Raw genomic sequence first — 72,089 nt, forward strand, 5'->3', positions numbered from 1 at the left:
TCCCTCTATAATAAAATGAGTAGTGTTTCCTACACTAATAAAAAACTGGAAAAACTATATCGTTCATGCTTCATCAAACATCCAAGTTTTTATAATTTGAAAGGCAGAGAAATGGTAAGGAATTAATTGCACTAGAAATAAAGCATAGGTTTATATTACATGCATCCAAATTTAGCAAGGTACGCACAAAAGGCCCAAAAAATGGAAATCCAGCATATTGTTAGAACAAATAATAAAAATTAAAAGAAATAACAAATACACAAAAACACGACTCATCCAAATGCTCTCTTTTTCTTCAACGCTTCTCTATTTGTAAATAGGACCTTGTTCTAGTGTAATCAATGTAGTCTATTCGAGGAACTTGACTTGCATCTCATCTTTTGCTCAAACTCCAAAGTTCCCATCTCATCATTTTGGTCCCACCAATTGAATCTCTTCCCTTTGAATAGTACTCATTATACATTTGAATTCAATCACTCACCTACTTCATCCTCCCACGAGTTTTTGCTGATCACTTTTCTCCTCTTGCGAGATAATGAAAACGATGATGAGTTGCACGAGGTGGTACTCGAGCAAGTCGTGACCTGGAAACGTGGTAACACCTTCGACCGGTTTCTTCTTCGGCTTATTGGACACTATTCTTCGCATCGATTGGTAGCAACTCGTAATGTTTTCCTGCAAAATAATGTTTTATTTTCCCCTAAAGCTTTCCAGTTTACAGAATCTTGATCAAATACATGCAACACACGAACCCCTTCATTTAAGTGGCTTACCTTGTCAAGTCCATCACACCATGACTCGGCTCGCTGCGCGGTGATTAAAGAGAAATCGGGTAGATCATTTGCCACACAAAGAATCGTTGCAGCAGCAATGCATGATGGCCTATACTCAAGGAAGCTGGCCTCAGATGATACATGCAAAGAATGAATATTTCACGTCAAAATCAGCTTTACTTGTTGCATGTAGACTGTTTATAGTAACAAAAAATTTGATGCAGTATGATTTACAATATTTTTCAAATAGTATATGTAACATTTTTATAGTCCTGATATTTGAGGTTGCTGTCTGTATTTGCAGTCAGAGATGCATGTGCTTGTGATTAAAAGAATAGATATAAAAATACTTTTTGCTTTATTTTTGTAATTGAGTACCTTGAATATAACACATGATAATTTCTTTGGCACTCGATACTAGGAACCCAGTGTATGTTCCAGTTGGGTCAATTTTGAGTGCAAAAAAGCTGAGATAGAAAAATGGAGAAATGGCTCGAAGTCTCCAATCTAAGACCCTCAGCACGAGAAGCTCCATTCTTTGGACATTTCTTGATTCAAAAATGAACTTCGTTTCTTCAACCTATTAATCAGAATATTTTCACACAGAAATTAAATTTTGAGTCGTCCCATTGTTAATGGATAATATTATTGAGAAACAAGATATTAAATAATATTTTACCTGAAAGATCCAAAAGAGAAGGAACCAGAGGCTCCTCCATCTTAGCTGCTAATAATGACAAACAAGCCATATATGGACAATAATTGCAGTTGCCATCCATTCAATATCTGCAATTATTTAATTATACGTGCTAAATATTTAAAAAAGACAATTACGACAATGAAACTAAACAGATTAGATATAACTTCGCAATAATGACACTCTATGAGGCGTCGTCCGAGGTTGGTAAATCATTAAAAAGAGACAATCAGGCCTTTTGACTTATTCTATCTTCCACCGGAGTATTTCTACTTTGACAGAAATTATACGGAAAACTGTTAGATTTTTTCTTAAAAATCATGTTTTTTCTTAAAAATCATGTTTTTGTACATATATAAACATGATAATCAATATACGCAAATGAATCGAGTATTACTTCCGGCCATTGAAAATTTTTGATTTCTTTGCTTTTCCTCTCGGTTGAAGCCTTCTAAGCACTCCACCCTCTCGATAGATGGTGTATAATTTTCTTACGAGGTGTGTGTGCTTAGGGACCTCAATCGATGCTATTTATAGGCATCTCTCATACCATCGATAAGTGTATCGGGAGCCGAGATTTAGAAGAAGAAACGTATACGCATCTCAATTTTCTAAAGTTGAGGTTGCGTACGCAAGTTTCGTCAAAATATGTAGGCAATGGTCGTCGCCAATACCTACACGATACTTCTTTTAACATGTGTCATATTTATTACATTCTCCCACTTGACACATATCTCATTTACCATAGGAAAAAATAAAATACATGAATCATGGCGATAGATCATCTAAAAACGATTATTATCTTTCATGTATTACAATGTATGATATCTCTCAAATAACTTAATGAATACACCCTATGTTTATTCGAGGTCAAACTTTATTGATATTTCTCGAATCAATGAATGTGTGCACAAGATATATGAGAAAATATCACATCATAGTTTCATTAATTTGTTCTTACAACAAAATTACATAAAGGAACCAAGTCTCATTCTTTCTGTATGATCCTTAAATTTCAATGGTGGCATGCCCTTAGTCAAAGGATATGCAATCATCAATTCAGTGCTAATGTGTTCGATAAGTAACTTCTTATCTTTAACACGTTCTCGTATGGCTAAATACTTAATGTCGATGTGCTTGCTTCGACTACCACTTTTGTTATTTTTAACCATAAAAACAGCAGCTGAATTGTCACAATATATTCTTAATGCCCTAGATATAGAATCCATAATTCCAAGACTCGAAATAAAACTCTTCAACCATACATCATGTGAGGTTGCCTCAAAACAAGCTACGAACTAAGCTTCCATAGTGGAAGTAGCAGTCAATGTCTGCTTTGCACTTCTCCAAGATACAGCTCCACCAGCTAGCATGAAAATATATCCTGAAGTGGATTTTCTTGAATCAATGCAGTCGGCGTAGTCTGAATGAGAGTAGCCAATTACTTCCAAATTATCAGTTCGTCTTAACATAAGCATATAATCTTTGGTCCCTTGAAGGTACGTCATTACTTTCTTTGCAGCTTTCCAATGGTCTATTCCTGGATTACTCTGATATCTTCCCAACATCCCAACAACAAATGCAATGTCATGTCTAGTGCAAACCTGAGCATACATCAAGCTTCCAACAGCAGAAGCATAAGGAATGTTTTTCATTTGTTCCCGCTCTAGATCATTTTTTGGGCATCGGCTCAAATTGAATTTATCGCCTCTCACGACGGGAGCTACACTTGGTGAACAATCTTTCATCCGATATCTCTCTAAAACTTTGTTGATATAGGTTTCTTGAGACAGACCTAGAATACATTTAATTCGGTCTCTATGTATTTTAATGCCAATGACATAAGATGCATCGCCCATATCCTTCATATCAAAGTTTTTAGAAAGAAATTGTTTCACCTCATATAACAAACCATTATCATTGGTTGCAAGTAATATAGCATCCACATATAGAATAAGGAAACAAATCTTGCCCCACTAACCTTCTGGTATATATATTGATCCATGGGGTTCTCAACGAATTCGAATGAAGAGATAACATCATGAAGTTTTAAATACCATTGACGGGAAGCTTGTTTCAATCCATTTATAGATTTCTTAAGCTTACAAACCAATTGCTCACCATTACTAGAGAAGAATCCTTCAGGTTGTTTCATATAAACCTCTTCCTCTAGTTCTCCATTGATAAAAGCCGTTTTCACATCCATTTATTGTAAATCTAAGTCAAAATGTGCAACTAATGCTAGAATGATACGGAGAGAATCTTTCATAGATAGAGGAGAAAAAATCTCCTAGTAGTTGATTTTTCCTGCTGAGTGAATCCTTTAGCCATGAGTCTTGCTTTATACCTTTCAATGTTGCCTAAAGAGTCTTTCTTTGTTTTGAAGACCCATTTACATCCAATGGCTTTTGCACCATCAGACAACTGAACAAGATCCCAGACTCCATTAACTGCCATAAAATTCATTTCTTCTTTCATAGCCTTAAACCATAGTTTTGACTCATTACAACTCATGGCTTGTGAAAACGTTTCAGGATCATTACCAGCTCTGATGTTAAAGTCTGATTCTTGTAAATACACAACATAATCACTAGATATTGCTGATATTCTTATTCTAGTAGATCTTGTGGGGACTCGGATAGTAATCAAGTTTTTAATCATCATTGGGACAATTTAATCAATTAAAATAAACAAGGTCTGTTTTTTTTTAAATACAATATTAAATGGGGAACATAATGGAATACATTCTAATATACATATCAGTATTAAAGTACAAGTCTTGTACTATATACAGTCATTCAAAATAAGGTTTAACAACTAAATATCAAATGTCCAAACCCTATCTCTAATCCAAGTCCGTAGTCTCCACTCTAATCACGATTTATCTTCATCTCCTCGACCCTGAACCTGTCCCATCTATTTCCATGCACACATACAAACACAAAAACAGCCGGATAACTCCGGTGAGATATATATCCCAGTTTAAATCAACGAAACATGCAATCCTATAAACAATGTAAAAGCATGTAACAAATATCAGGGATACGTATCAAAATCTGAAAATATAATCAATGTAAAACTGTCAATCAGACTCGTGACTCCACGTCTCAGACTAGACTCAATACTAGTCTAGGGATCTCGGTTTCCAGACGTTGGCATTCCTATATCGAATTCAGTAATAAAAGAAACTCCAATTCTATTCAATCTAAATAACCAAACATCCGGTGTCTTGACCTATCCGTCACAGACTGTGGCACTATCGCCAATTCACTATCTTGTGACAATGTGCAATGTGCCAGTGACAATTCCATCACTATCGGCACTTATGTCACAAGATTACTTGTCTAATACTCATCTAATACATGCTTCTATAAATTAATAGAACAAGCATATCAATTCAAATCAATGTAAATAATAACAATAAGTATGTGATTTAGAGAAACTCAAGTATATCCTACTCGAGTCGTTCTCCCAGTACCACATTGACTTATACCTTTCTTTTATTGCAGTTCTGATGACGTTCCCGTCTGGAATTCAAAGTCTGTCAACACTCAATCTGACAATGACAATATCAATAATACCATATCAATATACTGCTAAATCAATACCAATCTGATCAATCTGGATTTAACTCAAAACCAACGGAATAACGGAACAATCCCGATATCTCCGTCAATACAACATCAGCAGATAATAATTACAATCCATAACTGATATCCAATATAATCTGTAATCAATTCAAAATTCAAATATGTTTAATATCAATCGATATACTCTGAAAATCATAACAATTCTATAATCAATTTGTTTCTCAATCAGACTTCGATTCTACGATATCTAACATGTCAAGGACATTATATATGAATCATATCCGATTCTGGCAATATCATAATTTCAAAACATAATCAAACGTAACAAAACTTATGTCCAGTTGAAGCCTGCGACGATATGAACACAGTATTGAAGTCGAATTCTAAATCGAACGGACGGATTTTTCGTAAATGAAATTCTAAAGTTAAGAACTCAAATTCTCTTCTGGCCTTCTCGATCCTTTCCTCTGAATGTTTGAGGAAATAAACGTTTATTTATATATATATTGCATGCTCCGGGGCAAGTGGCTTATTCCTTCACATAACACGTCTCGTGCATATGCGCGAGACATTATGTCTCGGCGCGCAACTACACGGCAGCTCGCGCATATGCGCGCCCTCATTCGGCGCATATGCGCGAGGCCCTTGTTCATTTTTCACAACTCTCGGGTACCCTCGCGCACATGTGCGAATTTATGTCGCGCATATGCGCGAGGTTCTCTGCCCACTCCGCGCATATGCGCCCTGCATGAACGTGCATATGCGCGAGGCTCAATCCTCACACATAATTCAAATCTCCTTTCCGCCTATCCCGGTCTAATCTGTTTCATCTATAATCACATCAATTCATCAACAAATCATTTCGGATTAACAACACAGCAAATCTCGAGTATTACATTTCTCCCCTCCTAAGATACGATTTCGTCCCCGAAATCACAGGCAAACAATCATATCAATAAGAAGGTGTATAATAGAAACTGAATATAAAACTTACATCAGTCGAATAACTCTGGGAATCCCTGTCTCATATCTGATTCGGTCTCCCAGGTAGATTCTACGATGCCATGACGACTCCACTTCACTTTCACAAGCGGAATTGTCTTCGTTCGGAGCTGTTTTTCCTTATGATCGAGATTCTGAATCGGCTTTTCAAGGTAGCTCAATGTCTCATCAAGTGCGGCCTCATTTGGCTGCATAATGTGTGAAGCATCCGGCATGTATTTTCTCAACAACGATACATGAAAAACATCATGTATTCCTGATAATAAAGGAGGCAATGCGAGTCGATAGGCACGATATCCTATCTTCTCAAGAATCTCGTACGGCCCAATGTATCGTGCAGACAATTTTCCTTTCTTGCCGAATCTGACAACTCCTCTGAAAGGTGAAATCTTCAGAAATACTCTGTCTCCCGCCTCAAATACCAACGGTCTACGTCGAACATTGGCATACTTGGCTTGTCTATCTTGAGATGCCTTCATTCTTTTTTGAATCAGCTTCACTTTTTCAGTCATATCTCGATCATATCAGGTCCAGTCTCAGGAACTTCAGAGATATCATCCCAATACAGAGGGGATCGACACTTCTTTTCGTACAACGCTTCGAATGGAGCCATCTCAATGCTCGTCTGATAGCTTTTGTTGTACGAGAACTCACAAAGCGGCAATGCATCTTGCCAATTAGTGCTAAAGTCAAGCACTACAGCTCTCAGCATATCCTCGAATGTCTGAATCGTCCGCTCTGACTGTCCGTCATGATATGCGGTGATAGGATCGACTAGGGGGTAATCGTTGAGCTACAATAGCTCGGTTTTTGAAATATTAAACATCGATGAATTAAATCGAGTTTGGTTAAAAACCAAGCGGAAAATACTCGAAATAATCCTTCGTAGAAACCGACAGAATATTTTGTAAACTATTTAAAATATATGCAAGTTGAATGAGTAAAAAATATTTTAGTTTAAGCATTTTATCAAACACTTGTATGCAATATTTTGGTATTTGAAGAACACATAAAATGATTCAACAATGCATCTTTAAAACTATGGAAATGATAAGTAAATGCAATAAACAAATAGACACGAATTATTTTATGGATGTTCGGAGATTTCAACACTCTTACGTCACCCCTTCTTCCCCTTGGGAAGGATTCACTAGAAGACTTTGATTTATACAACACTTTGTACAAACCCATTCAGCTAGGACTTACCCACTGCCTAAACTGAACTCCTAGCACTTAAGATTGTAGGCAGCACCTCACAATCAGCATATTGTTTAATGTCTCATATGCAAAGACTACATACACAAGTTTTACGTCTTTGTGCAAGACTCACTCAACTAATCTTTGAAGTTCAACTCTCTTGTATATGTGTGAGTGATTGTGTGTGAGGAATTTATCTTTTACAGTGTATATCTCAAATGTATCCTCACACAAGGGCTTGTGCTCTCAACTAGCAGATTTCTTCATGCTAACTGCCCATGCTTTGAATCCACTTCAAAGCTCTTCTTTGATCTTCAATATGTTGTATTTATAAGCCCCAACAATGATATATACGTTAGACACAAGAATATGACCGTTTGGAAAGTTTCTGTACTGTTTTTGAAATTGCAACGGTCAAATTCAGCTTGATGGGCATTTTCCCAACTGGTCAACTCTGGTCAACTGGTCAACTCTGGTCAACTCAACTGGTCGTTCAGTTCAAATGGTTAACGGCTGGTTCAGTTGGTCAACTGCTGGTTCAGTTCAGTTCAGTTGGTTGGTTAGCTGGTCAACAGCTGGTTCAGTTGGTTCAGTTTCAGCTGGTGTGCTGAAATCAGCCTAGCTGATTTCAGTTTGTGCAGAATCAGCAGCTTCATCGTCATTTATCAGCATCGTAAGCTTCGATTCAGACTTTTACTTCTAAATAAGATTTGTAGATCTTTGTATTATCTTTCCAACGCATACTGAATCGCTTTATTTCCATAACCGAGCTGAGAGATATGACCAAAATACCGCAGTCGCTCAAACCCAACTGATTGCTGTTTTTGTGTGATCCGTCCGGTAATTGAGCGATCAGTTAGACCATGATAACATCATATTTTGCCCAACGGACGTGACATACGACTTGTTCCAAATTGAGTTTTATGATCCGTCCAATTTTTAGAATGTTATTTAAATCATCCAGCTGAGAGATATCATCAAAACACCGAAGGTCGCCAGAAATTCAGTTTGTGCAGAATTTGGTTTCAGCTTGCTTCTTGTGTTTGCAACTTCACACTTGAGTAAATATGTTAGAAACACAATAACTGGTTTTGTTAACATCAAAATCAAGATTGCGAACATGAAATGTTCCATAAATCTCCCCTTTTTGATGATCACAAAACTTGGATAAAAAATCAACTCAACTAACATATTTCTCCCCCTTTTTGTGTGAATCAAAAAGTCATATTTTCAAAACATTTTAAACAAAATTTTCTCCCCCTCAATATTTAAAAATAATAACTCCATTAAAATTTTAATGAGTTCTCCCCTATATTTTTGAAATTTTGAAAAAAGTAAAAGAAGAGGGATAACTAACCAATTTTCTTCATGGCTCATTTTCTGCTGCAGCACATATGCTCTGTCTTCAACAAATAAACTGTATTTTCTCGTGCATAATTAGGCTGCAAATTTCATACCGTTGTAAACCTCTACGAGCTAGTTTGTAATGCAAAAAGCGGTTCATCATTTGGACACTCGAGCCAGGAGATATGTCATTTTTCCCATGGTCGCTACAAGCTGGACGAAAATTCAGTTTTATATATATATATGTGTAAAAAAATCTGAAATTTCGAATTTTAAACATCAAAATCAGTTTCAATGTTATTTCAAGAACAACCGCACTGATACCACTTGATAGGATCGATTAGGGGGTAATCGTTGAGCTACAATAGCTCGGTTCTTAAAATATTAAACATCGATGAATTAAATCGATTTTGATTAAAAATCAAGAGGAAAATACTCGAAATAATCCTTCGTAGAAACCGATTGAATATTTTGTAAAACATTTAAAATATATACAAGTTGAATGAGTAAAAAATATTTTAGTTGAAACATTTTATCAAACAATTGTATGCAATATTTTGGTATTTGAAGAACACATAAAATGATTCAACAATGCATCTTTAAAACTATGGAAATGATAAGTAAATGCAATAAACAAATAGACACGAATTTTTTTATGGATATTCGAAAATTTCAACACTCCTACGTCACCTCTTCTTCCCCTTGGGAAGGATTCACTAGAAGACTTTGATTTATACAACACTTTGTACAAACCCATTTTCTTAAGACTTACCCACTGCCTAAACTGAACTCCTAGCACTCAATACGTCACCTCTTCTTTCCCTTGGGGAGGATTCACTAGAAGACTTTGATTTATACAACACTTTGTACAAACCCATTTTCTTAAGACTTACCCACTGCCTAAACTGAACTCCTAGCACTCAAGATTGTAGGCAGCACCTCACAATCAGTATATTGTTTAATGTCTCATATGCAAAGACTACATACACAAGTTTTACGTCTTTGTTCAAGACTCACTCAAATAATCTTTGAAGTTCAACTCTCTCGTATATGTGTGAGTGATTGTGTGTGAGGAATTTATCTTTTACAGTGTACATCTCAAATGTATCCTCACACAAGGGCTTGTGCTCTCAACTAGCAGATTTCTTCATGCTAACTGTCCATGCTTTGAACCAACTTCAAAGCCCTTGTTTGATCTTCAATATGTTGTATTTATAAGCCCCAACAATGATATATACGTTAGACACAAGAATATGATTGTTTGGAAAGTTTCTGTACTGTTTTTGAAATTGCAACAGTCAAATTCAGCTTGCTGGGCATTTTCACGACTGGTCAACTGGTCAACTCTGGTCAACTCAACTGGTCGTTCAGTTCAACTAGTCAGCAGCTGGTTCAGTTGGTCAACTGCTGGTTCAGTTCAGTTGGTTGGTCAACTGGTCAGCAGCTGGTTCAGTTGGTTCAGTTTCAGCTGGTGTGCTGAAATCAGCCTAGCTGATTTCAGTTTGTGCAGAATCAGCAGATTCATCGTCATTTATCAGCATCGTAAGCTTCGATTCAGACTTTTACTTCTAAAGAAGATTTGTAGATCTTTGTTTTATCTTTCCAACGCATACTGAATCGCTTTGTTTCCGTAACCGAGCTGAGAGATATGACCAAAATACCGCAGTCGCTCAAACCCAACTTATTGCTGTTTTCGTGTGATTAGTTCGGTAATTGACCGATCAGTTAGACCATGATAACACCAGCTTTTTCCCAGCTGACGTGAATTACGACTTGTTCCAAATTGAGTTTTCTTATCAGTCCAATTTGCGGAATGTTATTTGAATCATCCAGCTGGGAGATATCATCAAAAAACCGAAGCTCGCCAGAAATTCAGTTTGTGCAGAATTTGGTTTCAGCTTGCTTCTTGTGTTTGCAACTTCACACTTAAGTAAATATGTTAGAAACACCATAACAAGTTTTGTTAACATCAAAATCAAGATTTCGAACATGAAATGTTCCAACATGCGGTACTCAGATGTAACTTCGTACCTAGAGCCTGCTGCAAACTCTGCCAGAAGTGCGAAGCAAACCGAGGATCACGGTCTGAAACAATCGACTTCGGCACTCCGTGCAATCTAAACACTTCTCTAACATAAATATCGGCCATCTGATCATGTCGGTACGTCATTTTGTATGGAATAAAGCGTGCAGATTTGGTCAATCGATCAATAACGACCCAAATCGCATCACAACCTCTGGAGGATCTCAGTAACTGTGTCACAAAATCCATGGAAACGTGATCTCATTTCCATTCAGGAATAGACAAACTCTATAACAATCCTCCTTGTGCTTTCACCTTTTGGCAATTCAGACACTTGGCTACAAATTCAGTAACATCAGATTTCATCTCTTTCCACCAATACTATATCTTCAAATCATTATACATTTTTCTGCCTCCAGGATGAATGCTAAAACGACTGTTGTGCGCTTCTGTCAGTATTCGCTGTCTCAAATCTGAAACATTCGGCACAACAATACAGTTATTCACATACAAAACACTGTCACGAACATGGTATTCCGATTGATGTCCGATTTTGACCATAGCAATCGAATTCTGTACATTCTGATCAAATTTCTGTGCCTTTTTGATTCTCAATATCAGTTCTGATTCAGCTCGAATAGCACACAATCTCAGAGGCTGACAATCTGTTTCAAAGGCTAATCCAGACAAACAAAAATTCTCTATCAAATTTGAAACACCAATCGTCGATAGGGATAAAGAACATACCTTTCTACTCAGTGCATCTGCTGCTGCATTGGATTTTCCAGGATAATATTTGATTTCACAATCAAAATCTTTCAATAAATCGAGCCATCTTCGATGTCTTATATTCAGCTCTGACTTTGAAAAGAGACATTTCAAGCTCTTGTGATCAGAATAGATCTCAAACTTTTCATTGTACAGATAATGTCGCCATATCTTTAATGCAAAGACGATGACTGCCAATTCAAGATCATGAATTGGATAACGAAATTCATGGGGTTTCAGCTGTCTTGAGGCATAAGCGATAACATGGCCTCGCTGCATCAATACACATCCCAATCCCCTGTGAGAAGCGTCACAATAAACAACAAAATCACCAGTACCTGATGGAATCGTCAAGCTCGGTGCACTGGTCAGTCTTTTCTTTAATTCCAAAAAGCTGGTCTCACATTCTTCAGACCATACAAACGGAGCATTTTTCTGAGTCAACTGCTTAATCGGTATGGCAATGCTAGAAAAGTCTTTGATAAAACTTCGATAATATCCTGCCAGACCCATAAAACTGCGAATCCCGGGCACTGATGTCGGTCTCGGCCAAGAAATCACTGCCTAAACCTTACTGGGATCAACTGATATACTGTCTCTGGATATAATATGCCCCAGAAATACAACATGTCTCAACCAAAACTCGCATTTCGATAGTTTAGCATACAATTTCTCAGCTCTCAGAATTTTCAACACAGTTCTCAAATGCTCGGCATGTTCAATCATGTTCTTGGAATAAATCAGAATATCATCAATAAAAATGATCACAAAATCATCCAGATATCTTTGAAAGATATGGTACATCAATCTCATCAATACAGCCGGTGCATTCGTCAAACCAAATGGCATGAAAATAAATTCATAGTGTCCATACCTTGTTCTAAATGCTATCTTCGAGATATCGGAATCCTTGACTCTCAACTGATGATATCCAGATCTCAGGTCGATCTTGGAATATACAAATGAGCCTTGCAACTGATCAAACAAATCATCAATACGGGGCAAAGGGTATTTGTTCTTTACCGTTGCTTTGTTCAGTTGTCGGTAGTCGATACAAAGTCTCATCGAACCGTCTTTCTTTCTCACAAATAGTACTTGAGAACCCTTAGGAGCCACACTCGGTCTAATATATCCCTTGGCCAGTAAATCCTCCAACTGTTCTTTTAATTCTTTCAACTCAATCGGTGTCATTCTGTACGGAGCTCTAGAAATCGGAACTGTACCTGGCATCAAATCAATGCTGAAGTCTATCTCTCGAATCGGAGGCAAGCCAGGAATCTCATCTAGGAAGACATCAGCAAATTCACATACCACTGGCAAACCCGCCAATGATGGACTCGATTTCAGTAAATCAACTGAATAGACAAGGAATCCATCCGCTCCTTTCTGCAATAATCGAGTCATATTCATAACAGATATCAAAGGAATTCTGGATCGAGAACCCTTACCATAAAATTTCCACTTCTCAGCCATTTTAGGTCTGAATCTCACAATCTTGTGGAAACAATCAACAGTGGCTCTGTACTTGGTTAACATATCGATACTGATAATACAGTCAAAATCAGAAAAGCCAAGCACAATACAGTCTAATTCAATTTCATGTCCATCATACTGCAGTATACAAGATCTAACAGACTTCATTGATATCAAACATGTCTCTAACGGAGAAAAGAGAGGCACTACCGCAGACAATGACTCAACAGGCAAAGCATGACTCAATGCAAATCGTTCAGAAATAAAAGTATGTGAAGCACCGGTATCAATCAATACATATGCAGGGTAACCACATAAAGAACAGTTACCTGCAACAACGTCATCTGGTGCTTCCTGAGCCTGCTCCTCAGTCAAAGAGAACACTCTGGCCTGCTGTCTAGGAGGCTGGTTGACTGTCTAGCTTCCTCTTGGCCTCTGCTGTGACTGAGATGGTGCTGGATGGAATGAATGAACTGCATCTGGTGTTCGTCTACCAGTCTGAGCTACTGATCCAGATGATTCAGCACACTGTGTTCTCTGAGTAACTCTCTAGGGACAAACTCTAGCAAAGTGTCCCTCCTGTCTACAAATGCGACAACTGCTAAACACTCCTCGGCATTTCTCTGTGGAATGCTTCCCTCCACAAGTGCTACAGTAAAATCCGGTATAACTCTGGCCCTGACCCGTCTGTCTCGAGCCACTAGAACTGGATGAACTGCTTCCAGATCTTTTAAACTGCTTTCCTCTGGCTTTCAGGAAATCCTTCTTTCCGCCACTGCTGCTGCCACCCTCAAATATGGAAGGAGGTGGAGGCATATGGGGTCTCGGTGCTGGAGGTACAAACAAAGCTTCTCTCTGTCTCATCAAACCTGCTTCGGCCCCCTTCGCTCTGTTCAAGGCATCAGTATAATTATTCTTTCTTCCGGTATTCACAAAGGTAAAAATTTCCGGATTCAGGCCATTAATGATCTGATCAGCAACGGCTTTGTCGTTCTCGGCCACATGTGGAGCAAATCATAGCAATGTAGAGAACTTGGCCACATATTCTTCGATGTTCAGTTGACCCTGTCTCAAGTTTGCAAACTCAGCTCCCTTGTCCTTCCTATACGACACTGGGAAGAACCTCTGATAAAACTCAGTTCTAAACACATTCCAAGTAATAACTGTAGCTCGATGCTCCAAAGCCCTCTTTGTCGTAATCCACCAGTTCTTTGCAACATCATGTAACTGGTGCCCTATCAATTTCATTCTCCGCTCATCAGTGTAATCCAAGGACTCAAACAGCATCTCGATGTCGTCTAACCAACTCTCGCAATCGACTGAAGTCTCAGTACCCTTCAGAGTCGGTGGATGGAATGACTGACATCTCTTCATCAATGTCTCCATTGGTGTTGCTGTTACATCCATTGGAGGATTCGAAGTGCTACCCTGTTCTGGTAATCTTTGGGGAGGCATATCTGATTATCAAAATGGTTATCAACCAAATATAACAAATCTGTTTCAGTCCTCCTCCAATCATCTTACTGCTGATCCCGAATCGGCTCTAATTCGTTCTCAATAACACATGTTTTAAAATCAATTCAGATAAACAGATAAACATGCATTATAAAGCAGTAAATCATGCTAGCAATCAAGAGCAATGAAAGAAAACTCATTCTACCTCGCTCACTAGCTCCTATCTCAATCTAAATGATCTATCGCTCTGATACCACCTGTTGTGGGAACCCGGACGCTAATCAAATTCTTAATCATCATTGGGACAATTTAATTAATTAAAATAAACATGGTCTAATTTTTTTTTAAAAATACAATATTAAATGCGGAGCGTAATGGAATAAATTATAATATACATGTCAGTATTAAAGTACAAGTCTTGTACTATATACAATCATTTAAACTAAGGTTTAACAACTAAATATCAAATGTCCAAACCCTATCTCTAATCCAAGACCGTAGTCTCCACTCTAATCACGATCTCTCTTCATCTCCTCGACCCTGAACATGTCCCATATGTTGCCATGCACACATACAAACACGAAAACAGCCAGATAACTCCGGTGAGATATATATCCCAGTTTAAATCAACGAAACATGCAATCCTATAAACAATGTAAAAGCATGTAACAAATATCAGGGATACGTATCAAAATCTGAAAATATAATCAATGTAAAACTGTCAATCAGACTCGTGACTCCACGTCTCAGACTAGACTCAATCCTAGTCTAGGGATCCCGATTTCCAGACGTTGGCATTCATATATCGAATTCATTAATAGAAGAAACTCCAATTCTATTCAATCGATATAACCAAACATCCGGTGTCTTGACCTATCCGTCACAGACTGTGGCACTATCGCCAATTCACTATCTTGTGACAATGTGTAATGTGCCAGTGACGATTCCATCACTATCGGCATTTATGTCACAAGATTACTTGTCTAATACTCATCAAATACATGCTTCTATAAATCAATAGAACAAGCATATCAATTCAAATCAATGTAAATAATAACAATAAGTATGTGATTTAAGGAAACTCAAGTATATCCTACTCGAGTCGTTCTCCCAGTACCACATTGACTTATACCTTTCTTTTATTACAGTTCTGATAACGTTCCCGTTGTAATTCAAAGTCTGTCAACACTCAATCTGGCAATGAAAATATCAATAATACCATATCAATATACTGCTCAAATCAATACCAATCTGATCAATCTGGATTTAACTCAAAACCAACGACATAACAGAACAATCCCGATATCCCCGTAAATACAACATCAGCAGATAATAGTTACAATCCATAACTGATATCCAATACAATCTGTAATCAATTCATAATTCAAATCTGTTCAATATCAATCGATATACTCTGAAAAATCATAACAATTCCATAATCAATCTGTTTCTCAATCTGACTTCGATTCTACGATGTCTAACATGTCAAGGACATTATATATGAATCATATCCGATTCTGGCAATATCATAATTTCAAAACATAATCAAACGTAACAAAACTTACGTCCAGTTGAAGCCTGTGTCGATAGGAACACAGTACTGAAGTCGGATTCTAAATCAAACGAACGGATTTCTCGTAAATAAATTCTAAAGTTAAGAACTCAAATTCTCTTCTGGCCTTCTCGAAGCTTTCCTCTGAATGTTTGAGGAAATAAACGTTTATTTATATATATATTGCATACTCCGGGGCAAGTGGCTTATTCCTTCACATAACACGTCTCGCGCATATGCGCGACATCACTCGGCGCATATGCGCGAGACACTATATCTCGGCTCGTAACTACACGGCAGCTCGCGCATATGCGCGCCCTCATTCGGCGCATATGCGCGAGGCCCTTGTTCATTTTTCACAACTCTCGGGTACCCTTGCGCGCATGCACGAATTCATGTCGCGCATATGCGCAAGGTTCTTTGCCCACTCCGCGCATATGCGCCCGGCATGAACGCGCATATGCGCGAGGCTCAATCCTCACACATAATTCAAATCTCCTTTCCGTTTATCCTGGTCTAATATGTTCCATCTATAATCACATCAATTAATCAACAAATCATTTCGGATTAACAACACAGCAAATCTCGAGCATTACAGATCTCCTTAGGTTGTTTGGTTGATCAAATATTTCTTGTTGTTCTTCATTATCAACTTGATCTACTAGATATTCATCAGCGATTTGTGGGACTTCAATAATGGGTTGCCTAACACCCATTTGGTCTTGAGGGGTGTGAATAACGACCAATCTATCATTTGAATAAGAGGGTTGTGCATTAATGTGATCTTTCTCAAAAACTACGTTATGATCACTCCCACTAATCAAATCATTCTCAAGAAATTTTACATTTCTTGATTCCACGATTCAAGTGTTATGAGATGAACAATAGAATCTGTACCCTTTGGATTTTTCGGCATTCCCAATGAACTATCCACTTATAGTTCTTGGGTCCAGTTTCTTTTCATGTGGGTTGTAAACTCTTATTTCAGAAGGACAACCTCAAACGTGTATATGTTGCAAACTCGGTTTCCAACCTTTAAATAACTCAAATGCGTTGTCTGAATATCCTTTAAGGTTACAAGAATTTCTTCTTGTTTCTCTAGGATTTTCTCAACTCGTTGAGGTACATAATATAGCAAAGTGCCATAGCTTTGTACCGTTTTTTGGATCTCTCTAAGATCTCACGAAAGCTTAGAGGAATCGGGTGTTATTTCCAGAAACTTATTGTTTTGTATCATAACTTTACCTGAGATTTAACCTGAGGGTGCTGAAGCTTCCCTTTCTGGTTCTGATATCTAACAATAGTTAGATGACCTTGTTGATATTCCAAAATTTTGGAATATTCCTTGTAAATTATTATCCTTGAACCGAAGTTCAGATTCATAATTTTTCGAAATTCTCCTTCTCATACAATTAGTTACTAGTAATAATAAAATTTGTGTTTGAAATAAATTAACCATTAGCTCTGATACCATTTGGAAAGCGCGGAGGATCAATTAAACTTAAAATAGGAATACGGGTATTTTTGTCCATTTTAAGGTATTAGGGAGTTTAAAGGAAGATTTTGAGGTGTAGGGAGTTTGGGTAAAGTTGAGTTTGAGTTTGGGGATTTATGAGCAATTTACCCTAAATGGAGTTTCTGTTAATTAATAAAAAATTAGATAGAGACTCGTATCCTTTTCACCTTTTCTTGTTTTATCATCATACTATTATTAATTAAATTATTTCAATTTATTCAATCTAATAGTTTCGTAGATATGTGTGCACACAGATCTGGTATCGTGCACATCACCACCGTTGGATTTCTTGAGCTTTATTGAGGTCCATATGATCCAATGGTTTTACGGTATTGTGCACAGTAGAGAATCCAAATTCCACTTATGTGTGTGTGAAAGATGATTATACTTGAATAAAGTAATTTTGATGGGTTTAAGACGTTCTCATGTTTAAAGTCATACATGAGAAGTTGATGTAAGAAATATGACACATATTAAAAGAAGTATCGTGTAGGAATTGGCGACGACCATTACCTACATATTTTGACGAAACTTGCGTACGCAACTTAAACTTTAGAAAATTGAGATGCGTACACATTTCTTCTTCTGAATCTCGGCTCCCGATACACTCATCGATAGTATGAGAGATGCCTATAAATAGCAGCAATTGAGGTTCCTAAGCACACACACTTCATAAGAAAATTATACACCATCCATCGAGAGGGTGGAGTGCTTAGAAGGCTTCAATCGAGAGGAAAAACAGAGAAATAAAAAATTTTCAATGGCTGGAGGTAATACTCGATTCATTTCCGCATATTGATTATCATGTTTATATATGTGCAGAAACATGATTTTTAAGAAAAATTCTAATATTTGATATCAGAGCTTGTCTTACCTCTGCCTTGAAAATCTGTTTTCTGAAAATAAACGATATCATAAAATTTCTTTTGAAGTTTTTTTGTAAGAAACTTACCTGTTCTCGGTTGCACTTTGGAGTTCTTATTTGAAATCTTGAATTTGAAAAATGAAATAAGAAATTTCTTTAGAGAACTAAATTTTTCAAAAGAAAAAAAAATTACAGAAGAAAGCTTTCTGCGAGTACGAGGAAGAAACTTCAAATTATTATTATTGATTCAGACAAACCATTAATTATATAGGACCCACAAGAAATTCAATTGTTAAAAAATCTTGTCGATAATCATTTTATTATTATTATTTTTTTTAAAAAAATAATAATAATAATAAAATAATAATAAATGGGATTTAAAGACTTCGGTCATTAAATTTTAAATTTTAATGATTTATTATTATTTAATAATAATAATAAATCATTAAATAAATTGATTTTGAAATAATATTTTTAAATTTAGTGCAATTTTCAATACATGTTTAGAAATTACTTTTGCATATTAGATAAAATATCAAATATTAAGGATAAGTGTTTGATGTGTATATGCAAATTTAATATCATGTTTGCATTTATTCTTGAAATTTAAAATGCAAATAATATTGAAAAATAATTGGTACATCAATATTCACATTATGTTCATATTAAATTATATTAAGTTATTTATAATTTGAAATGAACATATCAAGTAAGATGTGAATATAATATTACAAAATAAAATATTTCAGATATTCACAAATGGACAAATAATCCTCACTTTATCATTACTCTGATAAAAGAGAAAAACTGATGAGGAGCCCACATTTTCACGTAAATTTAATCCTCACTTTATCACTACCCTGATTGAAGAGAAAAACTGATGGGGAACGTATTTTTTCATATTAAGTAAAAAATGTGAATATAAAGTTATTTAATGAAAAATTTTGGCTTATAAAGATTCACACAAATGTGGATAATTAAGTTGAATAATAATTATCAGATGACGTAAGAAAACATGATCTGAGGGAGTTCTTCATAGATCGGTTTAAACTGCCTTGACTTGCCACTGGTCTCCCTGCGGAATGTTGCTCTGACTAGGAGTTAGGTATTTAAAGAACCTTAGCACTACCTATCTTTCCTGAGAGCACTATTGGAATATGTTGATTATGTTACTAAATAATCATTATATAAAGTATTAAAGTAAAGCCAAAATTTTGTCCGGTGAACCGTATAATTTTAAATAATTGAGGAATAGCCACATCATCCTTAATTATGAAAAAATTATGCATTAAGTGAATTTGGATCACATAATGGACATCAATTGTAATTAATTATATAAACATAATAACTTTACCCCACATAGATATTTATTATATTTATATAACTAATTAGGTTAAAATATCAAATTATATATTTCTTAATTTACCCACAGGAGTTAAGGAAAATACATTTTGATAGTTTTATCATAAAGTTACAGAAAAATCTTATTGAATTAAAATTTTAGCCTACATGCAAATTTTATGTCACTAGATTTTTAAAACATGAATTACATTGGTAAAACATGATATTGTCTCTAAATTTTAAGCATATGATATTTTGTGCATTTATGCAACCTGCGAGTTTTTCTGATATGAAATGTGACATTTCCGAACTAAAGAGCGATAATTATAAATTATGGAAAGAAAGAATTCTTCTTTAATTAGGGTGGATGTATATTGATTATGCTATACGGAAAGAGGAACCACTTGCTATTACTGAAAACAGAATTCCAGATGATGTTGATATTTAAGAAAAATGGGAGCGTCTAATCGACTCTGTGTAATGTTCATAAAAACCAAAATCTCTGCTGGTATGCGTGGTTCTGTCGATCAGCATAATAATGTAAGAGAATTACTTAAGGCTATTGGTGAACAATTTCAGTCTTCAGATAAAGCACTTGTCAGCACCTTAATTTTGGAATTTTCTTCATTAAGGCTCACCAGTGTGAGAGGTGTGCGAGAGCACATCATGAAAATGCGGGACATAACGGCTCGACTCAAGACACTTGAAGTAGAAATGTCTAAGACTTTTCTTGTGCACTACATTTTATGCACTCTTCCACAGCAATATGGACCCTTCAAAATTTCTTACAACACACATAAGGATAAATGGTCAATTAATGAATTAATGACCATGTGTGTTCAAGAGGAAGGAAGGCTGTTGATGGAAACACGTGATAATGTATTTATGACTACACAAGGAAAATTTAATAAACAAGCCAAAGTCAAGGGAAAAGAGAAAGGAATAATTCCACCTCAACCTGACATTAAGAAAGAATCCAAGTGTTTCTTCTGTAAAAAGACGGAACTCATGAAGAAATATTGCAATAAATTTAAGCACTGGCTTGAAAAAAAAGGTATTCCTACATCATTTGTCTGTTATGAATCTAATATGATTAATATAATTTATAACACATGGTGGATTGATTCTGGTTCTACAATCCATGTTACAAATACCTTGCAGAGTCTGCAAAACCTAAGGAAGCATATAGAAAATGAGCGAAGCATCTATTCTGGAAACAAGATGTCTTCGCCTGTGGAGGCTATTGGAACTTACTGCCTAGTGTTGAATAGTGGTTATATTTTAAAATTAGAAAAGAACTTTTATGTTCCTAGTTTTTCTAGGAATTTAATTTCAGTTTCAAAACTTGTACCTCTTGTTATTCATTTCAGTTTTTGGATAAATCAACAAATTTGTTTTATAAATCAAATCTTATTGGAAATGGTATAATGTTTGATGGTCTTTTATCTATTTCTTTACAAAATAATAACACCACTATGCATGTTCAGAGATGTATCAAAAGATGTGTTATAATTGAAGATTCCTCTATATTGTGGCACAGGAGATTGAGACATATCTCCACAGAGAAGATTAAAAGATTAGTGAATGATGAAGTACTTAGTACTTTAGATTTTATTGATTTTGAGACTTGTGTGGACTGTATTAAGGGAAAGCAGACCAATAAGTCTAAAATGGGTGCCAAGAGGAGATATGTTAGAAATCATACATTCAGATATTTGTTGTCCAGATATAGACATGCGAAGTCCGAAATACTTCATCTCCTTCATTGATGATTATTCACGATACATGTATATCTACATGCTTCATAATATAAACGAAGCACTTGAAGCCTTTAAGGTTTTTAAGGCTGAAGTGGAGAAGCAGTGTGGAAAACATAATAAGATCGTGAGAGCTGATAGAGATAGAGAATATTACGGTAGATACACTGAGAATGGACAAGCACCTGGTCCGTCTGTAACGAACCGTACTTTTCATACCTAACATTTGCAGAAAAATTAAAAATTTTCTTTAATAAAAAAACATCCACACGGTCATCACTCATAATTCATAACAATAAATCTCAAAGTCATCCGTCACCAATAAAATTTTACTAAAAGAAACTGTCTCAAAATATTTCACGTCCAGATATTTAAAAATCAGAGTATTTTTAAACTTCGCATAAACGTAAACATTGCGGTCCTCGGGTCTAGCCTGCCACTCAGTCCAAGCCTGCCCCTTGGTCACCACCTTCTGTCTCCTCAACATACTCACCTGCATCGATCAAGTCTAGTGAGTCTAAAGACTCAACACGTATAAACTGGGATAACGAGTACTACATAATAAAATCGCATGCATCTTAAAAATAGAACGTACATAATTTGAAACTTGAGCTTGCATAATAAACTTGAACATACGTACATACATAACTAGACGTGCCATCAACATGAACTTTCATAAACATACTGCATACTTGAACATACGTAACTTCATCATTTTCGTAGAGGATGTTTCAAAGCAAGTGACCCATACATAATAAACGCCTGATCAGACACACCACAGTACTGGGCTGACAGGGACGTATCCACTGCCGCATACATGAGATCCCCGTTCATAATTTAACGGGCTGGTTGGTCCCCGTTCATAATTTAACGCTTTCCAACCACGATCTAACCCGTTCATAATTTAACGGGGCGGAGAGGTCCTCGGCCACGTTCATCGACTTCCAAACCCATTCATAATTTGGTCACAAGACAATTAGCATACCTCAAAAACTTAAAATATTTTCTTCGCACGTCATACATACTTACTTGGCGTTGAGGAATTCATTGGACTTCGATCGGGGCCGTTGCTACACACACTAACATGAAATTTGCATACTTAACTTGCATAACTTAAACGTAGAAATCATGCTTACTCTCAAGTTCAATCATTACTTAGGACATTCTAAAATTTCCCATGACACGACCTCGATAATCCTTGCACTAAATCATGACATCAAACCTCAAAGCATACTATAACATTTTTCCCAAAATAGAAGGACACGGGTCCCGTACCTACCTCCGTGTAGGGGTCCGTGTAGGCTCTGGAAATAGACACCGAAGGAAAGCAAAGGCACGGACCCCGTGCCAGGGTCCGTGTAAGGGTCCGTCTACTCTCTGGAAAAAGACACTTCGGGTGGAACAAGGGCACGGACCCCGTGTGGGGGTCCGGGTGAGGGTCCGTGTACCCTCGGGACAAGAAGACTTACGAAAATTCTGTACATGCTTTGCTCAACCTTCTAGACTCGGTTGCACGGACTATGAAACGACACCCCGAGACCCATCCTAGCACACTATGACATCAAACCATATTCGTACCAATTCCCAAAGCAATGAGTTCACCTTACAACACATACAATTCAAAGCATAGCAATTGACACCAATTCGTTTCCCACGACTCCTAACGCATTCGAGTGCCTATCGACACTATACAACGTATCAAATAACATACAGACGCAGCAACGATCACCCGTCGATCCCCAACGAAGCCTGCAACAAAACTTCAAGAACACAATTTTCGTAAAAGTCGCAGTTTGAGCAGTCTCATGAAAAACATCATAACTCACTCAATTTTCATCCAGAAATCTCGAATTTTATATCGAATCGAAGGTATAGAAAATTTCTACAATTTTCTAGTTGAAAGTTTTCTCAAAATCTCGACAGAAAAATCGCAGTTTTCATCAGAACAGTAAGTTACGAGATTTCAGATCTAAAAAGTATTTCAAACGCATTCAAACCATTTTCCGCTCAAACGACGAACGTCACACATGGATTTTCACGCATAAAATAAAACGACGCATACTATGACACGATCGATGCAGAAAGAACAGATTATACGTGCCTTGATATTAAAAGATACCGTAACGACGACACCGAAGTGGAGATGGAGCGAGGCTTGATCCGGGACGAACGTGGCACCGATTTCTTGCAATAAAATGCAACAAAACCTTGCTTGAAATTTAAGGGAGGGGGCGGCTGCTATGCCTCTCAAGAACCCTAGGTTTTCTTTTAAAAGAATGAAGTGAAGAGAGAAATAAAATTGTGTGTGTGTATGCTTGAGTGTCGTGAGTGGTGTGTGTAAAGTGTGTGTGTGCGTGCGTTTTGTGTCGTGGGTAGGAGATTAGGGTGTTAATTAGGGACAATAATTTACTTAATTACTAATTAACAACCAATCAAGGCATTAACCCACTACTAACTTTAAATAAAAATCGTGTGATTGAAATAAAGTGCACAAGAGACAATTCCTAAAAACTTTAAAGTCTCCAAAATCTCCTAATAGTCAAATTAGGCTTTTAAATTACTAAAACTAGATAAATTATTTAAAATGCCCCACTCCACTAAAAATAAAATACCGTCTTTTAAAATTGCCAAAGATCGTCACCGGGTCTCTTCCTCGATCCCGCCTCGAATAATCGCCTGAAACTTGAAGAAAGCATTTTTTAACGTGCATCACCTAAGCATAGTTAATTTAAAATGATGCAAATAAATAAATAATGAATTAAAACACAAATTAATGAAATAAACATGCATTAAAACCATTTAATAAAAATACATAAGGAATTTAATGAATTGCACACATGTGGTTCATGTAGACCTCAAATTTTCGGGACGTCACACCGTCCGTTTGCGAAGTTTCTACAAGAACATGAGATTGTTGCCCAATATACTATGCCTGGTTCTCCTGACTAGAATGGCGTAGCTGAGAGGAGAAACCGAACATTATTGGACATGGTGAGGAGCATGTTTAGTAGCTCCAAACTTCCTAAATCCCTGTGGACAGAAGCTCTTAAGACAGTCGTGTATATATTAAACCGAGTTCCAACTAAGGCTGTCCCAAAGACGCCATTTGAGTTATTTAAAGGTTGGAAACCGAGTTTGCAACATATACGCGTTTGAGGTTGTCCTTCTGAAATAAGAGTTTACAACCCAAATGAAAAGAAACTGGACCCAAGAACTATAAGTGGATAGTTCATTGGGAATGCCGAAAAATCCAAAGGGTACAGATTCTATTGTTCATCTCATAACACTTGAATCGTGGAATCAAGAAATGTAAAATTTCTTGAGAATGATTTGATTAGTGGGAGTGATCATAACATAGTTTTTGAGAAAGATCACATTAATGCGCAAAAAATTATGAATCTGAACTTCGGTTCAAGGATAATAACTATTGTTAAATATCAGAACCAGAAAAGGAAGCTTCAGCACCCTCAGGTAAAATCTCAGGTAAAGTTATGATACAGAACAATAAGTTTCTGGAAATAACACCCGATTCCTCTAAGCTTTCGTGAGATCTTAGAGAGATCCAAAAAACGGTACAAAGCTATGGCACTTTGCTATATTATGTACCTCAACGAGTTGAGAAAATCCTAGAGAAACAAGAAGAAATTCTTGTAACCTTAAAGGATATTCAGACAAGAATTCAGAAACTAGAACAAAAACCAAGTTCTAGTAAAAGAATTTCAAGAGGATGGTTACCACCCTCATTTGGTACCGAACCTTTGTTACATCAACAGGGGAAGGCCAGAGTGGTGTCAAAACCTTTGACTGAAGAAGAAAAGATGATCAATCTAATCAACTCTGTCTCAGAAAAGAAATTGATCTGATGACAACCTTAGAGAGGATTGGTTTAGAAGATCTACAAGAGCTTGCGGAATCTTTCGCAAATCTCAAGGTTGTAGATTTAAAAATGAACACAGCAGTAGGTGAAACACCACCTGCAATAACCTGGTCATCTTCTCAAGAACCACCAAGGGAAAGTATGGGATCTCATAATGAAAATATGAGAGAATCTCAAACTGATTTCCATACTGGTGGAGGATCACACCCAGCGGGAACAAGGGCAAGGAGAAATCAAATTCCTTTGCACCAAACACCCTACGGGAAAACTGTTTTAGATCCTATATATCCTTACGGGTGTAATGCCCGAGAATTAATCACTGTTAATCAAGGATTATTGACTTATAATTTAACGTGATTATTGAAGGGCCAACGGAGCCACGATTTAAGATAATGTGCGGCCATTTATTTTGAATTTTAGAATGTGTTGCCGAAGCAACACCGCACCCGCGCTCATGGTTAGACCGCACCTGCGGTCGATGTCCAGTAGGATAGGAAATTTTATTCGAAGCAAGATCGCACCCGCGCTAAGAAACAAGACCGCACCCGCGGTGCAAACAAGACCGCACCCGCGGTCGTCTAAATTGGAAATTTGGAAGGAAGGCCGAGAGCATAGCGCACCCGCGGTAGAAACTGGAGCGCACCCGCGGTGATACGTGTTTTGCGAAAATTGTGACACCTCATGACATGCATGCATTGATATATATAGAGCAAAATTCCTTCGAAAATTCATTAAGAAATCGAGAAAAGGTCTGAGGGAATTTGCAAAAAATCCTTACGCCTTCTACGAGAAATCCGTCCGTCTGATTTTGAATCCGACTTCGGTACTGAGTTCCTATCGACGTAGGCTACAAATGGACATAAGTTTTACTACGTTTTGACATGTTTTGGAATTATGATATTGTCAGAATTGAATGGAACTCATATATGTTGTTCTTGACATGTTAGACATCATAGAATCGAAGTCAGATTAAGAAACGGACTGATTATGGAATTGTTATGGATTTTCTGGGGTATATTGATTTATACCAGACAAATTTGAATTGTGATTGGATTCAGATTGTATTGGATATGGGTTATGGATTGTAACTGTGATTTGAGGATTTTGTATTGACGGGGATATTGAAATTGTACCGTTATGCCGTTGATTTTGAATTAAATCAAGATTGATCAGATTGTTATTGATTTGAAAGGTATATTGACATGAGATTATTGAAATTGTCATTGCCAGACAGACTGTGAATTCAGGACTTCGACTGAGCCAGAAACCGACGAAAGAAAGGTATAAGTCAATGTGGTACTAGGAGATCGACTTGAGTCGGTTTAGACTTGAGTTTCCCTAAATCACATACTTTACTTTATTACATTGATTTGATTGATGTACTTGTTCTCTTGAATTATAGATAACGAGTAGTAGATGAGTAATCTTGTGACAGAAGTTCCTGATAGTGGTGGGATCGCCACGGGAACATTGCACGATGTCACAGGATAATGTAGACATCTTGGGACGGAAGTGCCTGACAGTGGTGGGATCGCCACGGGCACATTGCACGATGTCTCAAGATAGGATATTAGCGATAGAGCTACAGTCCATGACGGTTAGGTCAGGACACCAGATGTTTGGTTATATCGAGTAAATAGGATTGGAATTCTTCTATTACAGAATTCGATATAGGAACACCATATTTGGTTATATCGAGTAATAGGATCAAGAGTTCCTTCTATTACGGAATTCTATATAGGAATACCACATTTGGAAACCGGGATCCCTAGACTAGGATTGAGTCTAGTCTGAATGATTGTTTATGTTTCAGATTTTGATACATAAACTTGTTACCTGATTACATGCTTTATATTTGTTTATATGATTGCATGTTTCGTTGATTTATACTGGGATTTATTCTCACCGGAGTTATCCGGCTGTTGTCTTGTCTGTATGTGTACATGATAACAGGTGGGACAGGATCAGGGTCCAGGAGATGAGGAAAGATCGTGATTAGAGTGGAGGCTCCGGACTTGGATTATGATGTATAATAGGGTTGGAACACTTGACATTAGTTGTTAAACCTTAGTTTAGTTGAATGCATGCAGTACAGGACTTGTATTGTATTTTATACTGATATGTATATGAGTTTGATTTCACTACGTTCCGCATTTTAAAAAAAAAAATTTAGACCCTGTTTTATAATTGATTAATTAGTCCCAATGATGATTAAGAACTTGATTAGCGTCCGCGTCCCCACAACGGGGTTATGCTTAACCTTGATGTATTAGACTTCAAAAACAGAGAAGATCGCTGTTTTATAATTGATTAATTAGTCCCAATGATGATTAAGAACTTGATTAGCGTCTGCGTCCCCACAACGGGGTTATGCTTAACCTTGATGTATTAGACTTCAAAAACGACCGTTGGTATTTGACGTAGGAGACCGTGTATTCCTGAAGATTTCTCCTTTTAGAGGTGTTGTCAGATTTGGCAAGAAAGGGAAACTGTCTCCGAGATATGTTGGTCCGTATGAAATTCTTGAAAAGATAGGAGATCGTGCATATCGACTCACATTGCCGCCTTCATTATCTGGAATACATGATGTCTTTCATGTATCGATGCTACGAAAGTATCTCCCTGATGATTCTCATGTGATTCAACCAGACGAGACCGAGCTGGATGAGACATTGAGTTATGTCGAGAAACCGATCCGGATTATCGATCGTAAAGAAAAACAGCTCAGAACAAAGACGATTCCTCTTGTAAAAATTCAATGGACTCGTCATGGTGTTGAAGAAGCAACTTGGGAGACTGAATCATATATGAGACAAGAATTCCCAGCATTGTTTCACTGATGTAAATGTTTATTTGACTTTAATTACATTCTCTCTTAATGATATGATTGGACTATCTGTGATTTCGAGGACGAAATCGTATCTTAGGGGGGGGAGAAATGTAATGCCCGAGAATTAATCACTGTTAATCAAGGTTTATTGATTTATAATTTAACGTGATTATTGAAGGGCCAACGGAGACACGATTTAAGATAATGTGCGGCCATTTATTTTGAATTTTAGAATGTGTTGCCGAAGCAACACCGCACCCGCGCTCATGGTTAGACCACACCCGTGGTCGATGTCCAGTAGGGTAGGAAATTTTATTCGAAGCAAGACCGCACCCGCGGTGCAGGACCGCACCCGCGGTGCAAACAAGACCGCACCCGCGGTCGTCTAAATTGGAAATTTGGAAGGAAGGCCGAGAGCATAGCGCACCCGCGGTAGAAACTGGAGCGCACCCGCGGTGATACGTGTTTTGCGAAAATTGTGACACCTCATGACATGCATGCATTGATATATATAGAGCAAAATTCTTTCGAAAATTCATTAAGAAATCGAGAAAAGGTCTGAGGGAATTTGCAAAAAATCCTTACGCCTTCTACGAGAAATCCGTCCGTCTGATTTTGAATCCGACTTCGGTACTGAGTTCCTATCGACGTAGGCTACAAATGGACATAAGTTTTACTACGTTTTGACATGTTTTGGAATTATGATATTGTCAGAATTGAATGGAACTCATATATGTTGTTCTTGACATGTTAGACATCATAGAATCGAAGTCAGATTAAGAAACGGACTGATTATGGAATTGTTATGGATTTTCTGGGGTATATTGATTTATACCAGACAAATTTGAATTGTGATTGGATTACGGATTGTATTGGATATGGGTTATGGATTGTAACTGTGATTTGAGGATTTTGTATTGACGGGGATATTGAAATTGTACCGTTATGCCGTTGATTTTGAATTAAATCATGATTGATCAGATTGTTATTGATTTGAAAGGTATATTGACATGAGATTATTGATATTGTCATTGCCAGACAGACTGTGAATTCAGGACTTCGACTGAGCCAGAAACATACGAAAGAAAAGTATAAGTCAATGTGGTACTAGGAGATCGACTTGAGTCGGTTTAGGCTTGAGTTTCCCTAAATCACATACTTTACTTTATTGCATTGATATTTACATTGATTTGATTGATGTACTTGTTCTCTTGAATTATAGATAACGAGTAGTAGAAGAGTAATCTTGTGACAGAAGTTCCTGATAGTGGTGGGATCGCCACGGGAACATTGCACGATGTCACAGGATAGTGTAGACATCTTGGGACGGAAGTGCCTGACAGTGGCGGGATCTCCACGGGCACATTGCACGATGTCTCAAGATAGGATATTAGCGATAAAGCTACAGTCCATGACGGTTAGGTCAGGATACCAGATGTTTGGTTATATCGAGTAAATAGGATTGGAATTCTTCTATTACAGAATTCGATATAGGAACACCATATTTGGTTATATCGAGTAATAGGATCAAGAGTTCCTTCTATTACGGAATTCGATATAGGAATACCACATTTGGAAACCGGGATCCCTAGACTAGGATTGAGTCTAGTCTGAATGATTGTTTATGTTTCAGATTTTGATACATAAACTTGTTACCTGATTACATGCTTTATATTTGTTTATATGATTGCATGTTTCGTTGATTTATACTGGGATTTATTCTCACCGGAGTTATCCGGCTGTTGTCTTGTCTGTATGTGTACATGATAACAGGTGGGACAGGATCAGGGTCCAGGAGATGAGGAAAGATCGTGATTAGAGTGGAGGCTCCGGACTTGGATTATGATGTATAATAGGGTTGGAACACTTGACATTAGTTGTTAAACCTTAGTTTAGTTGAATGCATGCAGTACAGGACTTGTATTGTATTTTATACTGATATGTATATGAGTTTGATTTCACTACGTTCCGCATTTTAAAAAAAAAAATTTAGACCCTGTTTTATAATTGATTAATTAGTCCCAATGATGATTAAGAACTTGATTAGCGTCCGGGTCCCCACAACAGGTTGTATCAGAGCGATAGATCCTTGAGATTGAGATAGGAGCTAGTGAGCGGGGTAGAATGTGTTTTCTTTCCTGCTTTTGATTGCTAGCATGATTTACTGCTTTATAGTACATGTTTATCTGTATATCTGACTTGATTTGAAAACATGTATTATTAAGAATGAATCAGAGCCGATTCTAGATCAGCAGTAAGATGATCGGAGGAGGACTGAAATAGAACTTTGGGTTGGGATTGCTAATCCTTTTGATTTCAGATATGCCTCCGAGAAGAATACCCGAATAGGGGAGTACATCGAATCCTCCCATGGATGTGACTCCTACACCGATGGAGAAACTGTTGAAAAGGTTTCAGTCATTTCATCCACCGACTTTGAAAGGTACGGAGAATTCCGTGGAATGTGAAAGTTGGTTGGACGATATTGAAGCGATGTTTGAATCTTTGGAATATACGGAGGAAAAGAGGGTGAAACTGATAGGACACCAACTGCATGACGTTGCTAAACACTGGTGGATCACGAGGAAACGAGCATTGGAACAACGAGGTACGGCCATTACCTGGAATGTGTTTAAGTCTGAATTTTATCTACGGTTCTTTCCAGTATCTTATAGGAAGGACAAGGGAGCCGAGTTCGCAAATTTGAGACAAGGCCAGTTAAACATTGAGGATTATGTGGCTAATTTCTCTACACTGCTCTGATTTGCTCCCCACGTAGCTGAACATGATGAGGCCGTTGCAGACCAATTCATAAACGGCCTAAATCCTGAAATCTTTACCTTGGTGAATACCGAGAGGCCAAACAATTTCATTGATGCCTTGAACAGAGCTAAGGGAGCCGAAGCGGGACTGATGAGGCAGAGAGAGAGGCTTCGTTTGTGCTTCCAATATCGACACAGCAACAACCACCTCATTGATTTGAAGGTGGCAGCAGCAGTAGCAGGAAAAAGGATTTCTTGAAGGCTAGAGGGAAGCAATTCAAGAAATCAGGAACTAGCTCGTCCAGTTCGAGTGGCTCTAGACAGATCGGTCAGGGCCAGAGTTATGCAGGACCGTACTGTGGTACTTGTGGAGGGAGGCATTCCACAGATCAGTGCTGAGGAGTGGTTGGCAGCTGTCGTATCTGTAGACAGCAGGGACACTTTGCCCGAGTGTGTCCCCAGAGGAGTGCCCAGGGATCGCAGGCAGCTGAGTCATCGGGATCAGTGGCTCAGGTAGGTAGACGACCATCTGCCGTACATACTTTTCCGCCAGCACCGCCTACTCAGTCACAGCAGAGGCCAGGAGGGGGCCAGACAGTGAGCCAGCCTCCGAGACAGCAGGCCAGAGTTTTTGCTTTGACCGAGGAGCAGGCACAGGATGCACCTGATGATGTTGTGGCAGGTAACTGTTTTATTTCTGGTTATCCTGCATATGTACTGATTGATACTGGTGCATCTCATACATTTATATTTGAGCGATTTGCGTTGATGCATTCTTTGCCTATTGAGTCATTGTCTGCAGTAGTGTCTGTCACGTCTCCGTTAGGAACATGTTTGATATCAATAAAATCTGTTAAATCGTGTATACTTCAGTACGATGGGCATATGATTGAGTTAGACTGTATTGTGCTTGGTTTATCTGATTTTGTTTGTATTATCGGTATCGATATGTTAACCAAGTACCGAGCTACAGTTGATTGTTTCCACAAGATTGTTCGATTCAGACCTGAAATGGCTGAGGAGTGGAAATTTTATGGTAAGGGTTCTCGTGCTAGAATTCCTTTGATATCTGCAATGAATATGACTCGATTATTGCAGAAGGGAGCGGATGGATTTCTGGTATATTCAGTTGATTTACTGAAATCGAGCCCATCATTGGCGGATTTGCCAGTGGTGTGTGAGTTTGCTGATGTCTTTCCAGATGAGATTCCTGAATTGCCTCCGATTCGAGAGATAGACTTCAGCATTGAATTAATGCCAGGAACGGTTCCGATTTCTAGGGCTCCATACAGGATGGCACCGATCGAATTGAAAGAACTGAAAGAACAGTTGGAGGATTTACTGGCCAAGGGGTACATTAGACCGAGTGTGTCTCCTTGGGATGCTCCAGTACTGTTCGTAAGAAAGAAGGATGGGTCGATGAGACTTTGTCGACTACAGGCAACTGAATAAGGCAACGGTAAAGAATAAATATCCATTGCCTCGTATTGATGATTTGTTTGACCAGTTGCAGGGTTCATCTGTATATTCCAAGATCGATTTGAGATCTGGATACCATCAACTGAGAGTCGGGGACTCTGATATCTCTAAGACAGCATTCAGAACCAGGTATGGACACTATGAATTTATTGTCATGCCATTTGGTCTGACGAATGCACCGGCGGTATTTATGGGATTGATGAACCGCGTCTTTCAGAAATATTTGGATGATTTTGTTATCATATTCATTGATGATATATTGATTTATTCAAAGAATATAATTGAGCATGCTAATCATCTGAGGACTATGTTGAGAATTTTGAGGACGGAGAAACTGTATGCTAAATTGTCAAAATGCGAGTTCTGATTGAAACAGGTGATATTTCTGGGTCATATTATATCCGGAGACGGTATATCAGTGGATCCCAGTAAGTTTGAGGCAGTGATTTCTTGGCCAAGACCGACATCAGTACCCGAAATTCGCAGTTTTATGGGTTTGGCAGGATATTATCGCCGATTCATTAAAGATTTTTCGAGTATTGCCAAACCGATTACGTAGTTGAGTCAGAAGAATGCTCCGTTTGTTTGGTCAGAAGACTGTGAATCCAGTTTTCTGGAATTGAAAAAGAGATTGACCAGTGCGCCTGTGTTAACGATTCCTTCAGGTACTGGTGACATTGTTGTTTATTGTGATGCATCTCACCAAGGATTGGGTTGTGTTTTGATGCAGCGGGGGCATGTGATTGCTTATGCCTCGAGACAGCTGAAACCTCATGAATCTCGTTATCTAATTCATGATCTTGAATTGGCAGCCATAGTCTTTGCATTGAAGATATGGCGGCATTATTTGTACGGTGAGAAATTTGATATATATTCTGATCATAAAAGCTTGAAATATCTGTTTTCGCAATCAGAGCTGAATATGAGACAACGGAGATGGCTGGATTTACTGAAAGACTTTGATTGTGAAATCAAATACTATCCGGGGAATTCCAATGCAGCAGCAGATGCGCTGAGTCAAAAGGTATGTGCACTATCCTTATCGACGATAGGTGTCTCGAATTTGATCCAAGACTGCTGTTTGTCTGGATTAGCTTTTGAAACAGATTGTCAGCCTCTGAGATTATGTGCGATTCGAGCTGAATCGGAATTGATAGTGAGAATCAAAGAGGCACAGAAGGTTGATCAGAACATACAGAATTCGATTGCTATGGTCAGAACTGGTCATCAATCGGAATATCAGGTTCGGAATAGTGTTTTGTATGTGAATAATCGTATTGTTGTGCCCAATGTTTCAGATTTGAGACAGAAAATACTGTCAGAAGCGCACAACAGCCGTTTTAGCATTCATCCTGGTGGCAGGAAAATGTATAACGATTTAAAGACACAGTATTGGTGGAAACAAATGAAATCTGATGTGACTGAATTTGTAGCCAAGTGTCTGAATTGCCAACAGGGTAAGCTGAGAGAAAGAAACCAGGAGGATTATTGCAGAGTTTGTCCATTCCTGAATGGAAATGGGATCACATTTCCATGGATTTTGTGACGCAGTTACCGAGATCCTCCAGAGGTTTTGATGCGATTTGGGTCGTGATTGATCGATTGACCAAATCCGCTTGTTTTATTCCATACAAAATGACCTACCGATATGATCAGATGGCTGATGTTTATGTCAAAGAAGTTGTTAGACTGCATGGAGTGCCGAAGTCGATTGTTTCAGACCGTGATCCTCGGTTCACTTCGCACTTCTGGCAGAGTTTGCAGCAAGCTCTTGGTACAAAATTACATTTGAGTACCGCATATCATCCACAGACTGACGGACAGTCAGAGCGTACGATTCAGACATTGGAAGATATGCTGAGAGCTGTAGTGCTTGATTTTAGCACTAATTTGCAAGATGCATTGCCACTTTGCGAGTTTTCGTACAACAACAGCTATCAGACGAGTATTGAGATGGCTCCATTCGAAGCATTGTACGGAAAGAAATGCAGATCCCCATTGTATTGGGATGATATCTCTGAAGTTCCTGAAACTGGACCTGATATGATTCTAGATATGACCGAGAAAGTGAAATTGATTCAAAAGAAAATGAAGGCAGCTCAAGACCGACAAGCCAAATATGCCAACCTGAGACGACGACCGTTGGTATTTGACGTAGGAGACCGTGTATTCCTGAAGATTTCTCCTTTTAGAGGTGTTGTCAGATTTGGCAAGAAAGGGAAACTGTCTCCGAGATATGTTGGTCCGTATGAAATTCTTGAAAAGATAGGAGATCGTGCCTATCGACTCACATTGCCGCCTTCATTATCTGGAATACATGATGTCTTTCATGTATCGATGCTGCGAAAGTATCTCCCTGATGATTCTCATGTGATTCAACCAGACGAGACCGAGCTGGATGAGACATTGAGTTATGTCGAGAAACCGATCCGGATTATCGATCGTAAAGAAAAACAGCTCAGAACAAAGACGATTCCTCTTGTAAAAATTCAATGGACTCGTCATGGTGTTGAAGAAGCAACTTGGGAGACTGAATCAGATATGAGACAAGAATTCCCAGCATTGTTTCACTGATGTAAATGTTTATTTGACTTTAATTACATTCTCTCTTAATGATATGATTGGACTATCTGTGATTTCGAGGACGAAATCGTATCTTAGGGGGGGAGGAGAAATGTAATGCCCGAGAATTAATCACTGTTAATCAAGGTTTATTGATTTATAATTTAACGTGATTATTGAAGGGCCAACGGAGACACGATTTAAGATAATGTGCGGCCATTTATTTTGAATTTTGGAATGTGTTGCCGAAGCAACACCGCACCCGCGCTCATGGTTAGACCACACCCGCGGTCGATGTCCAGTAGGGTAGGAAATTTTATTCGAAGCAAGACCGCACCCGCGGTGCAGGACCGCACCCGCGGTGCAAACAAGACCGCACCCGCGGTCGTCTAAATTGGAAATTTGGAAGGAAGGCCGAGAGCATAGCGCACCCGCGGTAGAAACTGGAGCGCACCCGCGGTGATACGTGTTTTGCGAAAATTGTGACACCTCATGACATGCATGCATTGATATATATAGAGCAAAATTCTTTCGAAAATTCATTAAGAAATCGAGAAAAGGTCTGAGGGAATTTGCAAAAAATCCTTACGCCTTCTACGAGAAATCCGTCCGTCTGATTTTGAATCCGACTTCGGTACTGAGTTCCTATCGACGTAGGCTACAAATGGACATAAGTTTTACTACGTTTTGACATGTTTTGGAATTATGATATTGTCAGAATTGAATGGAACTCATATATGTTGTTCTTGACATGTTAGACATCATAGAATCGAAGTCAGATTAAGAAACGGACTGATTATGGAATTGTTATGGATTTTCTGGGGTATATTGATTTATACCAGACAAATTTGAATTGTGATTGGATTACGGATTGTATTGGATATGGGTTATGGATTGTAACTGTGATTTGAGGATTTTGTATTGACGGAGATATTGAAATTGTACCGTTATGCCGTTGATTTTGAATTAAATCATGATTGATCAGATTGTTATTGATTTGAAAGGTATATTGACATGAGATTATTGATATTGTCATTGCCAGACAGACTGTGAATTCAGGACTTCGACTGAGCCAGAAACATACGAAAGAAAAGTATAAGTCAATGTGGTACTAGGAGATCGACTTGAGTCGGTTTAGGCTTGAGTTTCCGTAAATCACATACTTTACTTTATTGCATTGATATTTACATTGATTTGATTGATGTACTTGTTCTCTTGAATTATAGATAACGAGTAGTAGATGAGTAATCTTGTGACAGAAGTTCCTGATAGTGGTGGGATCGCCACGGGAACATTGCACGATGTCACAGGATAGTGTAGACATCTTGGGACGGAAGTGCCTGACAGTGGCGGGATCTCCACGGGCACATTGCACGATGTCTCAAGATAGGATATTAGCGATAGAGCTACAGTCCATGACGGTTAGGTCAGGACACCAGATGTTTGGTTATATCGAGTAAATAGGATTGGAATTCTTCTATTACAGAATTCGATATAGGAACACCATATTTGGTTATATCGAGTAATAGGATCAAGAGTTCCTTCTATTACGGAATTCGATATAGGAATACCACATTTGGAAACCGGGATCCCTAGACTAGGATTGAGTCTAGTCTGAATGATTGTTTATGTTTCAGATTTTGATACATAAACTTGTTACCTGATTACATGCTTTATATTTGTTTATATGATTGCATGTTTCGTTGATTTATACTAGGATTTATTCTCACCGGAGTTATCCGGCTGTTGTCTTGTCTGTATGTGTACATGACAACAGGTGGGATAGGATCAGGGTCCAGGAGATGAGGAAAGATCGTGATTAGAGTGGAGGCTCCGGACTTGGATTATGATGTATAATAGGGTTGGAACACTTGACATTAGTTGTTAAACCTTAGTTTAGTTGAATGCATGCAGTACAGGACTTGTATTGTATTTTATACTGATATGTATATGAGTTTGATTTCACTACGTTCCGCATTTTAAAAAAAAAAAAATTTAGACCCTGTTTTATAATTGATTAATTAGTCCCAATGATGATTAAGAACATGATTAGCGTCCGCGTCCCCACAACGGGGTTATGCTTAACCTTGATGTATTAGACTTCAAAAACAGAGAAGATCGCATAGATGATTGGACATCTGCTATGAGAATTGCAGCATGAACACTCGATCTCAACAAAGAGGAATTCATTAAACTTTTGGAAATGAGTCTTATGGGATCAGTGAAAATTGCTTGGGACATGACTTCATTAGACATGAAGGAGTCAGTCCTAGCTGGTGAATCTCTTAGTGAGATCTCTGGAAAAATGGCTACCCTATTTAAAGCACACTTTATAGGGGTAGACTATTTTAACAGTCAAGATACAGAGAAGAAAAAGAAATACACTCAAGCTCTATATAGTCTTGAATTACATGACATATGTTTGGTTGATGAATACATTATGTTATTCACTAAATATAGATGGAGTTCAAGAGTCAAAGAAGATATAGCTATGCAACTTTTCTTCGCAAAAATGTCGAGCCCTTGAAGAGAAATGCTCATAAGGGAATACGTACCTAGTAATCCGGATACGTTGGCAAGAAGAGCCTCTTTCCTTAATGGAAAATTGGCAGAATGGTGCCATATGGCAGCATTACAAAAGAATTACAAACGCCTAAGGGGTATCAACAAAAGAATTCCTTTGTGTTGTAAGGAAAATGATCTTCCAACAATGATTGGAAGTAAACCACCGAAGCATAAAAGGAAAAGTTTCAGGACTCATCCTTATACCCGAAGTGGGAGAAGTTCTTGGAAACCAAGAACGGTATGGTCTAGACAGAAAGCCAGATCTTATAAATCTGGACAAAGAAGCGGACCATCGAGGAGTAGGATATCATCCCAAGCATCGAGTACAGCCCAAAGCACAGGAAGAACACCTACGAAGAAAACTTTCAGAAGAGCTCACACTCGAGCCAATGAAAGTTTCAAGGATTGCAATTGCTGGACATGTGGAGCAAGAGGTCATATCTCGACCAACTGTCCAGAAAATGAAAAAAGAGGTATTAAACGCTTTGATCCTACCCCGGATATTGAAGAAGCAGTTTATTACCAAGATCTTATTCAAGTATACCGATTTGAGGACATCGCCTCAGATGAAAGTATATATGAAGAAGAAGAAGTCTTAAGTCAAGAAGAATCTGATGGAACAGAATCGGAATCTGACTGAAGACGAGGTGTTTCGACACGAAATACATGAAGATCTGTCTGGGTTCTTCAGCCAGACAACAATATCTCATAACATGGTTCAAAGAATCATGTGTGAAAATCCGAGTCTACAGAGATATCAAGGTTACTCTGCAGGACAGGTAGAAAAGTTTTTAGGAAGTCTTGGCCTAAGAAACAGAAAGCATCATCTAATCTATAAAGTTTCTAGAAGGGAAATGGAAATCCCAATGCAACTCACAGGAAATAGAATGGAGATGCAGTTAATTCCTTCCGAAGAAATTAAGGAGGAATTACAAAAACTCAAGATAGAAGTAGCAAGGACTATGTCTAGGATTCATATTGGAGCAATCCAGATTATGATAAAGGCTACTTTCAAATAAAGAATAGATTCACCTATCGATATTGCTATATGCGATAAAAGAATGGGGAATCTACAAGATTCTGTACTGGGAACAATCTCAGGAAATATTTTTGCAGGAAAGATTGTAGGAGTAATCTATCCAAGGATAGCCTACAACCTAGCAGATCGAGATTTCAGCCGAGCCTTGACATTGCATCAGAATTTCAAGGAAAAAAAGTTGATGAAAGAAGGTAATAGATCATATTCTATTACCTATCAGATTTCATATGCTCTATCTAATACACATCATTCAGAGTTGTTTATTAGAAACGAGTTTATTGAAATTCCTGAGATATTCGGAAAAGTTGCTCAGGCAATTTATCTAGAAAGAGTTGAGTTTCCTTTAATACAGGAAACGGATATCCAGATCCAAGACAAACCGATTCTACAAAGGAATCAAAGTCTTAGATTAGAATCAAGAAGACTAATTTCGAAAAACCCAAAATAATTTTATAGATTTCTCGTAACACAAAGTTCAATAATTTTAAGCTTATAGATTTCTCGTAACACAAAGTTCAATAATTTTAAGCTTATTAAACCCAAAATCAATTCCATAACCTCGAAAAACTACTGATCTTACTCAAGTGTTCCTTAAAAGTTCGAACTAAATCCTCAAAAATTTCGAAATTTGCAATTTGGTCCTTAAAGTTCCCACAATTTATATTTTTGGCCCTACAACTCTTTGAAATTTGCATCTTCGTACCCATAAATTTTTTCGACTTAACCTCATTAACCTTAAAATTCTTTGCACTCAAAATTAAATCCCCAAAATTTGGTAAATTTGAAAATAATCCCTTAGAATATTGCTTTACACTTAGGTCCTTAAAATTCTCAATTCATGTAATTCAATCCTTAAATATATCTAGATAGAACATACACTTTAAATAAATTCTTCGTCTTATACTTCCAAAGATCGTCGTAGTCTTCGAATCATTAATCCTTACATGAAATCTTCAAAAATTAATTAAGCTAGCAACCACGAACCATTTGTAATTTCTTAGAAAATCTACAAGTCCCAAAAGCATTCGTAATTGTCAAATTTAACTTATGACTCACTAGTCTAACATCAGTACTACTATCCAAAAATTAATATAGAAAAATCATTTACAACTTTTTCTAACGCCCAAAAGCAAAATTCTTACTCATGTCCAATTCCACCACACCAGCGTGCAAGAAAATTAAATAGTTTTTCATTTCATGTCGAAACATGCATAAAAATTTTAAAGATCCATTCTCAACTCATAACGACATGCAAACCCGTACTCCAAAACGTATGTCATATAAACATACAGGTGATAGAATTAAAACATGCACATGCCGAAATCATGACTTCATGCTTACTACTTAAAAGACTTTAAAACTTTAAAACTTACAGACTTGAGGTGTGACTTCGAGAGCTTCTTGCGACTGGCAGTAGGCATAACCCTTTACAAGAACACCGCTCTGATACCAACTGTAACGTACCGTACTTCTCATACCTAAAATTTGCGGAAAAATTAAAAATTTTCTTAAATAAAAACATCCACACGGTCGTCACCCATCATTCATAACATATCTTTAAAATCAACCATCACAATTAAAATTTGCTAAAAGAAAAGCTGTCTCACAACCAAACATAAAATCAGAGTATAAAAGTTTTCATGCTTAAAATCTTAAAATAACGTAGGCGGTCCTCGGGTCTAGCCTCCTACTCAGTCCAAGCCTGCCCCTTGGTCGCCACCTCCTGTCTCCCCATCGACATAGTCACCTGCATCGATCAAGTCTAGTGAGTCTAAAGACTCAACACGTATAAACTGGAATAACGAGTACTACATAATAAAATCACATGCAACTTTAAAATAGGACATACATAACTTGAAACTTGAACTTGCGTATTAAAACTTGAACATACGTACATACATACTTCAACGTGCCATAACTTAAACTTTTCATAAACATGCTGCATACTTGAACATACTTGAACATACATAACTTCATCATTTTGCGTAGAGGATGTTTCAAAGCAAGTGACCCATACATAATAAACGCCTGATCAGACACACCACAGTACTGGGCTGACAGGGACGTATCCACTGTCGCATACATGAGATCCCCGTTCATAATTTAACGGGCTGGTTGGTCCCCGTTCATAATTTAACGCTTTCCAACCACGATCTAACTCGTTCATAATTTAACGGGGCGGAGAGGTCCTCGGCCACGTTCACCGACTTCCAAACCCATTCATAATTTGGTCACAAGTCAATTAGCATACCTCAAAAACTTAAACATATTTTCTTTGCACGTCATACATACTTACTTGGCGTTGAGGGATTCGTTGGACTTCGATCGGGGCCGTTGCTGCACATACTGATCATGAATTGACATGCTTAACTGGCATACTTAGACGTAGGTAATCATGCTCACTTACGAGTTCATTCAATTCCTTAGGACGTTCTACAATTCCCATGACTCGACTTTGTAAATCATTGTACTAACCCATGACGTCTAACCTCAAAGCATACTAAATTATTTTTCCCCAAAAATGAAGGACACAGACCCCGTACCTACATCCGTGTAGGGGTCCGTGTAGGCTCTGGACATTGACACCGAAGGAAAACAAAGGCACGGACCCCGTGTCAGGGTCCGGGTGATGGTCCGTGTAGGTACTGTAAAAGGACTACTCGGGAAGGGAAGGGGCACGGACCCTGTGTATGGGTCCGGAACCAGGTCCGTGTACCTACTGTAAAGACGCACCAAGGGAAAACAAAGACACGGACCCCGTGCTCGGGTCTGTGTGGGGGTCCGTCTGCACACTGTACGAAGAAACCTGCGAGAAAACTTATGCACATGCCTACACACCCAAATTGACACTTGAACACGATGATTCAACACCTTAAGGACACCATAACATTGCATAAAACTTATATAAACACTTCAAGATACGACGTCCACCATGCTACCCAATACAGCGCTAATTGGCAATTGACATCAACCGAGTTCCTACGACTTTAAACTAATTCAAACACCTAACGACGTCCAACAAAACCTTGAGACCTACAACAAACCTCAATACTAACATACTCATATGCAGCGACGATCGCCCGTCGATTTCCAACGAAGCCTCAACATAAAACTTCAAAAATACAATGGCACCAAACTTTTCTTAAAATTTCAGTTTGAGCAGTCACACGAAAAATATCATAACTCTCTCATTTTTCGTCCAAAAATCTTGAATTTTATGTCAAATCGAAGGTATCGAAAAGTTCTACGTTTTTGCCGTTGAAAGTTTTCCCAAAATATGAACAGAAAAATCACAGTTTTGACATGAACAGTAAAAACGAGTTTTAGATCTAAAAATTTTCCTTCGAGATTGATCCGATCCATGATCCGCTCCAACTACTATCATCATACATAACTTTTACGCATAAAAACAACGCAATTCGATATATGACTTGATCGACACAGCAAGAACAGAATATACGTGCCTTTTTTGATATTTAAAAATACCGTAACGGCGTCACCGAAGCGGAGATAGAAGCGAGGTTGATCCGGGACGAACGTGACGCGATTTTCTTGCAATAAAATCGAACAAAATCTGCTGGAAGGTAACGGGGAAGGGGGCGGCTGCTAGGTTTCTTAGAAACCTAGGTTTTCTTCAAAAAGAATTGAAATAGAAATATGTTTGTGTGTGTTGTGAGTTGCAGTGAGTTAGTGTGTGAGTTAGGTGTGTGTAAAAGTGTGAGTGTGTGAGTTTAGTGGTTAATTATGGGAATTAAATTGCTTAATAATAAATTGACCACTAATTTAAAGTTAATCAAACCCTAACTCCCTCAATTGCCTTAATTAAAATAACAAACCCACACAAAATGCTAGATTTAAAGGTTTTAAACTCTAAAATCACTAAATAAATAAATTAGGCTTTTAAAAATACTAAAACTAAATAAATTATTTAAAATACCTCATCTTAAACTTAAAATAAAATACCACCCTTTAAATTGCTAAAAATCGTCACCGGTTCTTTCCTCGATCCCGCCTTGTGTAATCGCCTGAACAAGAAACTCGAAAACATTTAACATGCATCAATTAAACATAAATATTAAAATAATGCAATTTCTTAAATCGTGATCTAAAACTCAAATCAATGAATTAAACATGCATTAAAATCATTTAATAAAATACATAAGGAATTTAATAACTTGCACGCACGTGGTTCACGTGGACCTCAAATTTTCGGGACGTCACATATCCATTTAAAGGAAGTTTGTAAAAATCTTCCAAAAATGGCTATTCCTCAAGACGAAGATGATCTTGTATTATATACCGATGCTAGTGATCATTGGTGGGCATCAGTTCTCACAAAGCTCACACCAGATGGAGAACAACCATGCAGATATTGTAGTGGGTTATTCTCAGATGCAGAAGTCATAAGATGGCATATCAACGAAAAGGAATTTTATGCAGTAAAAAGGGCTTTTGAAAAATGGCCATTATTTCTACTTGCAAAAAAATTCACTTTGAAAGTTGATAACACTCAAGTAAAAGCTTTCTTAAGGAATAGAATTGAGTCTAAACCTGAGAAGGCTAGATTATTACGATGGCAAGCACTATGTCAGAATTATATTTTTGATATTGTGATAATTAAATCTCATGAAAACATTCTTGCAGATTTTTTAACAAGAGATGGACACCATTGACATAGATGCTATTATCAAGATGCAGAGGCATTTGAGGGAACACCTTGAAATGCTTCAAACCGAGTTCAACAAGTTGGCCGTTAATGCAGAAGTTGCGGGAAGGCTACAACAAGCTGATAAGAGAATTGTCTCTGATCGAATTACAGGTTGTTTACAGGCATATACTCAGTTATGGTCTGTAATGCAAAGGCCTATCCTCCAGGGCATTGAGAAGCCATTGGTTTCCCAAATGGAGAGTTTTCGAGTACAGGACTCTATACCTGTAGCGGGGGATTCAAATACCCCTTGCACAAGTGTTAAGTCGGGATCATCACCAGATGAGTCGGTCAAAACAAAAATTGAGACTCCTGATCCTTATCTTGAGTCTTCAAGTCAACCCTTCACCTCGGGGATTGAAGAGGGAGAGATCAACCTTAGGCCTCGTATTGACAAAGGCAAAACTAAGGTTGATACTAATGAAAGTGTAATTTCTCCATTTCAGGTTTATCAGCAGAATTGGGAGAAATTGAAAACACGTATTGGCATTAACCCAGCCACAAACAGGGTTGATGTTTCAAGAAAATATCCCAGGATATGGATGAAACCAAATTCATATCCGAAGGAGGTTAAAGCATGGTATGAATTCGGGGCTCTTGCCTCAGTTTATACTACATCACCCAGCTTTCCGGAAATCTCAAGTTTACCAAAGTGGATCCAGGAAGCTGTTCACGAAACTTGGGTGAATAATGATTATTTGTCCAGAGGAGATGTTTTGGAGCTATACTTTTTCAGTGCAGCACCAGAACCAGCAGGGAAAGGTTCTCACGAAGCCTTTCATTTCATCAAGCTAAGGAGGCCAGATTTAAATATTCAAAAATTTATCAAAGATACTCCAACAGAAGAAACACCCCTGGTTGCTTCAATTACTGACGATGACATTTCGACCAGAAGAGCTTGGGGTTTATGGGTCTGTCTCACTGAGATGGACAAAGTCAAGTTTCCGTTCAAATTTTATAATCATTCAGTTAACGGATCATTCCTGTTAAACACCATGACAGGAAAAACAACAAGTTTTGCAGAAGATTTATTCCAGAAAAAGAGAAATCTTTTGTGGAACAGCAAGCTGCCGGCCAGTAAAGAAACTCGCCGAAAATTCTGTAAGATGGCACACATAGGAAGATGGTCAAAAAACATCTACCTTGAATGCCAGAACCAGAAGGAACCTGAATTCGGTAAAGGATTCAAGCCGAGATCTGATCGGAAACACTTTACCGATACAAGTACAAGTGGAGATGGACCACAATCACGTTTTCCTCGAGGACAGCGAAAGCCAAAGATTCCTCGACAAAATTAATAGTGGACATGTGACTCATCCACTAACCAAAAGAAGGACCACCATGTGAAAATTCATGTGAGTAGAAAAACAAGGACCACCAATAATAGGTGGTAGGTGACTCGTTAACCACTAATAATAAAGTGGAAAAAGACAAGAGAACATTGGATACCAAAACTAAAAAAATCCAATGAAGAAAAAACAAAATAACTGTTCCCGAAATTTTATCTATAAATAAGGATATAATGGAACTAGTTAAAGAAACCAAGATCAAAACTTTAAAAGATGTATCGGCTATATCTAAAAGTTTTGAAAAAGAGAATCAGTTACAAGAGGAAGCAAGCGGATGCTCTGAAATGGCTAGTAAACTGTTTCCAGGAAAAAGGAGACGAAATTACCGCAGACATCCTATATACTCATCGTCAATGGTATCTCAGGGAGATAAAGGAGGATGAGAAGTTAATTTCTAGATTAATAATCTAGAAAAAGACAGAACAAGAAGGGACCACTCAACCACCGCAGGGTCCATATGCATGCTGTAAAGGCTTATCAAGATTTGAAGTTCGAGTTTCAAATCCGAAGAAGCCTTCTATAAATAAGAAAGCAGAAGGAAGATGAAGGCATCGATCAACCTCTTCATTTTTCTTCAAAATCATTTGTAATATTTTCTTTCAAGTTTATGCGAGTAGTAAGTTCAGCTACTAAAAGTTTCTACAGGAGGTTACAATGTAATAATAAATGTTCTGTGTTTGAATAAAGAGATCTTTGCTCTTAGCCCTTCTCATGTATTATTTTCAAAATTTTATCTTTTATTGTACACTCTAAGGTAGGAAACGAATTAGAGTTGTGCCAAGTACTGCTGAAGGAATCTGCGTCGGTAACCATCGGTTGCGATCGCGTGGTTGGGCTGTGAGGAGTAGTCTGTAAAATACGGTGGATATAACCCGGTGGTACTCCGGTCAAAGAGGTAAAAGATTTAATTTATTTTACGGAAGCATGATGGGCCATTATTTACAAATAAAAAATCAATTATTCAAAATAAAGATATAAGGGTAAATTTGGAAATTTAAAAGATATGGGGAGTTGAAACAAAGTTTTAGTGGGATGGGGAGTAAAGATAAATATGAGAATGGGTATAGGGAGTTGTTGAAAGTTTGCCCCTCCATTTATTATATGTATTCCACAAGTGTGACACTTAAATGTTCATTGTATATATAATAAAATACAAACTGAGTTCATATATACACAAACTAAAAATTGATTTCCATTGTTGAATATGATAAAGTTTCTTACCAATTAGTACGTATGCTACAATTTGGTGGGATGCACTCGTAAATTATCAAAGAAATTAATGTATACATTTTCTCACTTCACTACATGAAACCTAAATAAAATTAAAAATTCAATGGTATCAACTAATGTTACATCCTTGTGATGATAAAGTAATGAAATTTTGCATTCTGTGTTTAATTTATTTGACATTTATTTCTCTAATCGAGCGTAATATTTCGAGAGAAATGAATCCAAAAAACTCGATTAAATGTTAAAACGTGGAGAATCATACCGGCAACTTATGGGATCGAAGAAAACGATCGAAGTAGTTGACGAAGAGATACGCCGTTAATGGCTGAAATCCATAATATCGCTGCACCTGCTTGCACAAGTAAGATATTAATCAGTCAACTCTATCTCAACCATAAACGGCGCACAAGTCTATTATACGCTTCTGATAACTTGTTTCATCGCGATACTCTGCCGGGGCATCGACTGTATGTATCTCTCTCGGAGGCACATCACTACAAGAATAAATACTTATGGTGACATTCATAAATGTCGTCATATTCAATATTTAGTGACATTTAAGTTTTAGTGACACCTCCAATAAATGTCCTATATTCCAATGTCGTCTTAAACTTCCTGAAAGTTTTTAATGTCATTATAAGATGTTAATGACAACTTCATACGTGTTACTAATTATTCATATAATAAAAATTTTAAATGTCAGGAAAACTCATGTTTTAAATACATTTATACATGTCTTGTTATTATAATTATAAAGGCCTAAAATTCCTTCCTTTGAAAATTTGCGGGAAATTTAAAATTTTTCTTTTAAAATAAATGGAGTGACTCATTCATACCAAAAACTGATAAAATATTTAACATTCAAAATAGCAGCGAAAGAAATTATTACTTGCAAAAATAACAAGTTAAATTATTCAACAACTGATAAAATATTTGAGCATAAAAAAAAATGGCAAGTGCTGAAACTCAGGTCCTCGGGTGCCACTACTGCCGACCCAAGCTAGCTCACTGGTCCCCGCCCTCGATCCCGACATCATCAGTACCTACAACAATCAAGTCTAGTGAGTCTAAAGACTCAACATGCATATATCGTAAATAAAAAGTAAATAATATAGTAAAATTTGCATGGGATAAAAATATCATGTCATGAGGCATACGTGAAAATAACTTGTCGTGACAATTATAATACGTGCATAACTGAACTGAAAAATCATAGTAAAAATGTTTGCTCCTTGGAGCCCTGTACTGAAATAGCTTGTAATAATTTTCTGGTGAGATTATGGTCTACGCAAGTGGTCCCTGAACTGAACTGAATTGAGCTGACCGATACTGGGGACCGGACCGGTAACTGGTGACCGGATTTACGTCTGATCAGACTACTGCCACAGTATACTGGGTGAAACAACTGAGCTGACCGGTAACTGGTGATCGGATTGGCAACTGGGGACCGGATTTAATCATAATATTAAAGTGACCACAAGCAATATCGCATAAATCTCAAAATGAATATTTTTGCACGTAATATAATTAATTCACACAATTAAATATCCTGTAATAATTTTTTACTGATGGATTGGATCGCTCCCAGGCTCGCTACAACCAAAATATGCCATGAAAAATATGCAATAGCTTTTACTTGACCAAACTATGCAATTAAATCCAAAAACTGAGACAAGTGCGTCTACGACTTCGTATTTAATCATGACTCTGTGCCAACCCGAACCAACACCGAACCATCAAGTAGTCATGATTAAAATACGCCTAAAATGATGAAACAATGCTCCTAAAATAGTGAGGGTCGAAATCTAGGTGAATGGAGGCCAAAACATGAAACGCTCTTTCGAGAGTCAATTTGGCACATCGCACCGTAAATTCTCGTAGGACCTCAAAATGATCCGAATCACAAACGGTCAAAAACATGGCCTTCCTAACTAAATGAGGAACTATCTAAGGGCTAAGGGCCATAGGCCAACCAAGATCCACACCATTCCACCAAAATTTCGAACACACATGCTGTACAAGTGAGAAGCCGAAATGGGGAAGGGGTTGTTCTTGCGTTTTTAATTAAAAACAGATTAACCATGGACCAAGCCACCAAAAGGGCGACTTAGTCATGTCATAGACATGCTAGGGAAGTGATCTAACCATGGCTATAGTTCTTGTGGCAGCCATGATCAGATTCATTTCCCATATGACAGCAACACAAAATTTCGTAAGGTTCAAATGGACAACATTGGAGTTGCTGTCATTATCGTGACTTCCTGCGTGTATGGGGTTTAATGAGTGGACCAACATGGTCTTAATGCATCCTATTACATGTCTAGATGTCACCTTGGGAGCCTGGAATCGAACCAATACCTGAAACCACAACACAAAAGAAAATCGTGAATCTTGAAAAGGGAGGGCCGAAAATCTGCATGTGCATTTTCTGAAATTTCTTGATGTGTTTCGGTTTTTACATGAAAGGATGATCATGAAACATAAAAATAATGATAGTACGACTTGATTGAAGAGTCAAGGAAGAATATATGCATGCTTGGTTTCGTTTTGAAAGGAAACGAAAGAATGAGGCGATCCGACGCGAAGGAGGTGGAGTGCTTTCTTTTCTACCTTTCTTGCTCTCGATTTTCTCTCTTGTTTTTCCCTTAGCACCTAACGATTTTTGTCTCTAAAATCCTTTGAATTTCGGCGATGGAGGGGGGAGAATGATGGTTGGAAAGGTGAGGGGGAAGATCCATTAATAAAGGGATTCAAATGCAAGACCAAGTCTACCACTCATTTAAATTTTGAATTTGATTGAACAAGTCTTCTTGGGGGGAGCATGGCCGATTTATCCTTGATAATTAGACAAGGATATTGCTTACTAATAAGTTAATTAAGATTGATTAATAATTAAAAAGGTTATCATGCTAAGAATGACAAAGAATGGGTCAAAGGTGAGTTGGCATGTCCTAGCTTAATCTACTAAGGGGTGGCCGAATTCTTGGAATAAAATGAAGGGAAATGTTTATTATTTACTAAATTTATAACCCTTAAAAACCTTACATATCTTTTAAATAATTTAGTGAATTAACCCCTTAATTAAGGAACTTAAATGAATTTATTTTGTACTCACCTCAAGTAACTTAAATAATTCCTTAAACTTCCATTTAACTTAAATTAACTTATTAATTAGCTAAAATAAGTTCTGGGAATGTTTTCCTAAATCTTAAATTTTATCTCTAAACTTCAACTCCAGTCCGGCCTCACTGAAATAACTGAAATGATAAAAATTTAAACGACTGCATAAAATAATAAAATAATTAAATTTAAATACTCAAGCAAAAAAATCATTTTAAATTACTAGAATTATGCATGGCTTATACGTAGTCTAAGTTACGGGTTCTACAATCCTCCCCCCCTTAAAAGAAATTTCGTCCTCGAAATTAAAACTCATCGAATAACTCGGGGTAACGATCTCTCATCTCCGGCTCAGACTCCCATGTAGCTTCCTCCTCAGAATGGTTAAGCCATTTGACTTTGACTCGCTTAACCAGCTTGTTCCGAAGCTTCTTCTCTTGCCTGTCTAAGATCTGCACTGGTCTCTCCTCATAAGATAGGTTCGAAGTAAGCTGCAACGGCTCAAAGTTCAGGACATGCGAAGGGTTCGCCATGTACTTCCTCAGCATAGAGACGTGAAAGACAGTGTGTACTCTAGCCAGATTAGACGGAAGAGCCACACGATAAGCTAGCGTCCCAACTCTGTCAAGGATCTCAAACGGTCTAATAAATCTCGGACTGAGCTTCCCTTTCTTCCCAAATCTCATGACATACTTCATAGGTGCCACCTTCACAAAAACATGATCGCCCACTGCAAACTATAAATCTCTCCTCTGCTGATCGGCATAACTCTTCTGTCGACTCTGAGCAGTCCTCATCCTATCACGGATCTTGACTACTACATCTGCAGCCTGCTGAATAATCTATGGACCCAACTCTGCTCTCTCTCCTACTTCATCCCAATGAACAGGAGATCTGCACTTGCGGCCATACAGTGCTTCATACGGAGCCATACCAATAGAAGACTGGAAGGTGTTGTTATAGGTGAACTCAACCAATGGTAAGTTTGACTCCCAACTCCCAGAGAAATCAATGACGCAAGCACGGAGAAGATCCTCCAAAATCTGAATGACTCGCTCTGACTGCCCATCTGTCTGCTGATGGAAAGCTGTGCTAAACAGCAACTTCGTCCCCATAGTCGAATGCAAACTCTTCCAAAATGAGGAAGTGAATCTGGGGTCTCTGTCAGACACGATCGAAACTGGGATACCATGAAGTCTGACTATCTCGCGGATATACAACTCTGCATATTGAATCATGGTGAAATTCGTCTTGATAGGCAAGAAGTGCGCTGACTTGGTAAGACGATCAACAATCACCCAGATAGCATTTGACCCTCTGACTGACTTCGGCAAACCGGTCACAAAGTCCATGGTAACATTCTCTCATTTCCACTCGGGAATAGAAAGAGGCTTGAGCAGACCTGATGGTCTCTGATGCTCCGCTTTCACAAGCTGACAAGTCAGACACTCGGATACAAATCGTCTGATGTCTTTCTTCATCCCATGCCACCAATACAAAAGTTGCATATCTTTGTACATCTTCGTACTCCCTGGATGAATGGAGTACGGGGACATGTGGGCTTCTGATAGAATATCTGCTCGGATAGAATCACTGTTAGGGACCCATATCCTGTCTCGGTATCTCACAATACCATCGCTGACTGAATACAAGACACTGCCCTTGGCCTCATCTCTCTGCTTCCACTTGGCCAACTGCTCATCTGATGACTGACCACTGCGAATACGGTCCAGAAGGGAAGACTAAATGGTCAAGGTAGATAGACGGGGAACTCTACCTCGAGGAGTCTCTAGATCAAACCTCTGCATCTCAGTCTGAAGAGGTCTCTGAATCGTCAAATGAGCCATCACTGCGACTTTTCTACTCAATGCATCCGCAACTACATTAGCTTTACCCGGGTGGTAGCTAATGTCACAATCATAGTCCTTCAGAAGCTCCAACCAACGCCTCTGACGCATATTCAGCTCCTTCTGCGTAAAGAAATACTTGAGGCTCTTGTGGTCGGTAAAGACCTCACACTTTTCCCCATACAGATAGTGCCTCCAAATCTTCAGTGCAAAAATTACGGCAGCCAACTCTAGATCATGGGTAGGGTAGTTATTCTCATGGATTTTCAGCTGTCGAGAAGCATATGCTATCACCTTCCCATGTTGCATCAATACTGCACCAAGACCGAGCTTCGAAGCATCGGTATACAGAACAAACTCACCGGGCCCTGACGGCATGGCCAAAACTGGTGCTGAGGTAAGAGCTTGCTTCAAAGTATCGAAGCTCTTCTGACACTCCTCGCTCCAAAAAAATTTCACATTCTTCTTTATCAGTGCTGTGAGTGGAACTGCAATCGAAGAGAATCCCTTAATGAACTTCCAATAATATCCTGCAAAGCCAAGAAAACTGCGGATCTCTGATGCATTCTGCGGCACAACCCAATCTCTGACTGCTGCAACTTTCGCTGGGTCTACCTCAATGCCACTGCTGGAAACAATGTGGCCTAAGAACGCCACCTTCTCTAACCAGAATTCGCATTTACTGAACTTTGCGAATAATTTGTGCTTCTGCAATGTCTCCAACACTGTGGTCAGATGCCTGCTGTGATCCTCCCATTTCTTGGAGTAGAAGAGAATGTCATCTATGAACTCTATCACAAACTGGTCGAGGTATGGCTGAAATACGCGATTCATGAGATCGATGAAGATCGCTGGCGCATTCGTCAAACCGAACGGCATCACAAGGAACTCGTAGTGACCATAACGAGTCCTGAAAGCAGTCTTGGAAACATCAGCATCTCTCACCCTCAACTGGTGATAACCGGAACGCAGATCAATCTTGGAGAAAATCGAAGCTCCCTGCAACTGGTCAAACAGATCCTCAATCCTCGGAAGGGGGTATTATTCTTCACTGTAACCCTGTTCAACTCCCGATAGTCAATACAAAGTCTCATAGAGCCATCCTTCTTCTTAACAAACAAGACTGGCGCGCCCCAAGGTGAGAAACTAGGGCGAATGAACTCCTTGTCGAGAAGTTCCTGTATCTGCTTCTTAAGCTCTGCCATCTCTGTCGGTGCAGGTTGGTACGGCGCTTTCGAGATCGGAACCGTACCTGACATAAGCTCGATAGAAAACTCCACTTCTCTCTCAGGCGGCATACCAGAGACGTCCTCAGGAAAAACGTCTAAGAAGTCTCTAAAAATCGGAACATCTGTGGCTAACTGACTGGGTGCCTCAGGGACAGATATAAAAGTGGCTAAAAATGCCCGACACCCTTTATGCATGAGCTTCCTAGCCTGGACACAAGGAATAATGCGCGGTAAAGGAAAGTACCTGTCCGACTCGAATAAGAACTGAGTCATTCCAGGCGGTCGGACTAGAACTGATCTCCGCTGGAAGTCAATCAAAACTCTATTCCGCAATAGCCAATCCATCCCTAGAATGATGTCAAACTCTGGCATCGGCAACACTATAAGATCCGCATAGACAGGATTGCCATGGAGCTCAAGATCTATGCCTCGTATTACATTGGTGGCTACCATCTCTTCTCCTGAAGGCAACACTACTGAATAGGCTATATCTAGCCCGATGGTCTTGACTTTGAAGAAATTGGCAAAGACCTCCGAAATAAATTAGTGGGTAGCCCCTGAATCTATCAGGGCTTTGGTAGCTGAGTCAGCTATGAAAATTCTCCCTGAAAGTTCGGAACACTAAGCTGAACCCAAATAATCACAAGAGCTAAGCTTATAGGCATGCAAAGGTCACAATTTTTCTATCTTAATCCCACAAATAATACTGAGTAGAGCATGCTAACCTATCGCAATTCTAAGTTCAAAATCTAAATCCCGATTCCCAAAACATTGGAATGCAAATGTAAACTTAAAGATGTAAAGTACCTGTCATCAACATGGTATCGGGGTTCGTCTCCGCAGCATGGAGAGCAAAAACTCTGCCTTGGGTAGGCAGATTCTTCCGGGGGCACTGCCGCAGCACGTGGTCTGTGCTGCCACACTTAAAACATTTCCTGAGCCATACATGCATGCTCCAGGATGACGGTGTGAGCACTTGGGACAGACTGGATGATAAAAGTTCCTCGAGAAGACACGTCCCTGCTGCTGCTGATTCTGCTTCTGAGGTCCTCCTCTGTTTCTGGGCGGGCCGTGATACGGCCTCTTGTGCTGATGCTGATGCTGCTGAGGAGGAGGGCGGTGTGGTACCTGGATTGGGCGCTTGCCCTGGCGGTCTCTCTCTATATCACGCTGATCCTGCTCTACGGCTAGAGCTTTGGATACAGCGACCTCATAAGAAGTAGTGTCAGACACCCTAACATCACGGCGCAAGATCGGCCGTAGACCCACTAAGAAATGCATCAACTTGGCTTTAGCAACATTCGCGATCAGGGGCACGAAATGACAACCCCTCTCAAACTTACGGATAAACTCCGTAACTGTCAGATCTCCTTGTCTCAGGCTCATGAACTCAGTAGTCAACCTGGTGCGCACTTCCTCAGTAAAATATTTGGAGTAGAATACCTCCGTGAAGCGCACCCAAGACAGTGTAGCCAAATTAAGGGCTACTGAAGCTCCTTCCCACCATAAGCGGGCATCTCCTCTGAACAAATAAGAGGCACAATGAACTCGATCTGCATCCCCAAGTTCCATAAACTCGAAGATAACCTCGAGAGACTTGATCTAGCCCTCAGCAATCATGGGGTCAGACGTTCCAGAAAACTCCTTCGGACGCATCTTCATGAATCACTCATATACAGCCTCGGGCCCTGTCGGCCTGGTCGCCACAACATTGTTCCCTGCAAACTGTGCGAAGAACTGAGTCATCCCAGCCAGCATCTGGGCATTCATGTCCGGTGGGGGTGGAGGTGGTAAATCTCTCTCCTGTCTCTGCTCCTCCCTGTCCTCCTGGCGAGGCTCCTCAGTTCTAGTGCGCTCTAGAATGCGTCTAGGGGGAATACTGTTCCATACATAACCCATACGTAACCAACATGCATAATCCCATAATTTATTTAAATTTAAATAATGAACAATAAGATAAATCCGGACGTAAAATATTTCACGAAAACATGTTGTTAAATAATTCATGCTTTAAATAAAATGTGTAACTGTAAAACTTACATACCGAAGACGTGACTTCATGATCTTCTCACGGTCAGTAGTAGTGCAACCCTTTACAGAACCATTGCTCTGATACAATCTATAAAGGCCTAAAAATCTTTAATTTAAAAATTTGCGGGAAATTTAAAATTTTTCTTTTAAAATAAATGGAGTGCCTCATTCATACCAAAAACTGATAAAATGTTTAACGTTCAAAATAGCAGCAGAATAAATTATTACTTGCCAAAATAACAAGTTAAAGTATTAAACAACTGATAAAATATTTGAGCATCAAAAAAAATGGCAAGTGCTGAAACTGAGGTCCTCGGGTGCCACTACTGCCGACCCAACTAGCTCACTGGTCTCCGCCCTCGATCCCGACATTATCAGTACCTACAACAATCAAGTCTAGTGAGTCTAAAGACTCAACATGCATATATCGTAAATAATATAGTAATATTTGCATGGGATAAAAATATCATGTCATGAGGCATACGTGAAAATAACTTGTCATGACAATTATAATACGTGCATAACTGAACTGAAAAATCATAGTAAAAATGTTTGCTCCTTGGAGCCCTGTACTGAAATAGCTTGTAATAATTTTCTGGTGAGATTATGGTCTACGCAAGTGGTCCCTGAACTGAACTGAGCTGACCGATACTGAGGACCGGACCGGTAACTGGTGACCGGATTTACGTCTGATCAGACTACTGCCACAGTATACTGGGTGAAACAACTGAGCTGACTGGTAACTGCGGACCGGATTTAATCATAATAGTAAAGTGACTACAAGAAATATCGCATAAATCTCAAAATGAATATTTTTGCACGTAATATAATTAATTCACACAATTAAATATCCTGTAATAATTTTTACTGATGGATTGGATCGCTCCCAGGCTCGCTGCAACCTAAATATGCCATGAAAAATATGCAATAGCTTTTACTTGACCAAACTATGCAATTAAATCCAAAAACTGAGACAAGTGCGTCTACGACTTCGTATTTAATCATGACTCCGTGCCAACCCGAACCAACACCGAACCATCAAGTAGTCATGATTAAAATACGCATAAAATGATGAAACAATGCTCCTAAAATAGTGAGGGTCGAAATCTAGGTGAATGGAGGCCAAAACATGAAACGCTCTTTCGAGAGTCAATTTGGCACATCGCACCGTAAATTCTCGTAGGACCTCAAAATGATCCGAATCACAAACAGTCAAAAACATGGCCTTCCTAACTCAATGAGGAACTATCTAGTCCAAGGCTATAGGCTAAAAGCCAACCAAGAACTCGAACGAGCCCCTGAACCGTCACAGCAAGTTGTTGTCCACAAAATACAGCAACTGTGCTTAGGTTTCTTGCGTCGTTTTCGAGACTACCGGCCATTGTGGCTTGAACCACCGACCAGAGACTCTTACCAACATCCCAAGGAATGATTTGAACCATGGCTATGGGCCCTAGACCAGACACAATTCGCACCACACCAGCACCAATCCGAAAAGTTCACCCGAGAGCACCTTTGCATGCGCGTGAGGTGTTTCGCTTTGATTGCTGTCTCGAGTCGTTCCAGTGGCCATTTGATTGACCATGGCACGATCTAGACATCTTGGGGTATGGTATGAACCGTGGCTAAGGGCCATTGTCCAACCAAGATCCACACCATTCCACCAAAATTTTGAAAACACATGCTGTACAAGTGAGAAGCCGAAATGGGGAAGGGGCTGTTCTTGCGTTTTTAATTAAAAACCGATTAACCATGGACCGAGACACCAAAAGGGCGACTTAGTCACGTCATAGACATGCTAGGGAAGTGATCTAACCATGGCTATAGGCCTTGTGGCAGCCATGATCAGATTCATTTCCCATATGACAGCAACGCAAAATTTCGAAAGGTTCAAATGGACAACATGTGGAGTTGTTGTCATTATCGTGACTTCCAGCGTGTATGGGGTTGAATGATTGGACCAACATGGTATTAATGCATCCTATTACATATCTAGATGTCACCTTGGGAGCCTGGAATCGAACCAATACCTGAAACCACAACACAAAAGAAAATCGTGAATCTTGAAAAGTGAGGGCCGAAAATCTGCATGTGCATTTTCTGAAATTTCTTGATGTGTTTGTGTTTTTACATGAAAGGATGATCATGAAACATAAAAATAATGATAATATGACTTGATTGAAGAGTCAAGGAAGAATATATGCATGCCTGGTTTCGTTTTGAAAGAAAACGAAAGAATGAGGCGATCCGGCGCGAAAGAGGTGGAGTGCTTTCTTTTCTACCTTTATTGCTCTCGATTTTCTCTCTTGTTTTTCCCTTAGCACCTCACGATTTTTGTCTCTAAAATACTCTGAATTTCGGCGATGGAGGGGCGAGAATGATGGTTGGAAAGGTGAGGGGGAAGATCCACTAATAAATGGATTCAAATGCAAGACCAAGTCTACCACTCATTTAAATTTTGAATTTGATTGAACAAGTCTTCTTGGGGGGAGCATGGCCGATTTATCCTTGATAATTAGACTAGGATATTGCTTACTAATAAATTAATTAAGGTTGATTAATAATTAAAAAGGTTATAATGCTAAGAATGACAAATAATGGGTCAAAGGTGAGTTGGCATGTCCTAGCTTAATCTACTAAGGGGTGGCCGAATTCTTGGAATAAAATGAAGGGAAATGTTGATTATCTACTAAATTTATAACCCTTAAAAGCCTTACCTATCCTTTAAATAATTTAGTGAACTAACGCCTTAATTAATTAACTTAAATGAATTTATTTTCTACTCACCTCAAGTAACTTAAATAATTCCTTAAACTTCCATTTAACTTAAATTAACTTATTAATTAACTAAAATAAGTTCTGAGAATGTTTTCCTAAATCTTAAATTTTATCTCTAAACTCCAACTCCAATCCGGCCTCACTGAATTAATTGAAATGATAAAAATTTAAACGACTGCATAAATAATAAAATAATTAAATTTAAATACTCATGCAATAAAATCATTTTAAATTACTAGAATTATGCATGACTTATACATAGTCTAAGTTACGGGTTCTACAATAATAATAATGACAGATTTATATGTCAGTTAAAATCATTTATAATGACAACTAAAAGTGTCGTGTATGTTATTTATAGTGATCATAACAAATGTGGGAATATTTGGGTTGGATAAATATAGGCAGAAGAAAAATAGATAAAATAAATGTGGTAATAAAAAAACATATTAATTAGTTATCCTGACATTTTTAATTGATGTCATTTTTTATATGGAGGGAAACAACTATTTTCCCTCCTCCAATATTTATCCAACCCAAATATTCTCACACTTATTTATAGTGACAATTTTTAGTTTTTTAATGATTTTTTACGATGTGGTATTTTACACATTATTAATTTTTTACAAGTGTCATTATTAAGTATTTGTAAAAAGATTTAATTAAAAGTGTCGACAAAAAAGTGTCACGATAGCCATTTATTGTTGTAGTGCATGCTAACAATAGCATCCCAGCCATGCTAAAGTGCCTCCCCGATATGATAGTGATCGAGTGTGGAAGTGACACCCAAGTACTGAGCAGGATACCGGAACACGATGGATTCAGAATCGGAAAATAGAAATATACCTTTAGGATCCACGCAACGGATTCCGCTCTAACAGAGGCATAGCCCGATTGATGGACGTTGATTTCAGTGAGACCTCTCTCGTTTTCTAACATCCCGGCTGAAAGTTCCGTTCCCACAGTGTGAGTGTGATGAGGGTGAGTGTTGTGTGTATCAGAATGTAGGTTTTGTGCGTAGGTGTTGTAACACCCACGACAACATGCAGCGGAAATTATAGTTGAACACATTAACACGCAACTGGAATGATAACAATACGAGAGACGAGATATAAATTATGCACAAGTATAAAATACTTGTGCGGTGCCTCAGGGCAAAATAATTCACTAGAAAAACTTGTAAGTTTACAAAAACCAATACTAGTGAAAGAATAAATCAACTCCCTTTTTAAGGCGAGTAACAAATTGCATCCTAAAGCTCTACCAAACCATATAACCAAAATACATAGGATGCATCAACTGAGAAGTGAAAAGTCTTCAAAAATGAATGCACTAATCAAAACAGTGATTAGGTGTTGTCTTCAGATGTTGTCAGCACTTCACAGCAACACTTTATCAACGACACGAGATTGCTTCAATCAAACAAACTCTCTTCGTACGAATTCGTCTCTCCAAAATTTTTTAGCTCTGTATCTTCTTCTCCTATTTATACTACCTTCTCTTCTTAGTCCTATTAAACATAGAAACCAATTTCATTTGGAAACAAATTCTTTTTAAAACAAGGATATCATATCTTAAAAATTATATCATATCTTAAAGATTATATCATATCTTAAAAATATTATTGGTCGTATAAATCTACACGAGATCATATCATAAGTTCGAGATTATTCCCATGTCTAGAAAGGCAAACATTAAAGATATTAAAAAGGAAAATATATCAAGAAATAAAATTCCTTTCAATCTCCCCCTTTTTGTCTTTCTGGACAAAACAACCCAAAAATGGTCATATGGCTCAACTCCCCCCGAGTTAGCAAATCAGTGACTCAGCCAACTTTAGTTAACTCCCCCTGACTTCTACCGTTTAGCCTCCCCTGAAAACAAACCCAGTTAAATGTTGTATGTTAGATGTTGCAACATTCAGATCATAACATCGAAACAGTTCATTAATCAGGAGAACCTAAGATCAGATAAACACATTAATCAGGAGAAACTTAAGATCAGATAAAAACAACTAAAGTACCGAAACCAAAATCTCATGAAACCAAAATCTCATTGGCCTTCATTACTGCCAGCATCATCATCATCAGCCATTTTTGCTCCACTGGTACCAGCAGTATCTAAATCTCCCATTTTTTGTCCAGAATGGACACCAACATCCAGCAGAAGCTCATAATTAGCCACTTGATTTTCATAATGTTCAATGGTCTTCTTGGCATTTTCAATCTGTTGTCGACCATAGGCAATCTGAGCTTGAATGTAGGAGATAGACAATGTTACATAACCAGTAGGAGGGACCTCTGTAGGTGGCGATTCAGCAGTCTCAGGCACAGGTTCATATGTTGTATGATCAGTGTTGCCAACATCAGGAGCAACACTAGAATTCAGGCAAGGCAGATCGATCTTTCTGTTGCCTTTGAGATAAGCAGGAGAAATCTTGAGAGAGTCTCCTACAGGACAGTGATCTTCATCAATATCCCTAATGAAACCTTGAGATTCCAAGATTCCATAAATCAGTTAAGGGTAAGGCAGCTTGGTTTTCTTGAAGTCTCCTTCAGCATATTGCAATGCTGTCTTGAGCACCAGTTTTCCAAAGTTAAAGGCCCTTCCAGTACCAATAGCAAACAACACCAGGTCCTGAGATCTAGTCACAGTAGTAGAATTGGTTGACGGTGTCCAATTCCAAATTGAGGTCTTGTGTTGTACAGAGAAAAAAGAAGTGAGATTGGCAGCACTCAACTTCTTGGGATGGTCAGGGAACACTTTGATCAGGCCTCCAGTGAGCACAGAGGTTACAGCATTGATGTCCAGATTGTCTTCAACGTCCTCAACATCAAGAGTGTTGTAGAATGCATTGATCACCGAAGGTGAGAATTTGTAGATACGATCAAGAACAAACACTCTCCCATACTTCACCGAGTCCTCATCTCCAACACTGCCCAGGAGATTGCAGTAGAATTCCAACACCACACGGCGGCATTAGGGCATTACAGTAGTGACAGTGGAGAGCAACCTTCGATTTTAAATCATAGTCAGCAGAGTCAATGTTGTGCTCGGTGTTGGCAACATCCACCTAAACACCGGCAGCAGTAGCAGCAACATCTTCAGAAGACTCCCTTTCTTCAGACCCAATATCTCCAGATTCAGCATCATCTTGTTCCTCATATTCAAAATCAGACACAGAAGATAAAGAGGAAACATCGGAAGCTCCAGGCCGGTTTTGCTCAAATTCCCTCATCATTTCTGAATCAGGTTCATCATCCTTAGAACTTTGTTTCTTGGCAGCCTTTTCTTCTTTAATTTGACCAAGAAACTCGGCTAGAGATTGTTCATCTTTTTCAGGCTCATAAGGAAATCTTTTTTTTGCAACTTTTTGTGGATCTGTGACGGGGTTTTGCTTTTGAACATCAGAAATAGAACCGGGTTCTTTTACAGCAACAGTTGGTTTGGGGCGAGCCACCAACTCAAAATCATCATCATCGGAGTCGTCTCCATATGAGAAATCAGGGTCCAGAAGATTTGAGGAGATAGATGCCTGTAGTTTCTTGATTGGAACAAAGTCAGGATCGAACCCTACTTGTCTCTTTGACCTTTGGCGCATAGGAGCAGGGGAAAAGCTTTATTCAGGGCTTCAAAGTCCGGTGGATTCTCAACGTTGATCTCGTTCCCAGGTTCACCAGGGGCGATTATTTCCAGCGGAGTTGGTTCTTCTAGCACACCCACAATTTCCATCCCCTCAACATTGCCTTCGGCTGTGGGTGTTGTGTCAGGTGACATTCCACGCATGCGTGCAGCCATTTCACTCCAAATGTCGTGAGGATCAAATCCAGCCATCTGCGAAATCAAGAACAAAAGAAGTAGAGTAGTTCGAAGAACACAGAGACTCGCGAATCACAGAGATAGTTTGCGCAGACAAAAAAAAATGAACAGTGATGGCAGGAGAAATTTTGGAATGGGAGGGAAAATAAGAACCAGTAACATTATTCCTCATCCATTCCTAATTATTTAAGAACAACACTCCAACGGTAACATTCTTTAGAGTCGTAACTTCAGCATCTTTCCAAACCAGTTTTTACTCTCACCCAACGGAAACTTTCTGAAACAGTGTACTTCATTATTAAAAAAAACGATCAGGATGAAACACCACGTCAAATTAACCCCACAAACAGTTAGAAATCAAGGAATTTCAAAATTATGTTGGTTAGGGTTTTATTTGCATTTCATGAATTAAAAACTGATAACCCACTGGACTTGATGAATTTACATAACATCAGAATGAATGACTTAAATTTATGCCTAAAATATGATAAAAAATGAAATACACAAGCATGTGATCAAACTGTGATATGTCTTTACGTGGGTGTTGGCAACACCTCCTGGCAACACTCACAAATTGGACTAAAACTTTTTTGAACATTTTTAATTCAGACATGGTTGCTCCCACTCTAGAAGAACGGTCTTCATTGGACTCCTCTAGGTAGCTTTTTCCATCTGTATTTTGACTTAGAAGTGGTAGCTCCCACTCTAGAAGAACGGTCTTCATTGGACTCCTCTAGGTAGCTTTTTCTATTTTCTTCAAAACATTTTTGTTCTATTTTTCTCTTTTTTTCTATTTTTCACCTTATTGCTCAGGATTTTTCCAAGTCATTTTCCACATTGGACAAGATCATGTGATACACGAACACCCTTAACTGCTTAATGACTTAGATTGAGCATACTCAACACTTCAGAGAATTTTGTTAGAAAGTTTGATTCTCAACTGAGAGCACACCATTCAGTATCTTTCACTTGTACAGGCTTCACACAAAACAGGATGAATGCAATATGTCTAGCATCCTAAAAATAAAATTCACATGCATGCTGAGTGTTGTCCTCAGGTGTTGTAACACCCAGGACAACATCTGTGAGTGATCATTATGCACACAAGCTGAGAGACTTCCTAAGATTGGAAAATCTCTCAAAATTCAATGGTTTTGTAAAAATATCAGCCAGTTGGTTCTCAGTTCCAACAAATTCCATTCGAATTGTACCCTTTTCAACCAAATCTCGAATAAAATGATGTCTTATGTCAATGTGTTTCGTTCGAGAGTGTTGTACTGGATTTTTTGAAATATCAATTGCACTTGAATTGTCACAGTATACAATTAAGGTGTCACTGTTGAAACCATAGTTTTTAATCATTTGTTTCATCCACAAAAGTTGTGAGCAGCAGCTAGCAGCTGCAACATATTCAGATTCAGCAGTGGACAGAGATACACAATTTTGCTTTCTACTATACCATGACACCAAATTGTTACCAAGATAAAAACATCCACCAGTGGTACTCTTCCTATCATCTAGATTTACAGCCCAGTCAGCATCACTAAAACCCACTAAATTGGTGTTTATTTCTTTGGTGTACCACAAACCTAAGTCAATTGTCCAAACTATATATCTCAAAATTCTTTTGACAGCTTTTAAGTGAGTGACTTTAGGGTCAGCCCGGTACCTGGCACATAAACATACACTAAACATGATGTCGGGATGACTTGCACTCAAGTAAAGAAGACTGCCTATGATGCTGCGATACTGGTTGTTGTCAACACCTGCGGCAACATCGTATTTAGACAATTTTTCACTCGACCCCATTGGAGTTTTCATGTGTTTAGTGTTCTCGGCAGAAAATTTCTTTACCAAATTCTTAGCATACTTGGATTGACATAGAAAAATACCATCATGCATTTGTTTAATTTGCAATCCAAGGAAGAAACTTAATTCTCCTACCATGCTCATTTCAAATGTGGTAGACATGCATTTAACAAAATCATCCACATGCTTTTGCGAAGAAGCGACAACAATGATCTCATCCACATAAATTTGACACACAAGAATATCATGCTTCGACTTTTGAATAAAAAGAGTTTTATCAACCTCACCTCGTTTGAAGCCTAAGTCAAGAAGATATTCAGTAAGCCTACCATAACATGCTCGTGGAGCTTGTTTAAGTCCATAAAGTGCCTTCTTCAGCTTGTAGACATGGTCCGGGTGGTGTGGATCTTCAAATCTTTTAGGTTGGCTTACATAAGCTTCCTCATTCAAAATACCGTTCAAGAAGGCACTTTTCACATCCATTTGATATAGTTTTATGTCCATGTGACAAGCAATAGCAAGTAAAAGTCGGACTGATTCAATTCGGGCAACAGGGGCAAATGTCTCATCAAAATCAATCCCTTCAATTTGTGTATACCTTTGAGCAACTAGCCTTGCTTTATTTCTCACAACAATTCCATATTCATCAGTTTTATTTTTAAAAATCCATTTGGTTCCAATAACATTCACATTATCAGGTCTAGGAACCAAATCCACACATCATTCCTAACAAATTGTTCCAGTTTCTCATGCATCGCATTGACCCAAAATTCATCTTTTAAGGCTTCATTTATATTTTTGGGTTCAATGAGTGAAACAAAACAAGAATGGCTTACTTGAGAGTACACGGAAGTCATGCATACTAGACCCGTCATTTTTCGATAATCTACCTTCTCCTTTCTTCTAGTTTGCATTCCTTCAAATGCTTCTCCAATGATCTGAGATGATGGATGATTTTTCTGAATCTTACTGGGAATATCAATCCCTTCATTGGTTACATCATCATCATTTTCAGCATTCTCTCCTGGTTCATCATTTGATTCTGCCAGTGCAGGTGTTGTCTCAGGTGTTACAACACCGGGTACAACATCTGTGTTAGGCAGTGTCTCACTTATGTTCAGTAGCCCATCAACATTATCCTCGATTGTTTTTTCCATTAGATCTGCAAGATCATCAAAAACGACGTTAATAGATTCCATAGTCGTTCTTGTTCTAAGATTATACATGCGATATACACGACTATTGGATGAATAACCAAGGAATAAACACTTGTCACTTTTAGAGTCCAACTTTGCAAGATGATCTCGGTCATTTAAAATATAACATACACACCCAAAAGCATGAAAGTACTTTAGGTTTGGCCTATTTCCCATGATAATGTCATAGGATGTCATAGTAGAACCACTCCTTAAGTACACACGATTTGAAATATGACATGTTGTGTTTAAGGCTTCGGCCCAAAATCGTTTTGAAATATTCTTTGAACTCAACATGACCCTAGCCATTTCTTGCAATGTTCTGTTCTTCCTTTCGGCTATTCAATTTTGTTGAGGAGTCTTAGGGGCAGAGAATTCATGAGTTATCCCCCTCTTTTCACAGAATGATGTAAAGTATGAATTTTCAAATTCCTTACCATGGTCGGTCCTTATTTTACCAACCCTCAAATCATGTATATTAGTAATCTTAGCATGTAATTTCTTAAAAACAGCAAATGTGTCGGATTTTTTCCTAAGAAAACTTACCCATGTAAAACGAGAGAAATCATCCACACAAACACATGAATACTTCTTACCTCCAAGGCTTTCCACTTCCATTGGACCCATAAGATCCATGTGCAAGAGTTCAAGACACCGTGTTGTCCCAAAGTGTTGCAACACTTGATGGGGAACACGTGTCTGCTTACCCTTTTGACATGCACCAAGAACATAAGGAGTTCCATAGGATAAATTAGGCATACCTCTCACAACATCGTACTTACCAAGGTTCTTTAATGTCTTGAAGTTCTGCATGACCCAATTTTTGATGCCACAAGTTTAATTCACTCACATTTGAATGATTGCACACAAGGTCCTCTCCAAGTTGATAACAGTTGTCAGCAGACCTTGTACCTGTCAAAATACAAGTATCAGTATTATCAAAAACTTCACAATTGTCTTTATCAAACTTAACATGTAAACCATCATCACAAAGTTGACTTATGCTTATTAAGTTTGAGTTAAGTCCCTCGACATAAAGCACATTGTGTAGATTAGGCAATCCATCAACATTCAAGGTCCCTTTGCTAGCTATTCTTCCTTTAGCACCTCCACCATATGTCACATGACCATTCCTCAGTTCAACATAGTCAATCAAATGGTCTTTAGAACCTGTCATATGGCGTGAACACCCACTGTCAAAGTACCATATCCATGCAATGTTAGTTTTTAATGAAGTATAGATAACAGAACATTGAATATTAGCCTTTGTCACCCAAACCCTTTTACCGATGGTTTCTTATTGGCAGTGTTGCGCCGGGTGTTGTACAATACCTGAGGCAACACCTGTTCAGATTCCCATCTCTTGTAGTCATCTCTCAGTTTAAAACAGTAGGGTTTGATATGTCCAGGTCTAAAACAGTAGTGGCAGATAAAGTGGTGTTTCCTAGACTTGGACTTCTTGGTAGATATTTGCCTTTTAGATGAAGCATTTTTTCCAGTGTATGTAGCATTCGAGATTTCAGCACTTTCTTTGACAAAGACAGTTGGTTTTCTTTCAGTATTGGAAGATTCTCCAATTTCAAACAGGTTATTCATATAACCAAGTCCAGCTTTGTCATTCTTTCCAATCATCAAGAGTGAATCAAGTTTGGATGAACTTGAATTAAGCTTAGCAAGAATTTGAGTTGCTTCTTCAAGCTCCTCCTTGACTTTGTATAACCAGATCTTTCTTGCTTAAGATCACTTCAAGTCGTGATACTTATGACTTCAGCTCAGTGTTTTCTTTGGAGAGAATTGCATTCACTTTATTTCTTTTGATCCAGTCTTCATTTAATTCTTCATACATTGTCTGCACACTTTCCAGAGTGACTTCATCATCATCTACTTCTTGGGTTTCAGACTGACTTGATTCACCATTGGTTGTAGAATTGAGACACACTGAATTTGAAGAGATGTTACGACCAGGTATTGCAACACTTGTGGCAACACCCAGAGGATTGATTTGCATTAAGCATTTTTCCTTGACCACAGCAGACAACGATGTGTGATTTTTAGATTCATTTGATCCTTGATCATCATCAGACTCTTCATCACTCAAAGTGACATCCATGCCTTTGCTTCTCTGAAGTCGATTGGCACACTCATTGGCATAGTGTCCAAATCCAGAACACTCTCTACATTGCACTGAATCCAGATTTCTGACATTTGATTGGATTTGCAATTCATTCTTTGGTCGAAATTGTCCTTTCATAGGAGTAAACTTTTGAACTTTTGCAGAAGTAGTGATGTTGGGCAGCACAGATTTTTGTCCAATTTTCTTCTTCTCTCTCATTTTCTTCAAGTAATCATCAAATTTCTCAGTAATTAGAGAGATAGAATCTTCACCTAAATCAGACTCATTCACCTCTTCAGATATTTGAAGGATTTCATCATAAGAGTCGGTAGAAACCTCAAGGGCTATTGTCTTCCCTTTATCCTTCTTTTGTAAATCAAGATTCATCTCAAAAGTTCTGAGAGAACTCATTAATTCATCCAGATTGATTTTTTAAGTGTCTTTAGATTCTTCAATTGCACAAACTTTGACATTAAATCTCTCAGGAAGAGATCTTAAAACTTTGTTCACCAATCTTTCATTGGGCATGGGATCTCCAAGACTATGAGCTTCATTAGAAAGTTGTCTCAAACGGCTATAATACTCAAGAATAGACTCCTTGTCCTCCATTCTCAAGCTTTCAAATTTTGATGCCACCGTCCTTAGCCTAGTTTTGTGCACACTCTCGGATCCTTCACAATGTTTCTGAAGTATATCCCAAGCTTCTTTGGCACAGACACAATTGGTGATTAAATTAAACATCCTTGTGTCAACAGACGAAAATATAGCATTGAGAGCCATGGAATTAAAATTTGAAGTTTGCACTTCATCTATTGTCCATGTACTTTCAGGTTTGAGCCGAGTGTCTCCATCAGCATCCTCGATCTTTGGTGGGCTCCAACCATCAAGTACATGTTGCCAAGCTCTTTCTTCAATGGATTTTATAAAGACCCTCATCTTTACTTTCCACAATGCATAGTTTGATCCATCCAACACGGAAGGTCTAAAAACAGTGTTAGTTGATGCATCCATAATTTTTTTTTTTTACCTGAGAAAATAAAACAGGATCTCACTTAGTAGCGTCAAGTGGAGGCTCTGATACCAATTGAAAGTTCCGTTCCCACAGTGGGAGTGTGATGAGGGTGAGTGTTGTGTGTATCAGAATGTAGGTGTTGTGCGTAGGTGTTGTAACACCCACGACAACATGCAGCGGAAATTTTAATTTAACACATTAACACGCAACTGGAATGATAACAATACGAGAGACGAGATATAAATTATACACAAGTATAAAATACTTGTGCGGTACCTCAGGGAAAAATAATTCACTAGAAAAACTTGTAAGTTTACAAAAACCAATACTAGTGAAAGAATAAAACAACTCCCTTATTAAGGCGAGTAACAAATTGCTTCCTAAAGCTCTAGCAAACCGTATAACCAAAATACATAGGATGCATCAACTGAGAAGTGAAAAGTCTTCAAAAATCAATGCACTAATCAAAACAGTGATTAGGTGTTGTCTTCAGATGTTGTCAGCACTTCACAGCAACACTTTATCAACGACGCGAGATTGCTTCAATCAAACAAACTCTCATCGTACGAATTCGTCTCTCCAAAAGTTTTTATCTCTGTATCTTCTTCTCCTATTTATACTGCCTTCTCTTCTTAGTCCTATTAAACATGGAAACTAGGGCGAATGAACTCCTTGTCGAGAAGTTCCTGTATCTGCTTCTTAAGCTCTGCCATCTCTGTCGGTGCAGGTTGGTACGGCGCTTTCGAGATCGGAACCGTACCTGGCATAAGCTCGATAGAAAACTCCACTTCTCTCTCAGGCGGCATACCAGAGACGTCCTCAGGAAAAACTTCTAAGAAGTCTCTAAAAATCGGAACATCTGTGGCTAACTGACTGGGTGCCTCAGGGACAGATATAAAAGTGGCTAAAAATGCCCGACACCCTTTATGCATGAGCTTCCTAGCCTGGACACAAGGAATAATGCGCGGTAAAGGAAAGTACCTGTCCGACTCGAATAAGAACTGAGTCATTCCAGGCGGTCGGACTAGAACTGATCTCCGCTGGAAGTCAATCAAAACTCTATTTCGCAATAGCCAATCCATGTTAGAGTAGGTGCCCGTCGAGCCAAGTGTTGGCCGAGTGTTCACAATGAAACTCTATGTATAAGCAATCTTTATTTTAATAATATTTGAAATTATTATTTTGGCAAATCTTTATCTGTACACCCATGCTAGTTGCATAGATAAAGCCCTTGAATATACAAATAGTAGAAAGAATATGAGATGCTCATATGATGAGTATCATGAAACTCATATTTGTAATACTGTATATTCTAAACGGTTCCTAGTCGATTCAGCCGCCACTAAGAAGCATATAGGCCGCTCGAGTTAGAGACTAGTATCTGCGATGTGAGTACCATGTTTCATTGGTAGGGGACATTGTGATGTCTGAACATGCAGATAGGTGCTCCTTGTAGAGTGCACTGAACAACACTCCATAAAAGGACTTTCCAAGTGGTTCTCACTTATCGAGTGGAAACGTCCTAGTTTATGGTTGTACACCATTAGTCCTTATGACCCGGGACAACATTGAGACTCTATGTGCTAGCATTTCACTTTGACTTGTTTACCGACTCTTATGGGGTCATCAGGTGGCAAGGTTGGGTGTTCTATCGAAACACATAGGAGTCGATGTATTGTAGTCGGGGATTCACCGCTTACCTTCGGGTATGGATATCCTATGTGTTATCATGTGTATGTAGGTTGAAATCTTTGGCCAGAGTATGGTTGTAATTATGAAAAGGGTTTCATAGATTACACCATCGATGCAACTACAACATGACACATAGTATCGATTCATGGACAACTCTCGATAAACCAATGGTTGTCGAATCGATCGGGATATATGAGTTGAAGGGACCGTACTGTACGCTAACCATAATTGAATGGTTCTTGCAGGCACTATCATTTGATACCTAGGGAATCATGTAAGCGATGCTGCTAGGCGTTTAACATGATTGGTTGGGTACTATCAGACTTGAGTTCTGAAGTTCTTATTATCAAGGAGTTGATAAGTAAGAATGGAGCAATTGGGGTATGCTCGTATAAGGACATGTTTAGTCCAAATCACATGGAGATGTGAACCCACAGCTAGTTGTATCAATGAACCATTGAGGGTCACACAAGTGTTAACATTCTAGATCCCGTTGAGGAGTAAAATAGTTCAATGTGTTGAACGGCTTATAAAGGAGTTTATAAGCGTAAGGAAAATTAGAAGTATGACTTCTATAAAAGAGAGAAAAATAGTTCAATGTGTTGAACGACTTATAAATGGGTTTATAAGTGTAAAGAAAAATAGAAGTATGACTTCTATGAGAGAAATGTAAATTTTGATTTATGGAAGTGTTCCTAAATTAAAATTTGGCCAAGAGAATAATGTAATTGAAAATTGTGATTTTCATAAACATTATTATGGACTAAATTAAATTAATTCAAGTGTTGAATTAATTAAACACTAGTGGACCTTGTAGAGTCCAAATAATTAAATTAATTCAAGTGTTGAATTAATTAAATCATATTGAGTCTTGTAGAGCTCAATTTAAATAATTATTTAACTAGTGGGACTTGGGCAAATTCAAGTAATGTTTAATTAGTCTGAAATATGTTTGAGATAATTAAATTTAGTCCATGGTTTTTATTTTGATAAAAAAAACCATATAATATGCATGCATAGGAGGTGAAAAGTTGGGAGACTACTTTTTGAGTTTTCAAGGCATGGCATGCAACTTTTTCTCCCAACTTTTCCCACAACCAAGACAAGACTCTCCTCCCTCATTCTTACATGCACTTGGCCGAAACTTCAACATTTTTCTCTCCATTTTTCTTCTCTCATTTTTCTTTCTTCAATGGTTGAAGAAACACTCTCTTCTCAAATGAAAAATGCTCTAATTTTTCTAGTGCAAAATTAGAGTGGATTTAGCTTGTTGGTGGTTGACCTAATTTGAAGGAAAGATTTCAAGAACAAGGAAAGCTTGTAGAGGGTCTTGCCATTGAAGAGCTAAGGTGTTTACACCTTGGTTGGAGCCATACATCAATCCTTGTGATTGATAGGTACATTTCTTAACACACTATGAATGTCATTTTGTGTTTTATTGTATTTGTTGCACAAAATAATGTGGTGGCCGAAAAATACATGTAAAAAATTCTATTTTTAAACTTCCGTTGCGCTTCCGGTCACCGTAACCGATCCTCTTTCAAGTGGTATCCGAGCTATGGTTACGATTTTGTGTAGCAACTACAAGATATTATATTGAGATTGATTTCTAACCGCATGAGTGTAAATTTTGCAACGAATTCAAGGCCGGATTGGGGCGGGTTTTGGGCAGCAAGTTGCTGCCCATTTCGGGCAGCTCGGGCTGCCCGTGGGGCTGCCCGTTTCGGGCAGCAAGGGCAGCCCGAGGGGCTGCCCGAACAGCCCCTACACTTTAATAAAAAAAAAATTTTGTTGCCGGAATCCGGCGACGGCGATGACGGCTAGGGTTTCCAAAAGTGTTTTGGAATATCAAAGTGTCATGGGCCTTGAGTTGTTGGGCCATTGGATGGCTAACATGTTTGTGAATTTTTAATGGGCCAAAATATTTTTGGTGAAAAATGAGTTTTTTGGGCCCTTAAGTTTAAAATTACAAAAGTTGCAAATTTTTTCTCATAAAATAAATAATTGAAGTTGGACTTTAATTATTTATAGTAAATTGTGATTTATAAGAAATTCGGTTATAAATAAATTAATTTGAAAGTAGACAAAGGTGTTTGTATACTTTGTTAATTTAGTTTATAATCGTGGCGGTTAGTGATTGGATCAAGATATATAATATTGGATCAATTAATTATTGTGATAATTAATTGATGGTATATGATATGTGATATTATGCATGAAGGATGATCAAAAGCCCAAGCCCAATTTGCTAGGTGTATGCTAGGATATTTTGTGTTGAATGATTGTAATAATTATCAAATTTAAAGTGGGCTTGGTTTATGGCCCGTTCCCACCCCATGAGATGTATCCCTATTTGTCATGGATATTTATTTGTAAATATTAGTATAGTGGATGATCAAGATTGGAAGATGGTGGCCATGATGATTATGAAGATCGAAGACATGTAAATATTGGAAGCTTATGTAATAGTTGCATTTGCATCCCGTGCATTTCCCTAGGATTGGACCTAGGCTCGTGTTTAGCTCACACGGTCCATTAGTATTGGGGCGATTAATCATCCTTATATATGCATGATATGTTATAAATAATGAGTATGTGCGTTATTATTATGATAATAACAAAGTTGCATGAATCCGGCAAACATACGATCAAACATGGCGAGCTTTTAAAATAAAATTAATGATGAGACCTTTCAAAATTAAAAACTCTCATTTTGAATAAGATTCAAAATTAATATCAAGCCCGAAAAGGGGAATTATAAATTTGTTTATAATTTCCTTGTCTTCCATCGACAATGGGTGCATGATGAACGCTACTCGTACTCGGGGCTCGGCTCATATTATTGAGGGGGCTCTGGGTGCCGGAAAGCTATGACATCCATTGACATAGTGATGTGAACTACGTGGAACTCCCATGATTTCGGCTCATATTATTGGGGGAACTCATGGCGACCGTCCATTAAGGTTCAACATCGATGGGTAAGGCTTGACACGTAAAGATGAACGACCTCATATTATTGGGTCCTAATCAAACGTGAGACAAAAGTTTACGTAGAGGGTTGCATTGTGATGCAATTGGAAACTGCCTTTTAGGAATTGTGATTGGCTGATATTATTCGGGATCACAATTCGCTAATTGGACCTTACGTACCTACTGAGGAAAGGAGTTTCCCGTTTTCACTAGAGGGTAGTGAAAGATGTCAAAACAGTGGGAGCAAATATTTATGAAGTAAAAGTCCAAACTTCATATCTTACTAAATATTTTAAAATAGTCATCAACATTTATCTTTTTTTTACTTTTCAGTACAAATTGACAATGTCTTCGATTCGCAATCCGATATCCATAATACTCGACAAACACATATTAACTGGACCTAATTACCTCACTTGGCTAAGAAACCTGAAAATCGTCTTGAATTCGGAAAGGGTAGCATATACACTGAATGAGTCGCCCCCTGTTGAGGCTCCGACTGACTGCAATCCTGAGGAATTGCAGGCTTACAAGGAATGGTGTGACCATGACTTTATAGCCAGATGTTATATGCTGACTTCTATGAATGATGAGCTGCAGAGACGTTTTGAGCATGCAAAGAATGCTGCTGACATTCATAAGCACATCAAAGAGCTCTTTGGTGAGCAGACTCGGCCTCTTAGGCATGCTACCGTCAAGGAGCTGATCACTATGCACAT

General features: G+C 38.3%; 1 protein-coding gene and 1 long non-coding RNA gene across 2 annotated transcripts; both read right to left on the reverse strand.

Annotated features, from left to right (window-relative positions):
- Nucleotides 1-1,457: 1,457 nt before the first annotated feature.
- Nucleotides 1,458-57,704, reverse strand: LOC140833333 (uncharacterized). The gene is made up of 3 exons (XR_012118414.1): nucleotides 57,606-57,704; nucleotides 46,017-46,103; nucleotides 1,458-1,559 (listed from the first exon to the last, which is right to left on the reverse strand). It is a non-coding gene; the product is annotated as an uncharacterized lncRNA (long non-coding RNA).
- Nucleotides 57,705-66,128: 8,424 nt separating this feature from the next.
- LOC140835302 (uncharacterized) lies at nucleotides 66,129-66,707 on the reverse strand. Its single transcript, XM_073200792.1, has one exon. It carries the CDS (start codon nucleotides 66,705-66,707, stop codon nucleotides 66,129-66,131), a length of 579 nt encoding a protein of 192 aa, XP_073056893.1.
- Nucleotides 66,708-72,089: the final 5,382 nt, after the last annotated feature.

The sequence above is a fragment of the Primulina eburnea genome, chromosome 6 (genome assembly GCF_022965805.1).
Source record: "Primulina eburnea isolate SZY01 chromosome 6, ASM2296580v1, whole genome shotgun sequence".
Classification (NCBI taxonomy): Eukaryota; Viridiplantae; Streptophyta; class Magnoliopsida; order Lamiales; family Gesneriaceae; genus Primulina; species Primulina eburnea.

Excerpts from the sequence above, each read along its gene's own strand:
- LOC140835302 (XM_073200792.1), bottom strand. The coding sequence starts at position 66,707 with ATGGATGCATCAACTAACACTGTTTTTAGACCTTCCGTGTTGGATGGA.